Source organism: Triticum aestivum, chromosome 4D (assembly GCF_018294505.1).
Source record: "Triticum aestivum cultivar Chinese Spring chromosome 4D, IWGSC CS RefSeq v2.1, whole genome shotgun sequence".
In the NCBI taxonomy this organism is placed as follows: Eukaryota; Viridiplantae; Streptophyta; class Magnoliopsida; order Poales; family Poaceae; genus Triticum; species Triticum aestivum.
Genome location: NC_057805.1, coordinates 408643866 through 408705079, shown reverse-complemented (window position 1 = coordinate 408705079; position 61214 = coordinate 408643866). Strand labels below are relative to the sequence as shown.

At 47.5% G+C, this 61214-nt stretch overlaps 3 protein-coding genes across 3 annotated transcripts; 1 reads left to right on the top strand and 2 right to left on the bottom strand.

Moving 5' to 3' along the window:
• Window positions 1-1056: 1056 nt before the first annotated feature.
• On the bottom strand, window positions 1057-7365 carry LOC123100142 (CCR4-NOT transcription complex subunit 9). The gene is made up of 9 exons (XM_044522116.1): window positions 6975-7365; window positions 6453-6527; window positions 3728-3817; window positions 3125-3167; window positions 2870-2976; window positions 2491-2586; window positions 1699-1910; window positions 1539-1608; window positions 1057-1437 (listed from the first exon to the last, which is right to left on the bottom strand). The coding sequence occupies exons 1-9, from the start codon at window positions 7161-7163 to the stop codon at window positions 1321-1323; spliced, it is 999 nt and encodes a 332-aa protein (XP_044378051.1). The 5' UTR covers window positions 7164-7365; the 3' UTR covers window positions 1057-1320.
• A 2118-nt stretch (window positions 7366-9483) lies between these two features.
• On the top strand, window positions 9484-16492 carry LOC123098232 (uncharacterized). Its single transcript, XM_044520165.1, has 4 exons — window positions 9484-9598; window positions 10415-10530; window positions 10630-10782; window positions 15971-16492. Exons 2-4 carry the CDS (start codon window positions 10434-10436, stop codon window positions 16069-16071), a joined length of 351 nt encoding a protein of 116 aa, XP_044376100.1. The 5' UTR covers window positions 9484-9598; window positions 10415-10433; the 3' UTR covers window positions 16072-16492.
• A 363-nt stretch (window positions 16493-16855) lies between these two features.
• LOC123098231 (microtubule-associated protein 70-4) lies at window positions 16856-21655 on the bottom strand. The gene is made up of 10 exons (XM_044520164.1): window positions 21348-21655; window positions 19559-19644; window positions 19353-19418; window positions 19072-19242; window positions 18793-18963; window positions 18529-18684; window positions 18302-18448; window positions 18146-18217; window positions 17391-18054; window positions 16856-17160 (listed from the first exon to the last, which is right to left on the bottom strand). Exons 1-9 carry the CDS (start codon window positions 21451-21453, stop codon window positions 17449-17451), a joined length of 1581 nt encoding a protein of 526 aa, XP_044376099.1. The 5' UTR covers window positions 21454-21655; the 3' UTR covers window positions 16856-17160; window positions 17391-17448.
• Window positions 21656-61214: the final 39559 nt, after the last annotated feature.

The following is a 61214-nucleotide window of genomic DNA, read 5'->3' as shown; positions in this document are numbered from 1 at the left end:
ACCTCTAAGTCACAGCTAGCTATCGTTGACCCCGACACTACTAATGGAGTGAAAGATCTAAGGTCTACCAGTTAGAAGAGGCAGGTAAGAGATTGTCAAACTTTAATCTTCGCAATAGTGGAGCAACTAAAACTGAGGCAACAAGCAAATTAGATAGCTCTAGCACCAAAGAAGAACAAATAAGTAAGTAAAAAGCCTAGATCAAATACAACATAATTATCCCAAACTTCGAGTTTGGTCTCTACGTCTTTGTTGGAGAGGCTATGCATGTAGCCCCAAAGTCAATTAGAGCTCACCTCATTCTCATTGAGCTAACTTTATGCAAAACTCGCGCCAATCATGCATGGTGATCCACGAACCTTGACAAACTTGCTCGAAGCGGATCCACACAATAAAATCTGCTGATGAGGTTGCTTTTACAACACTTGCCGCGTTGTTACTGACAAGTAATTATATGAACCTTTGTCATTTGTTTGCATGATGAACCATTTTGTAAAGGAAAAGAAAATCCATTTTACTCCTAGATACATATTTTTAGTTTTAGTTTCGCCTTTAATTCAGAGTTTTTGCTTTTTTTATTTTATTTTTGTTCATCGAGGGTGCAATGAACTTGGGTGCAGCGACTACTTTTCCTTAATTCCTGGAAGCACCGAGCTATCATTAGCAGTAAGATTTCTCCATCACTAATCAGTAATCACCAATGTGGTAGCAAACCTCAGAATCAGTCCACCGGCATATCGGTAGCAATCAGATAACTGGATCAAGATTAACCCAAATGGTAACAGGAAAGATAAGGTCTCCTCACCGGTAGATTAATACTCCAATACCCCAAGGCGCGAAAGAATCAAACAGCTGCGCATCTTCCGCCTTCCTGAACAAGGCCGTCAGAACATCCGTAACCACTACGAACATGAGGGGAGCATGGGATCCCCTTGACGTAGCCCACGGGCATGCCAGAACTGATCCCCTGGTGAGCCATTAATCAACACTCGCGTGCTTGCCGTAGAAAGAAGCAGAGCAAGCCGAGCGATCCACTTGGGGCTAAAACAGCGACGGCGAAGAAGTTTCGGAAGGAACGAGCGATCGTACCTTCATTTTAGGGACTAAACTTCTAATGTTTACTTGAATGTAATGCTGCCTAAATTAGATATACATGCCTTGATCAGAATTGAAGGGCCCCACATAGATAAAAGGGACGAGCATTGGAGCATGACCAAGTCGTCTTTCTTTTCTTCTTAAAAATGTTGATCTGACATGGCAAAAACCTACTTTCAACTCACAGAATATACAAGGTATCATACCGTGAATTGCAACAACTAGCTAAATTGTTAAAATCCCCATCATGTGATCCAGGCCTGGCTGAGGAGCTCCTCCCACGCCTCCCACTTTCACATTATGCAGCAGTTGCTGGAGGCAGCGCCTTGTTGCAAGGTCATCCTGTGTTTTTCACAACATATATTTTTAAAATTTTAGCAACAGACTTGTCATTTTTGTGATGATAATGGAAAGGTAATGACAAACGGGTTAACATGACTCACAACAAGGTACGTATCGACCATCCCATCTTTCAACACGTCAGGGAGGATGATTTGCAATGCAGCGCATGCCCTGCGCATGATTGGCAAAGGATAAAATTGGTGCATGTCAATCAAACATAGACGGAGAATCATCATGTAACACACAGATGGAAGCACGAACCTGGCATCAGCTGATAACCCGTGAAAACACCGGATAACGTGCTTGACCAACTTTGCGGGATCACGCTGAACAGAGGCCACAGCAAGCAGACGCTCAGAATTTACCATCTGCGCTAAAATCTGGACCACAGCAAGCAGACGCTCAGCGTTGGTGCACATGTAACGCAATCCAAGATCATCAGAGATAATCCTTTGGACAATGAAGGTAGCCACCTGCATATAAACTTTACTAAATCAGTGTAACTGAAGTTGACGGCGGTGCTTGTTTAGAAGTATAAACTTGTTGCCTAGAATTCAACTTCGAATTCGACCTAGAAAGCCTGAACAAATCTTAAGTTCATGTTCAACTTGTGTGGTTTATACAGTGAGAGATGTCACAGCAAAGTTGGCATATTTACATTTCGACAACGTTATAAATCGTCAGGTTCAAGTGGTAACTGATAAAACCTTATAATCGTCAGATACTGAAATTAGCAGCAAGAATAGTTGCTGGATTACCAAAGAACTTCTTTTGAGGCCTCTTACGATAATCCATCCATTGGATTTATTAACTGTAAGGTGGGTTTAGGATCCCACTAGAACAAGCCTGGTTTGGGACAAGATACTAAGGATAATGTACGGTCTAGCTTACATTCTGGACCTGATCAAAACGTGAACTGATGGTAGTGTAATGTTCCATATACCCTTCAGACAAAAAACATTAAAGAAGTTTCACCTTTGCTAGTGCTAGATCTATAGAGCGATCAGAAAATGAGGATTGTTGTAGGTGAGGACTGAGATGCTAGGTACATACGGTTTTTGACAGCTCATGGCCGTTCTCCATGCAAAACAGGCACGGAGGAATTATTTCAGTTCTCAGCAGAAACTCGACAACTCCAGGATCATTGGTCTGCATGTATCACAAGGTAAATCAGTTAGATTTTCACTTGCATAGTATTGATGAACACATGCAGATACAATCATCACCTGCTCTTATAATCAAGTTCTAAGATTAGTTATGTTTTCCTTCCACATAAGGAAGCCCCATCTTTTTAGTTCCAATGGCCAAGTTTGGAATAATAACAACATGAATATCCATTGACACGGTATTACAGAATTAGTACTCCTATCCAGAGTTGGATATACATTATAATGAATTTACTAATTCATGTAAACTTCCATATGTAGGTTACCTTAACAAGAGCACCTATAACACCCAAGCTGGCAAGCCGCAAGTGCTCAAGAGGTCTTGTGTTGGTTTTCGTAATCATGAAGGGATACATGAAGATTGGAATATTAGCTGGAAAAAAAACCGAAGAAGACAGTAAGTGAATAGCTAGCAAGAATAATATAGAAAAAACATTACAAATAGTTGGGGTGTGGGTTGGAGGCAGTGCACTTCCAGAGTGTACAACAACTTTTATAAGCTAAAGGATGTGCTTGTTTACCGTTCAAGAAAAGCATCCTTGTCTTGGGGTGTGATGCAATACACTGCAAAAGGATTTAAAATGAAAAAGAATAAAACTTAGACACATCAACTTAACCAACTTAAAGGGATCAATCCTCAGAACGGATTTTCTGATTTTGGGTTCATATGAACCCAATATGGTAATTTAGGGAAGAAACATACCATGACTTTCAGAAAATTGTGAAAAAGAGCCAAGCATGTAGAGAATAGATCACACACATATATCTTGTTAAGAAAATGATATTCTGCGAGCTAAGGAAAAATCGCTGAATTTTCTATGTTAAATTAAGCCCAGATCATAACTGATTTTAAATTTTACTGAATTTTACGTATGTGTGTTTTGGCTTGTTCTCTACATGGATCGCTTTTTATAAAGAATTTAGGAACTTAGAGATTTAATTGATCGTGAACTTCTAGTTATTTGGCTCATATATGAGCCCAAGATAAGAATAGCGTTTCTTAGCTTAGAACCTTATAAACAGAATGGACTTCCCGGTTCTGCTTTTTCTTAGTATCCAAGACAACAACAAAACTTTCTTCTTTATCCTGAACTTCTCTTTTCTTAAAAAAAATCAAAATGTACCTGAAAGAGTGCAAGTGCGTTGCAGGCTCGGTTTGATGCACCTGGTGATAAAGTTGGAGGATCAAGTGCAGGATAGATCGACACAATTTCCTGTATTTGTTTCCAGATTGCCAAAATATAGCAAGTTAGAAGCTTAGTTGAAACCTCGGCAAGTTTGAAGGACATAACAGAAGAAATAAAGTACACACACATTTTCAGGAACAGATCATCAATTCATAAAAAAAAATTAAGAATAAGTATGCTCAAAGCTTCTCATTCTTTTTTTATTCTTGTTATGACCAGCATATTAGGGGCTTAGCCCAGTGAGTTGTGGCCCAAGTTATCTTATTAATTATTATTAGGGGCTTAGCCCAATTATCTTATCGTTATTAGGGTCGTTTGCTTAGTAGTCAAGTAAACCTCTCTATATAAGGAGAGGAGATGTATCAATCTAACCAAGCAAGAAGCAATCATTATTTGCTCGGCTTCCCTTAGGGAGACGGGAGACCTAACCCTAGCCGCCTCTTGCGCCTCCGCCGCCTCTTCTCCACGACGGAAGGACGGCGCCCAGCCGCCGGCCGCCGCGCCCTCGTCCTCGTCTTCCTCCATCTTTCCCCTACAATCTCCGCCCTAGAACCGGCAGAACCCTAGCTCCTAACACCTTGGTATCAGGTAGCTCGGTTTCGACCATGTCTGCACCACCACCAATCCCGCCGCTGCCCACCACCACCGCACCGCCGCCGATCCTCTCCACGGCGCCGCTGGGCTCCACCGCCAGCGCCTCCACCGGCCAGTCGCCGCCCCCTCCACGGGTCCGCTGCCACCACCCTCCACCGTGCCGCTGGTTTACTCCCCGGCGGAAATGACCGGCGTCCTCAACGATCTCGTCACAGCCGTCCAGGGGATCTGCCGCCGGCCGCGTCACCAACCATCGCCACCGAGCCGATGCTGCTGCCGTGGCAGCCCCCGCACCCGGCGGCCTCCGCCGCGCTCGTCGGGCTGCTACAGCCACAGCTGCAGCTACCGCCGCCGCCGCCCTGGCAGCCGCCGCACCAAGGGCCACCGCGGCGCTGGTCGGGCCGCTGCAGCTGCAGCCACCAGCCAGCCCCCGCCACCGCCCCGCTCTAGCCTCAATGGCCGGCCGCGGCCTCCGCCGTTTCCATGCCGCAGCAGCTGCCGCTACAGGCGCCTCCGCCACCCAGCACCGGGCTGAATACAACCGCGTCGGCGGGCGTGCCGATTCAGCAAGTGCGGTTCCCGCCCTCTCCGTCCCAGCTTCCGGCCTGGTTGGCCGGGACGTCACCGCCGCCAGTCTACACCATGGTCGCGGACCAACCGGCGCCCTCCGGCTCTACGGGTTTCCACACTGGCTGCGCCGGGCCACCGCTTCCCAGAGGACCACCTGTGCACACCGGACCGACGCCATCCTCTTCGCTGCTCCGTACCGCCGAGCCGTACGCTCACGGCGGTCATGCTCAGACACCGCTGCGCTTCGCCAAGCTCGACTTCGCCACCTACGACGGCGCCGAGGACCCCCTCAACTAGCTCAACCTGTGTGAGCAATTCTTTCGGGGGAAACGCACGCTCGCGTCGGAACGCACCTGGCTCGCCTCATATCATCTTCGGGGCGCCGCACAGACGTGGTACTACGCCCTCGAGCAAGACGAGGGCGGCATGCCCCCATGGGAGCGCTTTCGCGAGCTATGCCTCCTTCGCTTCGGGCCGCCGATACGCGGGAGCCGGCTGGCGGAACTCGGACGCCTTCCCTTCACCTCCACGGTTCAGGACTTCGCCGACCGTTTCCAGGCCCTGGCATGCCACGCGTCGGGCGTGACGGCGCAGCAGCGGGCCGACCTCTTCGTCGGTGGACTTCTAGATCACATCCGCGTGGACGTGGTGCTTCGGGGACCCCGAGATCTCCAGACGGCCATGTACTACGCCCGCGCGTTCGAGCGTCGCGCGGTGGCCATCCAGCAGGCATCACCGTCTCGGGCCGCTACCCTAGCCGGATGTTCCCGTGCAGGGTCGGCCTGCTCAGGCTTCCGCGGCGCGCCCATTCCACCGGCTCACCTCGGCCGAGCTACTCGAGCGTCGCCGCCAAGGGTTGTGCTTCAACTGCGACGAGCCCTACACGGCCGGCCACGTCTGCCCGCGACTCTTCTACCTGGAGGCTGCAGACTACATTGAGGAGGACGCCGTCGCCGCCGACCTGGCCGCCCCAGCTGTCGCGAAGGTGTTTGACGCTGGTTGATCACCTCGAGGAGTTCAGCCAGCGCTTCCCCACCTTACAGCTCGAGGACGAGCTGTTTGTGCAGGCGGGGAGAAGTGTTATGACCGGCATATTAGGGGCTTAGCCCAGTGGGTTGTGGCCCAAGTTATCTTATTGTTATTAGGGGCTTAGCCCAATTATCTTATCGTTATTAGGGTCGTTTGCTTAGGAGTCAAGTAAACCTCTCTATATAAGGAGAGGAGATATATCGATCTAATCAAACAAGAAGTAATCATTATTTGCTCGGCTTCTCTTAGGGAGCCGGGAGACCTAACCCTAGCCGCCTCTTGCGCCGCCGCCGCCTCTTCTCCACGACGCAAGGACGGCGCCCAGCCGCCGGCCGCCGCGCCCTTGTCCTCGTCTTCCTCCATCTTTCCTCTACAATCTCCGCCCTAGAATCGGCAGAACCCTAGCTCCTAACAATTCTTAATTTAAGCATGCCATAAACATAGAGGACAAATGATTAAAAATATATACCTGAAGTAGAGCAGCAATAGTACCGAACGAGTGCCACAATAGCGGGGCCAACGCATCTTGAAAAATCTCCTTTTTCTGGAAAGAGTTATTGGGCTGGTTTACTTATAAGAAATAGTATTGCCTCACAAAATGCATTAGCTGTTAGACTGAGCATGCAATTAATCTGCAAGTTCTTAGTTCAGCATAAGTTTTTAGGGGAAAGTTGAGCATAATTGTTCTGAATTAGCTACAAAAGAGCAGTTGATAAACTACTTGTTAGTAAGTTAAGATTTATAAAACTAGCTCATCAAAACAACCGTATTGGCGATGAATGCATAAATTGATTTTCATACCCTAGCAACTCTACATCTATATAAGTGTAGACACAATATAAAGTTGACAGTGTGCTTGAGCTAATCTATAAGCAAATAGATTTGTTCCCGTAACGATGCCCTTGCGCATAGTGCGAGCAAATCGATTATATATATACAACAATAGCTAGCAGGCGCTAAAACCCTAGAAGGGCAGTGCACGTGACGGAACCTTAGAGATGACCAAGAGGGCGTGCTCGCGCAGCGCGGGGTCGCAGAGGTCGAGCACCAGTTGCTCCGCCGACTCCAGGTCCCTGCCATTGCCTTCCTGCACGACGGCAGCGCCGCTGGCGATCGGCGAGGGAGAAGCCCTGATGGAAGGGGGCACGGCGAGGGAACGCTGCAGATTCGCCGTCACCATCGCGGACGCACCAACTGCAACCGGCACTGCACGAGAGCGGCGAAACAGCGATCGGCCCAGCCTTCGGCAATGACCTCGATCGCTTTTTTATTTTTGTGACGAACGATTGCTCGAACGAATTGGATGAAACGAAAACGGATTAGGATGGATTTATTTGCTGAAAGCACGGGGACGGTAATTCGGATCTCTTCTCCAGTCAAACCTTTGAGACAATATTTCTCAAAAAAGAATGTTATTAATCTAAAAAAAAGGTTATCGGGAATGTCATAAATCTCGCTGCCCCGCATGAATGCCTCATTGAGCGTCTGATGCGTCGCACGAATCTTGGAGCGGGGAACAGGTGACACGTCAGCTGTGAAACTTGTTCGTAGAACACAAAAGCGGCTCGAACTCCATCCTATCCAAACATACCTGTCCATTGCATTGGCTAGTGCCTCAAGCCTCCACCCGGGAGACTTGGTATTGGGTCCTAGTTTCTCCTCTCTTTTTTTCTTCTTTTTACTAGAACAATGCTCATGCGTTGCAACAGGATATTAATATTCTAACATGTTAGCTTGTGATTTACTTGTCAATAATAATGCGATTCTGTAAATAAATGCTCATCAAATTCTGACCGTGAATTATTTTTTATTTTGATTAGAAGTTTGGTAAGTAAACTAAAGTGCAATTGGTTCAGAACGTAAGTAAATTAAGGTGATTGATTATCATATATATGAAAGGTTAGACGAAGGGGTGGTGGGAAGAAAGGTGAAATGGAAATCTTACGTTCTTTTTAAGTTTTTGTTTTAGATATATGGCAAAAAATTAAAAAAATGTACATGATTTAGTTTTTAATTTTTGAACTTGTCAAATTGCAAATTTAAAAATTTATTGTAATGTTGACGTGTCTAGTTGCTTTGTACACATGGCCAATTTTAGATAAATTTTCTCTTGGTCCTATGGCAAATTAATAACATTGTTGTCTTCCAAACATGTCAATTTTGAGTCTTTTTGTAATACTCACATGGAAATTTTATCACTTATTCATGGCAATTTCGGAAATGTTTTTCTACTTTTTCACATGGCAAATTTATTTTTAATAACATGTCAATTTTATTTATTTATTATCATAGCAATTCCCTGTGTGTGATTTCTATGTTTTTGAAAACAATATAAAGCATGGCAAATTCCTTGTACGTCTTTTTTCAATTATGATATGCAATGCCATGTATGATCTTTCCTTGTCTCCATTTTGGACCACTGTATTGTTTTTGTTGGTTTCTTCTTTTTTACTATGACCTTTTTTGCCATGTAGTTAAATTTAAGAATTTTTAGCATGTGCTTTTTATAAATAGTTGGCATCTTTTCCGGAAAGGGTTGGATATATTATAAAAGTTCACCGAAAGTACAAAGCATCTCAAACTTAATAAAAATTGCATCGAGATTTCGAGGCCACCAAACGACCACTAATAGCGGCATAATGAGCCATCGACGCGCCGATATCGCTGCTCCCCTGCCGGAGCCGGCTTTGACCTTGTCGATGAAAGCCGGGAAGTCTTTATGCATGTGCTCCTAAGGACGAGCGCCCTAGAGCCGTAGTCATCGCCGTTGAACTCTTGCATAGATCTGAAGCACGTGACATCAAATCTCGCCACATGACGAGAAACCCTTACCTAGCCACCCCAAGAAAACGGCAGGAATCTACAATAGAGCTCCGCGGACTACGTCCAAACAAACGAACTCGAGGGGTGTCGAAGCTCGAAAGACAAACTCGAAGAAGAATGCCGCCGTGCTCAAAGACGCGACGACGACGGCTCTCTGAAGATGAAATAAGATTCTCGACGCCTAGCCCCCTGTCTTGATGGTGCGTCTATCCTCGATGGAGGGCGTGTGAAGGTGTGTCTCCGATGGATCTTATGGGATTCGGTCGGTTTTTGTCTTCGGTGGATCTGCTTGGACCTAGTCTTCGTTCGCCTGTGTTCGTGTATCTACAGATTGGATCCTTCTTATCGACGCTTTGATTTATCGGCAACGATTGCTTTTCTGGTGTGTTGGTCCTTTAGGTCCTAAGCATAACAACTTCCAGACTATCAATTACAACAAATTTTGTCGGCTCCAGTGAGGAAGGGGCGATGATGGCAGCGCGTTTTTGGCTCGCTCCAGTGGTTGTAGTCATCATTAGATGGTTTGCAGATATGAATGTAATTTTCATTGCTTCTTATGTTCTTTCAACTATGATTTTTGATGAACAGACCGAAAGTAAAAAAAAAACAGAGGAGTGTCTTCACCGAAAAAAAAGACAAGTGTGACAAAAAAAAAATAAGAAGAGAAAAACGTGGTCTTGTATTTGCAATTTTCACGGTCCTGCCCGCCTCCGCCTCACCAGAGCGGGGGTCTCGCGCGCGGCCGTGGCCTCCTCGCCGCTCGGTGCTCGTCGCTCATCTACGGCCTAGCTGGTAATGCACCTGCTCCCATGCCGGTAGAGATCTGCTTCAGCGCTGATATGTAGCTAATTCGTGCGTGTTAAAAAAAATCGATCTGTTCGTGTGACAGTTTGTATTTCGGAGGAGTTTTACTGCCAATTTATCTGATATTATGGACCCAATTCGACCAGTCTAGTTTCAATTTGGTGCGCTCCAAGTTTAATAGTCGATCGAAGGCTCTGAGGCTTCTACTTAGGTATTTGATGGGATGATTTTGTATTTTCGTATTAATCCTCTTCGGGGACCTAATGTTTGGTATTTAATCGTTGGAATACAGAATTTGCAAGCAGAATATAATTTTCGTTCATAACAAATTAGCAGTTGATGGGCAAAACAAGCACAGTTTGAACCTCACTTGCCCAGCTTTGCCTTGCCCAAAATCTAGGCTTTCCCGAGAAGTAGAAAAGTACTATGAAATTTCAGAGGATTAACTCACAATGCTGGATTTGGGTAGAAACCGTGAGGTATGGGTAATTACCAGTGTCAACTCTTAATGTTGGCTGGCAGATGAGATGTATTTCCTTGATTAGAATGTTGAGCACAATAACTGCAACTGATAGGGATGCAAGCAGTGGCCTGCTTTTCCTGAAAAACGCAACTAGCGTAGACGGCAAAATTAGCACTAATAGGGTACGGGATATGCGACGTGTTGCTTGCACCCCTGGAAACCATGATACTTCTGTTAGATAGTTCTACCTGTCTTACAAGATCATATCTGTCCTAGTATCCCTGCAGTTAGCTTAGCTGTATGTTAAACTCATGGTGTTGTTCATCTTGTCTTTGTATCAGTATTCCATTGGGAGAAGCAATGTCTGGAGTAATAACTAAGTTCGTTGTTACATCGATGTTCATGTGGATGCCCCCGGTTGCAATTATGTATGGGTTCTACCACCAGAATTTTCCAGGTTTGTTTGCTGTTCCTTTCATGTTAAGATGTTCTTCATCTTTCTATGGAAGTGAAGTGCATACGTTTGCAAGGAAACAACATCTCACTCCTTTGTCAGGTATTAGTCACCTTTCATCCTCAGCTCAAACTCTGGCCGGTGGGTTCCTTGCTGTCATATCGGTTAATATTGTGATTGGCTTCTACATATACTACGCGATGAAGGAGGCTCCCCGCCAAGAGCGAAAACCTGATGCTGTGCGAGAGCGGAAACGTCTTACCCTATCGTGGGCGACGTGTTGCATGTTATATAGGAGGCGTGTGAGACCTGATACGCATACAATGTCGTTGGAGATTACAATCTTGGAGGAGAAGAAATACAGGAGATACGGAGCTGGTTACAACCGAATATGAGATAAATACATGCGCCTATCTATCTCTATCTATCTCCTAACAACAAGAGAATATCTCCTATATGACCGGATACATTGTATGTTTAACACCCTCCCTTAATCACAACTTGGTCAAGTTGAGATTATGCTTGAAATCTTCGAAGCTTCTTATAGGTAAGGCCTTTGTGAATCCATCTGCAACTTGATCTCTGGAATGCACAAACCAAATGTCAAGTTTCTTCTGAGCAACTCTCTCTCTGACAAAATGGAAATCAATCTCTATATGCTTTGTTCTGGCATGAAAGACTGGATTTGCAGAAAGATAGGTGGCACCAAGATTATCACACCACAGGCATGGGGCTTGTGTGGTTTTCACACCAAGCTCCTTCAGCATGGATTGAATCCATATGATCTCTGCTGTAGCATTTGCTAATGCTTTATATTCTGCCTCTGTACTTGACGTAGAGACAGTAGCCTGTTTTCGTGCACACCATGAGATTAAGTTAGGTCCAAAAAATACCGCGAACCCACCAGTTGACCTTCTGTCATCTAGACATCCTGCCCAATCAGAGTCTTAGAAAGCACTGACAAGAGTAGAGGGTGACTTGCTAAAATTTAGACCAATGCTCAATGTGTTTTTGACGTATCTGATTATACGTTTCACAGCTGTCAAGTGAACAGTAGTAGGTGCATGCAAGAACTGACATACTTTGTTAACAGCAAATGAGATGTCAGGCCTGGTAAGAGTGAGATACTGCAATGCTCCTACTAAACTTCTGTATCTTGTGCTGCCCTCTTGATCCAAGAGTGTTCCTTCTGTAAGTGATAATTTTTCTGAACTGGATAAAGGAGTAGGTGAGGGTTTACAACCTTGTAGACCAGCCTTTTAAACCAGGTCAGTTGCATACTTTTCCTGAGAGAGATGAAGCCCACCCTTGTGTCTCTTCACCTCAATTCCAAGGAAGAAATGCAAGTTTCCAAGATCCTTCAGCGCAAAATCTGCACCCAAGTCCTTTAACAACCCGGTGATTGCTTCATCAGACGAGCTTGTCACAATAATATCATCAACATATATGAGAACAAATATGCATGTGTTGGACTTGTTGTAAATAAACAATGAGGTGTCAGACTTAGATGGAATAAAGCCAAGTGCCTGCATCTTATGACAGAGACGAGAATACCACGCCCTTGGAGCTTGCTTTAGTCCATACAGTGCTTTGTCAAGTTTGCAAGCATAAGAGGGAGCACTTTTGCTTTCAAACCCAGGAGGTTGTTTCATGTACACTTCCTCTTCCAGAACACCATGAAGAAACGCGTTCTATACATCTAATTGCCTCAAACTCCAGCCTCTGGAAACAACAATAGAAAGGACAAGACGGATGGTAGCAGCTTTAACAACTGGACTAAAGGTATCCTCATAGTCTATACCATACCGTTGCTTGAAGCCTTTTGCAACGAGTCTAGCCTTATAACGATCAATAGTTCCATCAGATTTTCTATTAATTCTGAACTCCCACTTGCAATCAGTAAGGTTTTTACCTTGCTGTGGAGGAACCAAGTGCCATGTCTTGTTTTTCTCTAGAGCTTTGTATTCTTCACACATTGCCCTTTTCCATTTTTCATCACCAAGGGCCTCTTCAAGAGTGCTGGGCTCGCCTGGTTCACCTGTAGAGCAGACTAGCCCATACTTGGTTATATTTTTGTGATTTAAAGGTTGAATTACCCCTTGTTGCAGCCTTGTGCGACGTTGAGGTGCAGGAGAGTTCGTAGCCGCAGAAGATCCCGTACCCCTTTCTGGAGACAGGACAATGACGGAATCCGAGGCAGATCCGCCTACAGCAGCCGGTTAAGGGCGGTCCTGATCTTCTGTGGCAGCGGGCCGAGGCGTTGGTGAGAGTGGAGCCGCAGAAGATCCAGGGCGGCTGGCAGACTCATCATGAGCCCATGATGCCGCAGGCCCACTGGAGTCAGGGGCTGTCTCGACATCCGCCTAGCGAACGGCGGGACGCCGCTTGTAGCACACGGGCTGGGCCGCAAAGCGCGTGCTTCCCTGGCCATTCTCGGGCTGCCGCGTGGCAGCCAGTGATTGATGCGGGCCTGAGGGCGCGCCTCGCCCGGTCGGAGGTGGCCGCGTGTCGAGCGGCGGGTCGGAGGCGCGCGTGCGGCCGACCGCAGCTGGCCGTCTGGTCCCACAGCCGCGGATCCGCAGCTGTCACCTGGCGCTGATCCCGGAGTCGATTGCCTAGGCCTCTGCGACGGAAATCCCGAGGAGGATATGTTCCCCACGCCGCGGCACACGCGATATAACTCGCCCGGAACGATTTCTTCACTAGTTTCTTCACCGTTTTCACTGTTTTGCTCGCCTGGCTCCCCTGTAACATCAACAAAAGACTCATGCGCACTGTTTAGAGGGTTAGCCAACATATGATCATCACAATCGTTAATGCCCCCTTGATCATAGCTAAGGAGATTAGGAGGTAGCAAAAGGATTTCTTTCTGAAGTAGGGCACCAGCATTGGGATGAAGATCTGAGAAAGGAAACTTGGTTTCATCAAAAACGACGTCTGGTGAGATATAGGCACGACCCGTGGAGATGTCAAGGCACTTTACACCCCTCTGTTGTGCTCTATATCCAAGAAAAGCACATTGCTTAGAGCGAAACATTAGTTTGCACTTGTTGTAGGGACGTAGGTTTGGCCAGCATGCACAGCCGAAGACACGAAGTGTAGTGTAGTCCGGTTTGGTGTGAAGGAGGCGTTCTACTGGAGTTTCATTATTTATGACACGGCTAGGAAGCATGTTAATAATGTGGACAACAGTAAGAAACGCTTCGTCCCAAAATTTGAGGGGCATGGAGGCATGTGCTAAAAGAGTGAGGCCAACCTCAACAATGTGGCGATGCTTGCGTTCAGCGGAGCCATTTTGTTGGTGAGCGTGGGGGCATGACACAAGATGTGAGACGCCAAGAGTTTGGAAGAAGGAGTTCAATTTCTCGTACTCCCCTCCCCAATCGGACTGGACAGCAATGATTTTAGAGTCAAACTAACGTTCAACAAGTGCTTGAAAGTTTTGAAACACTTGAAAAACATCGGATCGTTTCTTAAGAAGATAAATCCAAGAAAACTTGCTGTAGTCGTCAATAAAACTCACATAGTAGGTGTGTCTACCAACTGAACTAGGGGCAGGCCCCCACACATCAGAAAAAATCAATTGCAATGGTTTGGTAGAGACACTAGTGGAGATTGGATAAGGTAATTGATGACTTTTAGCTCGCTGACAAGAACACAAATAGTTTCAACATTGCGCTCACCAACATGCGGGAGCTTATCTTTCCTAAGCAATTTTTCAACTAAAGAAAAAGAAGCATGTCCTAATCGATCGTGCCACCGTCTTGACGAAAGTTTGACAACACCAAAAGCTCGTTTATTGCATCTTGTGTGCTTCGGAATCAATGGGTAGAGCCCTCGAACACATCTACCTCGATAGAGGATTCTCCTCGTTGCCTAATCCTTGATAAAAAAGAAATAGGGATGAAATTTCGAGGAAAACATTATTGTCAAGAGCAATTCTATGGACAGAGAGAAGACTTTTGTTGGCACTAGGAACATGCAAGATTTTCCTAAGATGAATTTTACGACTAGGGGTATTAAAAATTGAGTGACCAATGTGGTTTATCCTCATACCTTCACCACTAGCCGTGTGAATTTGATCTTTGCCGCGGTATTTCTCCTTCATGGTCACCTTTTCAAGTTCATTGGTGATGTGGTTAGTGGCACCACTGTCGACATACTAGTTGGTGTCGATCCCATAGGCACCGTCCGCAGCAGCAACAAATTTTTCTTCATCTTGAGAGGAGTCGTCATCTTCCTCATACCTGTACCAGCAGTCCTTGGCCGTCTGCCCTGGCTTGCCACATATCTGGCATCGAGGTGCATTTGGACTTGCTCTGGTGGAGCCGCCGCGGTGACCCCTGTTGCTGGTGTAGGAGGGCCGGCCGCCGCCGCGGTTGCTGTTGCCACCGTGTCCCCTGCCGGAGTTCTTGCCCCCTGGGACGCGGCGATCCGCGCTGACGAGAGGAGCCGCGGCCGCGGCCGCGGAAAGCAGCATTGGCCGACGACTTGAACCCGCCCGTGGACTGGAAGAGCGCCACGCACTGATCGAAGTTACTCATCATGGAGAAGAGTTCGTCGATGGAGACCGGCGTGATGCGGGCGTCGAGGGCAGACACCAGGGGCTGGTAGTCCATGTCCAGTCCATGGAGGATGTAGGAGACGAGCTCGTCATCCTGAAGAGGCTTGCCGGCCGCGGCGAGTTCGTCCGCCAGACCACGCATGTGGGCGAAGAAGGTGGCGACGGACTGGGTCCCCTTCTGCGTGTTGATGAGAGCCGTGCGGATGTTATTCACCCGGCTCAGAGATTGGGACGAGAACATCCCCGCCAAGGCTGCCCAGAGCGCGTGTGACGTGGTGATCGCGGTCACCTGCACGAGCACTTCTTTTGACAGGTTATTCAGCAAGTAACCTAGTACCTGCTGGTCCTCCCGAACCCAGATGGGGTGGAGAGGGTTGGGCGCCGACGATTCCTTCCTGTCCTTATCCTTGCTGACGAGGAGGCGGGGCGGTTCCGATGTGGTGCCATCGGCATAGCCGAAGACATCAGCACCCCGCAGCTGTGGCACGATCTGGGCGCGCCACAAGACGTAGTTGGTGCGGGTGAGTTTCTCCGTGACCTGCTGGTTGAGGTTTGGGTGGGAGGAACCGGAGGAAGACATGGCTAGGGCACTAATGGAGATGAGCTAGATTAGATGTTTGGAGGAGGAAGGCTCTGTATACCATGTGCGAGAGCGGAAACGTCTTACCCTATTGTGGGCGACATGTTGCATGTTATATAGGAGGCGTGCGAGACCTGATACGCATACAATGTCGTTGGAGATTACAATCTTGGAGGAGAAGAAATACAGGAGATAAGGAGCTGGTTACAACCGAATATGAGATAACTACATGCGCCTATCTATCTCCTAACAACAAGAGAATATCTCCTATATGACCGGATACATTGTATGTTTAACAGATGCAACCTTCTTAGCGAATGCTAAAGCAAATATTAACCAGCCAGCATCTTCTCAAGTGAGTGATGATTCCAAGGGGAAGGGGAAGGGGAAGGTGGAGTAGGCAGGAACACAACTTGACTTGGGTTTTCTTTCCAGTATACACATGTTATTCAGAATCAGTTGTGTCATGTGCATAAGGTAACATCACAGCCTTTCATTAGATGCACTGCTGTCAATTTTGAGAAGTATGAAGCCAGAACCTAATATTTCGTATGTTTAACTTTGCGCTAGCCTGAACTCATAGTGAAGCAATGTGTCCTTGCTAGAGGAGTTTGTTTGCAAACCTTAACTAGTGAATTTGTATTTTCTCCCTGAAACAACTATCTCTCATATCATTGTTTTGTATTCTTTCGGTGACTGGCCGCTGTTGAATATATTATGTTGATTATCATTGGAAGGGAAAGATTTGTCTTGTACTTGCTTTTAATTTGCCTTGTACCCATTTTGTCACCAGAGAGCCATTTCATTGTCGCTTATTTTCCCTCCACTTTTGCCAAATGGGCACATCTTATAATTTCTGCTTTCTGACATGTTTATATGAATTTGGCTTTTAAATAATTTCTAGTCTTAATCTGACTTTACATGTTTCCTATGCTCGCTGTCCTGTTAGAATTGGCCAATGAGCACTTTTCATTTTCACGAAGTTTTCACTCCTTTGGTGGAACAAAAAGAAAGAAATTTTCTAAATAAATAAATTAGAAGATATTCTGAATAAAATGGTGTAGTATGAAACAGAGAAATTCCACAAGAATCTCTGACTACAAATCTACAATATACATTCAAATCCAGCGTCATAAGGGACAGTGATGGACTAATCTTTTACATGAATAAAGGGATGGAAAATGGAAACAACCATAATAGTTATAGAACATAGATTCAAATCAAAGTAGAGAAACAAACATCCCTTCTCTTTGTATTGTTCCCAGTCCCATTACATCAGCACCAACCTTCTTATTTTAAACAGCCTTTCCTCAAAACACCACAAACTGCATTTGTATTTTTTTATAGGCACAAATTGCTTTGCTGTACAAGAGAGAATAAAGAAACGGAACAACATAGCCTGCTGGTTTTGTTGTTCAAACAATCTCCCAAGTTGAAGAATATTGCAGAGAGGCACACATGTTCTTAGAAATAAATTACCATGCTGCACCTGTAGGAAACAAAGAAATGAACGATTTTAGATCCAAAGAATCTCAGGTGTGATTTTGGGTCCTATGTATCCCTTGAACCATAATCTTACAAATTTCCGATAATTGTCAAGCAATAGTAATAGAATTGTTTAAAATTCCAAGAAATAGTAATAAAATTGTTTAAAAGTACAATATATGTCTGCAAATACTTTTCTCGGAGTGTCTGCAAACACTAGAGGAGATCACTTACCAGTACATGATAACTGTTTTCACCCTTGTATTTGGCATCCTCTTGCAAACGAAATTCCTTAGTTTCCCCTGTTGCCACCCTGAGTACTCTCTGCATTCGAAGCATCCGCCTTTTTGTCATCCAAGTTCTCCAAATCCATGTCTTTGTGATGTTCACTGCGCTGAACTCCACAGTCTCCATTCGCATCAAATACTGCAGCTTGTGGCTTTGTGGCATCATGTCCCTGCTCATGTGGAGCGCTCGAATGTGGCTTGTAATTTGGATTCTGCTCCTTGTTCTCTTTGCCAGCATCGCTGGTCACTTTACTTCTTGTCGCCCACAGTTGATTTCTCACAGGACGCTCCTTTCTAGCAGCAGCAGTTCTCGCTCTTGGGCTGTCAGGTTGTTTAATGTTTCTCGTCTTCTCTGCAGGCTCGGTGTCTGAATTGGGTTGCTTCAGCACCTTCCCTCCCACAGCCGCCCTTGGTTGGGATGTTGGTCTTCTCTTGTCAACAATGCCTTCGAATGAAGCCAGTTGCTGTGACATTCTGGGTGTGCTTGGTTGTCTTGGTTGAGATGTTGATCTTTTCGGAGTGCCTTTCCTATTGGCCTCACTGTCAGGTGTGTTGGATTTTCCATTTCTCATGTCCTCTTCCAATGATTTCAGTCTCCTTTTGAGCTTATCCTTTGAAAGAATTAAAGCAATAAAAGTTGAAACAACGAGGTAAGAATTGAGTGCTCATGTTTGCTCGGGATAGTCACGCAGAATTTCTTACATTAAGTTGGGCTTCCACCTTTGCAGACCTCTCTGCTATGGCTATCTTGTCGCGCAGCCGTTGTATCTCTCCCTGGATGATCGATATGACATATTTAACTTCAGGTAATGGGATTGCAGCGGCATTATGTATGTGCTCACTCCCTTTTTTCTGTACCTGCAGCAGTCTTCGTTCTTCCAGCCATCTCTTAACTGGCATCAATTTATCAGCATCGTCCTTCCATTCGTTTGCTGTTGTTGTCGCCACACGGTTGACGTAGACTTTAGCTCGAGCCAACTCCCTCTCGAGCGTCTTCTTCTCCTCCTACAAGTTAAAGATCGTTATGAGACAAACTAGAATGGGATCGACCCAAACTTCTGAACACTTACATCGATCTCACTTACATTCAACCTGGTAGCCTGGTTCTGGTAGAAGTGCACAGCGTTGGCAACATCTCTGCTGGCAAGAATGGACTCCTCAAGCTCACCAACGGTGTGGGTGAGCTTCTCAATTTCCAGGACCTTCTGCCTGTTGCTCTTCTCCAAAAGCATGTTCTCCTCCTGCAGGTTCAGGCAAACAAGAAAAAAGGTTCAGTTATTCAAGTTTTTCTGTATAAGAAAAATGAGGTATGGCTGCCATGTCGATAATGGATTGTTGTGTGCACATACATGGTAGATCTCCATCTGTTTCTTCAGTTCAATATTCTGGTTCTGGACGTCCTCTACAATCAGCGCTCTCTCGAGTGCGCTGCGCAGAATGTCCCCAGCCTCAACGAACGCCGCCTCATTGAGCTTCAGGTGCCGTTCGAGCGCCTTTTTGTCATCCTGGAGCACCGCAATCTGACAAGAACCAAACAAGCAGCCACAGGTAAGCCTGATATGCAACTATGCAGGTCTTGTTATTCACTCTGCTCAAATGGTGCCGAATTGAACACCACATTTGTGTACCTCATGCTTGTACTTCTTGATGTCAGACTCCAGGGGCCCTATGATGGCATCAAAGGGAACCACTTCCTCGTCTCTCTGAGCCGAGTGGATCCTCCTGAGCGATGCCTCGGCAGCGAACTGTGCAGACAACGCTTCCTTGCGCTCATTGCATATCCTTTTCACATCCAGATTCTGTCATATCAAATCGAATTTACCCGTCATGTAACCGGAAAAGGAAGAAGAATAGAGGTAGTTGATTTGATGTCAAATCAAATGAGCTAGGGAAGTAAGCACTAAGCAACCTTCTGCTCAAGCTGCTTCTCCAGGATGCTCAGCCTCTCGTCCTGTTTCTTCAGCTCCTTGCTCAGCTGCATGCAGACGTCAGGTAAACTTAAGTCCAGGTTGCATCCAGTTAGCAGTGTACAAAGTTAGCTTAAGCTCAGAAGAAACAGAGCACAAGTTAACTTGTAAACAACTCAAGGAAGCTGACCCGTGAAGCAAATTATACCTCAGCAATGGCCTTGTCCTTCAGAGCTTCTGTCACCTTCAGACCTTTTATTTCACTGTATGCGTGTCCTAGTTCTCGTTCCTTTTCTGCAGGAAATGACCAAAGTTTAAAAACGAAGTGCAGCATCGTATTTCCTTTTTATCTTCATCGAATATTCTTCTCTAGAAGAAAGACAGTATTTTGGTGGAAAACATTAGGGTGTGTAGAGTCTCCTCGGAAAGCTTATATAGAATAAAAAGTAAGTAATTATTGCTCCTTTCACTTTTGGACGAAAAAGTTAGTTTGTTTCTCCTTTTGTTCGGAGTGAAACAGAAGTTATTTGAATCAGCATATAGTGGTTGAATGAGACGGGTGACAGTAACAGCTTTGAACAAGGGAGTCTTGGTGAAAAACATTGCCTGCTGGAGTACTATTTATTGCAAGTTTGGCATCGAATTCCTTAAGAAACATGTTAGGTGAATCCACTATTAACGGAAAAGTTTGAAACAGGAGACTTCATGTGTCCATTCAGTTGTCAAAAAAAGTTGTGTAGGTTATGTGAGTCAGCCCTGTGCTCAGAATAAAAAGGTTTATCACATTTAAATCGAATGGCAGTAGAAAAGCAACAAGATTACTTAGCATTGTGCACCTTACAGTTCACACAGGTAACAGAACAGAACAGCGCCCTGTACTGTCGGCACAAGTGACTGGGTTGAATATCTGGTGACAATTAACCTGCAGAGTGCAGTTTCAGTGCTAACCAAAATCTGCACCCTGCCAACTATGCCTACTAAATTACTAATTCTCGGTCATGCTGACATCCTACCAACCGCAAGCATGTTAAAGATCCTATTGTTTTGTCACACCTGTATATTAGAATCTGGGCAAATTTCTTGTAGCCTACTTTTTGGTGGTCCCTGTCTAATTTTGTCCCGGCTGAAGAAAAGCCAGATATGCCGAGACCCAAGAGCACGTCTTAGAAAGACATGTTTTATTTTGAGAAGATATGGAACTTAATTTAACCTGCTTTGCTGTTAATTTGTAAAGTGTTTTTTTAGTTGCATCAAGAATGTAGTAGCCAATTAATAAGCTGGCTTTATGCACGATTTCTCTAAAACCATTTTCAGCATGCAGCATTGTCACAAAGCAATATGTATTGCATAAGTAAATTAATTGTGAGTTATATTATACTCCTATATGGTGGTACTTAGGCCAAAAAAAATCAATAAATCTGCTCCCTATTTACTAAGAAGTTCAACACCTCACGTCCACAGCTATATGTGTACTGCTGCATTTATGAGATCATTTTTTGGATACATATGTAAACTAAGTTTCCTCTCGGATTAGATACTTGAAAGTGACATAGACAAATAACTAAGAAAAACGTATCTTGATTAATTAGCTCACACACAACCACGCAGGCAAAGTTGCACCATGATAATATACAAACATTCATGTCGTAGGTTTTCGTCAATCAATAACATAACACACACGCATGCATGCCTGCTCACAGGAACTAAGTAAAGCTTGGTTCAACCAAAACCTACTCCGATCCCAGGAGGGTTTCGCCAACAGAAATACAACACTTGCATGCCTCTTAATTCGACTCGAATATGCATGTGTGCCTACTGCGTAGCCACTTCTTTTGCTTGGCAACATGGTACCCATATTAATTAATATGCATGGCCAAAGCCCCAGTTCACCATGCATACATGCACCGTTGCACTTCGAGCTGGCCTCAGCCTTGTGTGGTGCATATATGTATGCTCCTGGATTATCAAAGCCAGAGTAGCTAGATGATGGAGCAAACCTCTGAGGAGATTCTCCAGCCTGTTGAGCTCGTGGACGACGGGGTCGGCGTGGCCATGGAACATCTCCCTGCCGCCATGGTCGACCTCCGATCCCAAGCTACCCATGTCTCTCTCTCTCTCTCTCTCTCTCTCTCTCTCTCGGCCCTCTCTCTTGAAACCTGCAGGTAGGTACGTACACACACACACACCCCTAGCTAGCAAGGCTAGCTACGGAGAGGCTAGCAGTTTCGCGAGCCTACGTACTGCCGGGGAGAAAGAAAGGGTTAAACGGGGAAGACACGGAAGCGTTGCTGCACACGAAGAGTAGTGGGTGGGCTTGGTTGGGATTTATGGTGCTCGACCGATGGTGCTGGCTAGTGTGTCTTGAGGAGCACCCCATTGTCGCCCCGCGCTTTGGGGGTTGCGCGCGCAGGGCGAGGTTGACTGGGGGAGGGAGGGGAGGAGTGCGGTTGAAGAGATCGGAGATGGCACGCACGCCCGGGCGGGGCCGGGGACGAGACACATGGAGCCGCGTCCTGGAGCCGGCTTACCGCAGCGCGCGCGGAGCTGGCACGAGGGCGACACACGTTTCTGGTGACCCTTTCCTCCCGGGGTGCACGCGGTTGATGGATCCAACTGTTGCATTGCATTGCATAGTTTGGTTCACATGTGTGTGTGTGTGTGTGTGTGTGTGTGTTTTTTTTTAATTGTTTGAATTGCTTACCACATGTGTTACGTGGTAGGGGGTAAATGTATCGATGTTGTGAAAATGTTTTTCTTTGGACGGTGTATCTATGGCCATGTGTTTCAGTTCATTCGGTTCTACAAGAAAAAGAAAAAGAGAATGAAGTTCATCATTGGTCTCAAGTCTCACAACCCACAAGGCATGGGGTTTTCAAGATGAACCAATTGGCATTTTTTTCATGACACATCGTTTATTTGTTTTAACCAAAATTGCATAGGTACATGTTATAACATGATGCATATCTACACAAAATTTCAAAACTTTCGCATATTTTTTAAATAAAAATTGCATTTCAACCACTAGGTGGCCCGTGGTCAGCCATATATGTGTGATGGAGAATTAGAGACCATGGATGAATTTCATGGTGTAAGTGTAAAAATGAGCACCGTCTTGAGATGCCTTTTAAAGACAAGGTTGGCGGTCGTGATACTTGTTGTAGTATCCTGAGATTCAACAATTGTCAGATCTATTTCGATGCTAAGCCCACGTATGGTAGAGAACTAGAGATACATAATCAATGGCCTCGATGTGTGTGTTTTGTGGTGCGGTTGTACCATGATACTATCACTCTAACCCTAAAGCGATCGTATTGATCAAGATATTGACAATGTTGGCCATAACCTGTTGTCTTCATCTTCGCTCCAAAAAAGAGAAAAGAAGCCAGAGAAAATATCCTTGATGGTTTGGTGATTTATTAGTATATTTTTTCCCCATCATGTCCTTGTCCCCAACCCTCTCTCAATAAAAAAGTACTCTAGGTCGTTGTGAGAAAATATCTTCAACTACTATACGGTGATTTGTACTTTTATGTATATAGCCTTTTTTAGCGCATGTTTTTTATGGTTTCCACAAAAAATGTGTTTTTGGGGAAGCTCTTTTGAACCTCTCACTCTTGTGGTCCTGCACCGGAAGAGGGCAAATTAGGTTTTGGGAAGTGCCACGCGCGACTACTCAAGTTCGTCCCCACAAGTCGTCTTTCATTTGGGTGTCTTTGTGTTGTGGCCCCAGCATTTCTCTTTTATAACTGTGCTTGAGATGTGGTTGTATGGACGTATGCTTTATCTATAAAGCGGGGCGAAAACCTGTTTCGAGACACAAGTCGTCTTCCGTCCAAGTCGGACTGAGTCGCGTGCCGACGTCTCCAACATTGTCTGCTTCGGCGGTCTTCGCCAACGTCCTCGTCAACAACATCGCCTTTGGGATGCCACCGTTGCTTCTTCTACTCCAGTACATGTGCCGTAATCCGATACGGTCTTTTATTATGGTTATTGTTGCATGTGTGATGCTGCTATAAATGAAATGTTTTTCTGTTCGTCTAATATGCTAGATTGTTGCATGCTAATAATAGTTTTAATCATGATTTATATTCTGGAAATAATCACGAAATTGCCTATGATTATCCTACATACTTTGTAAAATTATTGAGCAGTACAACCGGATGTGCTTAGTTGAACGACAATCTTTCTCCGGGCAACACGTTTTCAATGTAGAAAAGAAAAGCGAGGAACCGTCTTAAATTAATGCGGGGCAATGATAATATCTCCACCTATCTCTTCTCATACACACTGCACTGTGGCAGGTCCAGAAGCAAGCAACTGCGTTTCGTAACAGTCACTGAGAACAGATAAAGCGGTTACGTTGACGCACACGAAAGGCCGGGTGCAATATAACTAGGCGTGTAACGCCCCATGCCGACGCCGACGAGCGATGTTAGGACTTAGGAGCCTTCCCTTTGTCGTTTGCATCGCCGCAGAATTACTCCAAACTGGATGAACACTCCTAATGTGTTCCAAATGGCAAATGGAGGCAGCACTACAAGCTAGCGTCAGTCTTTGAACTTTAAAGGTAAGGACGGTAGGCTTTGCTTCTCTTATGGAAAAGATCTGACGCTTCCAAGGCACTAAAGAAACAATAAATAAGAATTAGCCTAACCTAGCTAACCGATCAGGCAGTTTGTAGCTGAAGCTGATTTACTCGTCTAAATTAACCGTTAGACTATATACAATACAAGGTGTGCTCATTATGTTTGTATCTTTTTGATGCTTCATTTTGAGTTAATAAAATCCACCCTTTAAAAAAAACAATGCAAGGTGTTTGTAAAAAGATCGATTTTCGCTTAAGCATCGGTGCTTGTTTCTATAGCAGAGGTGTTTAAGTAAGCATCGGTGTTTAAGAAAAAGTCAATTCATTTTCACACACACCTCACTAAGCACCTTACATTGTACATAGCCTTATGCACATCCCGTGCAGAGAATTGATGTGGTAACCGGAGGTGACCATGAGATGTGAAGAGAAATAAGAATTAGATGATGCTTTGACTAACCAATCTATTCCGGGTTTCAAAACTTGTGGATATGTTCTTAATTAACTTGATGTCTGCCCAGCTTCTATAGGGATCCATGTTAGGGCATCTCCAACGCCGACCCTCAAACCGCCCGCATACGTTCGTACCGTGCTATCCGGGCATGTTCTGCCATCCAACGCGGGCATGTATCAGTCCGCCAAGCGGTCTAGACGTGCTTTTCCCCGCAAATTGAAACCAAAGTTGGGTGATACGTCTCCAACGTATCTATAATTTATAAAGTATTCATGCCATGTTTACAACAATTTTATATGGTTTTGGTATGATTTGCATGGAACTAATCCGGACTGACACTGTTTTCAGCAGAACTACACCATGGTATTGTTTTTTGTGCAGAAATGAAAGTTCTCCAAATGAGCTGAAACTTTTTGACGATTTTTTGGAACAAAAGAGACCCCTGAAGCTTCGCGGGAGGGACAGAAGAGCCACGAGGAGGGTGATAATCCCCAAGTGCAAGGAATCATCGTAGCAATTTCCAAAGATGGAAGTGATAAGTATGGAGTGTCGAACCCACAAGGAGCTAAAGGTAAGACAATATTCTCTTAAGTCCTATCTGCCACTGATATGACTCTACGTACACCAAGGTTTACTTCCTTCTAGAAACGAGAAATAAAACTACGTTGTGGGTATGAAGAGGATAACTTTGCATGATATCGGAGAACTAAAATATAAAAACAGGTGATGTTAACATAAAGTTAGAATATAAAGCAAGTGTGGAATAATGATGGATCAGTGTGCGGAATTGTCCTAGGCAATTGTTAACAAGATCGGTAGTCGTCATTGCAATTTCATATGAGGGAGAGGCACAAGCTAACATACTTTACCTTCTTGGATCATATGCACTTATGATTGGAATTCTAGCAAGCATCCGCAACTACTAAAGATCATTAAGGTAAAACCCAACCATAGCATTAAAGCATCAAGTCCCCTTTATCCCATACGCAACAACCCCTTACTCGGGTTTATGCTTCTGTCACTCAAGCAACCCACTATAAGCGAATCATGAACGTATTGCAACACCCTAGAGTGGGAATCCTTCACGTGTGCGCGACACGGAAGGCACCATAGGACAACACCAAAATAAAATATACAACTCACCAATCTGGATTATCAATCAACCCAAAAGACAAAGGAAATCTATTTAAAACATCATAAGATGGCAACACATCATTGGATCATAATATGTGGCATAAAGCACCATGTTCAAGTAGGGGATTACAGCGGGGTGCGGGAGAGTGGACCGCGTAAAAGAGATGAGGACGGAGATGAAGAAGGTGATCTTGATGAAGACGATCACCGCGGCGATGGTTCCCCCGGCGACACTCCGGCGCCACCGAGAGAGAGGGGGAGAGAGTCTCTCCCTTATGCTTCCTCCTCCATGGCCTCCCCCCTAGATGGGGAGAGGTTCTCCCTCTGGTCCGTGGCCTCGATGCTGATGATGGCCCCCTCCGGAATCCTCCTCCATGGCCTCCGATGATGATGGTCCCCTCCAGCAGGGTGCCGGAGAGGGCCTAGATTGATTTTTCGTGGCTACAGAGGCTTGCGGTGGTGGAACTTCCGATCTAGGTTTATTTCTGGGGGTTTTGGTATTTATAGGAATTTTTGGCATCGGTCTCACGTCAAGGGGGTCCACGAGGCAGCGACAAGGTAGGAGCACCCTCCGGGGGGCTACCTTGTCGTCGCCTTGGGACTCTTCTGGTCCAACTCTTGTGCTTCGGGGTTCTCTTTTGGTCCATAAAAATCACCGTAAATTTTCAGCCTATTCCGATAACTTTTATTTCTACACAAAAAATGACACCACGATAGTTCTGCTGAAAACAACATCAATTTGGGTTAGTTCTAATCAAATCATACCAAAACCATATAAAATTATTGTAAACATGGCATGAATACTTCAAAAATTATAGATATGTCGGAGACGTATCAGAGGGCACAACCAACCAGGACACGCCTGGAGCCCAACCCGAGGCGTGGTGGGTTGTGCTCACCTCGAGGCCCATCTTCACATGAAACCAACGCCAAAAAATCCTATAAATATAGAAACCCCCTAAAATAACCCTAGATCGGAAGTTCCACCGCCGCAAGCCTCTGTAGCCACGAAACACCAATCGGGAGCCCGTTCAGGCACTCTGCCGGAGGGGTAAATCATCACCGGAGGCCATCTTCATCATCCCTATGGCCACCATGATGAGGAGGGAGTAGTCCACCCTCGGGGCTAAGGGTTTGTACCAGTAGCTATGTGTTTAATCTCTCTCTCTCCCTCTCTCTCTCCCTCTCTCTCCCTCTCTCTCTCTCGTGTTCTTGATGGCACGATCTTGATGTATCGCGAGCTTTGTTAATATAGTTGGATCATATGGTGTTTCTCCCTCTCTATCTTGTTGTGATGAATTGAGTTTTCCCTTTGAGATTTCGTTTTATCGGGTTGAATATTTTTATGGATTTGAGAGCACTTGATATATGTCTTGCATATGAATACCCGTGGTGACAATGGGGTATTATATTGATTCACTTGATATATGTTTTGGCACTCAACTCGCGGATTCCCAAGGTGACATTGGGGTAATCTATGCATAGGGATTGATGCACGTTTTTGTCCTTGTTTCTCCAGTAGAAATCTTGGGGCACTCTTTGAGGTTCTTTGTGTTGGATCGAGTATTATTAATATGAAACTGTTTGATGCGTATCGTATAATTAACTCATGGATACTTGTGGTGACATTAGAGTTGGTTGATGCGTATCATATGGTGTTATTTTAGTACGAACTCTTGGATAGATCAAACGGAAAGAATAAATTTGCGTTATTTTATCACGAACTCTTGAATAGATCGAACGGAAAGAATAACTTTAAGGTGGTTTCGTACCCTACAAACAAGTTCTTCTTATGTTCTCCGTTAGATCAGAACTTTGGAGTGATTCTTCGTCACACGTTGAGGGATGGTTATATGATCCAATTAGATTAGCATTGTTGAGAGATTGCACTAGCGAAAGCACGGACTCTAGGCCTTGTTTTCAAGCATTGCAATACTGTTTGTGCTCACTTTTGTTACTTGCTACTGTTGGGGAACGTAGTATTTCAAAAAAATTCCTAGGATCACGCAAGATCTATCTAGGAGAAGCGTAGCAACGAGCGGGGAGAGTGTGTCCACGTACCCTCATAGATCAAAAGCGGAAGCGTTAAGTAACGCGGTTGATGTAGTCGAACGTCTTCACGATCCAACCGATCAAGTACCGAACGCACGGCACCTTCGCGATCTGCACACGTTCAGCTCGATGACGTCCCTCGAACTATAGATCCAGCTGAGGCCGAGGGAGAGTTCCGTCAGCACGACGGCGTGGTGACGGTGATGATGAAGTTACTGGCGCAGGGCTTCGCCTAAGCACTACGATGATATGACCGAGGCGTAAAACTGTGGAGGGGGGCACCGCACACGGCTAAAGATCAACTTGTGTGTCTATGGGGTGCCCCCTGCCCGTGTATATAAAGGAGGGGAGGAGGAGGCCGGCCAACAAGGGGCGTGCCAGGGAGAGGGGAGTCCTACTAGGACTCCAGTCCTAGTAGGATTCGGCCCCACCCTTTTTTCCTTCTACCGGAGGGGGAAAAGGGGAAGGAGAGGGAGTAGGAGAAGGAAAGGGGGGTGGCGCCCCCTTCCCAAGTCCAATTCGGCCTCCTCCCTTGTGGGGGGCGCACCAGCCCCTTGTGGGCTGGTTAGCCTCCCTCCTATGGCCCATAAGGCCCATATCTTTCCCCGGGGGGTTCCGGTAACCTCCCGGTACTCCGGAAAAATGCCCGAATCACTCGGCACCATTCCGATGTCCGAATGCAACCTTCCAATATATGAATCTTTACCTCTCGACCATTTCGAGACTCCTCGTCATGTCCGTGATCTCATCCGGGACTCCGAACAAACTTCGGTCATCAAATCACATAACTCATAATACAAATCGTCATTGAACGTTAAGCGTGCGGACCCTACGTGCCGTGGAATTGTCATGGCAGATGTCCTCGTGCAAGGACTTAGTCGTGGAGCCATCGCAGCTAGGAAGCTTAAAGGGGTTAAACGGGACAAGGAACACGAGGGTTATACTGGTTCGGCCCCTTACGGTGAAGGTAAAAGCCTACGTCTAGTTGAGGTGGTATTGATTAGGGTTTCGATGACCAGGGAGCTTAATTGCTATGCCTGGCTCTCGACGAGATCTTACTTGTCCTTAAACCGCCACCGGGTCGTCCCTTTATATAGAGAGGTTGACGCCCAGCGGCTCTCAGAGTCCCGGCCGGCTCATAAGAGTGTCCGGCTCGGACTCTCAACTATTCTTGCCTTACACTACAAGTCTTACCATACGGTGGTTTATAACTACGGGCCTTAAGCCATCTCCGGGTCTTAGGCCCATCATTGACCCGCCGTCTTCGGGCTCGGTACTGGGCTTTGCGTGATGACCATTATGAGTAACCCGGCCCCTCCTGGCGGGTGACTCTAAGGGTTATATCCTCAACATTAGGCCCCAGATTGATTTGAACCGGTTCATGTCAATCTTCAATTCTTTTGAGAGAAAAGATCTTCCGGCTTACGGTCGTGCGAAGGTTATAACCCGCCGTGACGTCATCTTCTGGATTCCTGGTAACCCGCCATGACGTCATCTTCCATTAAGTCCATTTTTTATCCCACCATATCCTCAAAGGATCTTATCTTTAAAGGCCATCCCGAAAATCGAGGCGTTTTTGTGGTGAGATAATCACGCCGTGGCCTCCTCGTTTCTCGCGCCCACTTATGAGCCTCACCTTATAAATAGCCCAGCCCATGAGGCTCCAGTTACTCGTCGCCTCCATCGTCTTCCTCCTCTCGCCACTATACTGTCGCTCGAGCTCCACTGCCGCCGCCGCCGCGGGTCTCCTCGTCTTCATCGACTCAGGCCGTTGCATCAACCTGACGTGACCAGAGAAACGGCGGCGACCTCCGCAACTCTCCGGCACCCGTAAGCCCTTGCCACTCCATAAAGTAGATCCGCATTAGGGTTCTTTGCTGTTCTTCCCGTGTTCGTCGCCGTTCATCGCGAGCTCTTGATAGATTCCATTATTACCACCTTTTCTTGATCTTTAGACTGTACAGAACTGCTGCGGTAGCTGTTTCACGCCCGTTCCCAATGTACATAGATCCCCTTTCATTGCATAAAGGCTCCGTTCAAACCCTTGAACTTTTTCTGTGTCTGTTCTAGGTCTAGAAATTTTTCCTTTTAGCCAACCGTTTGATCCAAAATAATTACTGCGATCTGTGAAACTTGTTTTCACCACACTTAGTTAAAAATTGCATCTGCTGAGCTATGGCGGCTCACATTTCCGGCTTAAAAGAAGCCACACGCTGTAAAATTTCTGGCTCATTTATGATAAAGCTGTAGACAATTTGAATTACTCACGATACCTTCAGCGGCTTAGATAACCCGATGCACTTAACCATATGTCATTAGGCCCCTCTCATAAGCCGCCATTTGAGTATTAAACTGTAGACGTCTGCCGGCTTATATTGAACCGGACATTTTTCTTTTGTCATAGGCTTCATCTTTCACAATGCCTCCCAAAGCTCCCAAGGCACCCATCACGTGCAACTGGATGAGATCCAATGTCACCGACGACACTCTAGCTGATTTCGTAAAGACGGGTTACTTGCCCAAGAAGGAAATCATGTCTTATCGTGCCCCTGACCCGTCGGAGGAAAGACCTCAACCAAGAGATGGTGAGGTGGTGATATTTGCTGATCACATGAGCCGGGGCTTCGCACTGCCCGGCTCAAAATTCTTTAGGGATGTTCTGAACTTCTTCGACTGCGGCCGCAAGACATAGGACCCAATTCCGTGTCAAATATATGCAACTTCCAAGTATTATGCGAAGTCTATCTTGGAGAAGAGCCCAGCCTGCTGCTCTTTAGAGAGCTATTTTATCTGAACTGCCAGAATGAGTGCGCCAACGGGCCGAGCCTGGAACTTGGTGGAATCTCCATTCAACGCCGGAGAGATTGCCTCTTTCCTTATGCTGAGCCGCCAAGCCATCCAAAGGACTGGAACCAGACGTGGTTTTATTGCCAGGACACTTCTCCGGCTGACGAGAGCCCTCTGCCCGGCTTTCGTGCCCTGCGTCTGGAGCCAAATCACCCTTTGCCAGACAAACTCTCTCAAGCTGAGCGTCAACCTCTGATCCCCACCATCAATAAGATCAAGGCTCTCCTGGGAAACGGCCTCAACGGCATTGATCTCGTCCGGGTTTGGATCTCTTGGCGGGTGATCCCCTTGAGCCGCCGCCCCGTCTTAATGTGTGCTTATACGGGCCGGAAGGATGACCCTCTGCGGTATAGCCCCAACGGTCTTCCTGAGGACATTGTGGACGACATGACCAAGTCTCTCCTGAATGAGAGCTTAGCCGACTGTGGGAGAACTGGCCTGAACCCCTTCTGCCAAGCTAACCCAGCTCCGGCGGTAAGCCACTTGACCTGAACACCTTGGTTTTCTTTTTAATAGTTTCCATCTGGACCTTAAGAAATCTTTGCTGTATGTTTCAGGCTAATGACAAGTTCTGGAAGGTCAAATATGACCATGAGGCGGCCAAAAAAGCCAGGAAGGCTAAGAAAGCCGCCGGGAGAGCCGCTCCCCGCAAGAAGGGAAGCAGGCCTACTGCCTCAGAGCTGCTTCAGCTAAGTGACAGCTCCGAGTCAGAGGTAACCCCTGAATCTGTAGGCTCTTGTTTTGTTTCTTGTTTATTCCTATCCACCTTATCAATACTGATCATCAGCAGGATGACACCGGAGCAAGTAACCAGGTGACTGAAGCGGTAACGACACTTTCCTCCGACTCGGAGCCCTTGCAAAGGCTGAAAGTCCGAAGAGTAACCCGGAAAGTAAGATTTTCACATCCTTTAGCTTATCAAGATCCTCAATTTCTTTTGAAGCAACAGATTCATGAGAGCCGGCGGCACACCCGGACCAACAAGGATGCAGACCTCTCCTCCGGCTTACCTGAAGCATCAAGGAAGCGCCGGACCAAGGTTATCTCCAACTTATATCCTTTTCATCCTTTGGCGGGCGTTACTCGTCAACCGCTCAATTCTTCTGATTCAAATTATCAGGAAACTTCACCTTCCTCTGGTGATTCTATGCAATCTAACCTGCCGGCTTTCAAGACCGCACCCGGGTAACGATGATCATCTTGTGTTGTGCTTATCTTTACTCATGCTTTTGTACTAACCTTTTGTCCTTTCAGTGTCCAGGCAAAGCTCAGCAAGAGGGCGAAGAAGAATAAACCAGTCGAAGAACCGGTCTTGACTGAGCCGGAGGTTTCAGCTCAAGAGCCGCCAGCCGCCTCTGCTCCTGAAGCCACCGCTCCAACCGACGAGCCGGTCATAGAGACTTCTACCAATCCGGACATCTCCAGCCCAGCTCAGCCGGCCGATGACCCGGACGTGGTAATCACCCAGACGGAGTTTGTCGAGCCGGGGAGACCCACTGCGCTGGCTAAATGCTCTGCCAAGGAAGAGTTGCTAGAGCGCCGCAGGGCCAAGCTGGACATCACCAACTACGCTAACTTGAGCATTGGAGATATCATCTCCGGCTATGTCAATCAGGTGCACAACAGCCAGGACCTGGAGATTAACATGGTGAAGCAGATACAGCAGAAGTCTGAGGTACCACTCTCTTGCTTACTGCATAGTCATCTTTACCATACTAGCCCCCAAGTCTGCTACTTATGATAGAATATGTTGTAGACTTAACTTCCAGCTTACTTTCATGAACCGGCAATTTGTAGATAGAACCTTTCAGCATACATTAGCCCCCAAGTGCCAAGTGTCTTTGCTTGGAAAGTGCTTGGGACTTTAAAGTTGTATAATAGTTATTCATGCTATAACCCGGAAATTGTACAGGCTGCTTGCAAGAAATTTGAGGCTGATATCTCTGAGCTGAAGAACCGCCTGAAGACTCAGGAAACTGAGACCCGGAAGGCCAACGCTAAATTTGAGTCCAGTGTTGCTGCTCAAGAGAAGCTGAAGAAGAAGTTTGAAACCGAAAGGAAGACTTGGGCCGAAGAGAAGGCTGCTCTGGTCAGCCGGGCCGAACAGGCGGAGGCGGCTCTGACGGAGAGAACCGCCGAACTCTCCGGCTTAAAGCGCCATGTGCCACAGATGGTCGCCGCAATCTTCGGTAAGTCATTCTGCAGACTTTCAACAAGTTTACATTCTCTATGTCTCATAAATCCCATCATTGCGAGCGGCTTACCTGACGTTGTAAAACAGGTCCCAGAAGCGCCAACCTCAATCAAAATGTGCTGACCAAGCTGAAGGCCGTGTACACTTTGGTGGAGCAACTCTACACCGGGTCACAGCGTGCCTTGGCCGTTGTGGCCCTGTCCAAAGAGGTTCCGACTCACCTGGCGGACATACTTCGCCGGCTTGCCGTTCTTCCTCAGCATTTCCAAGAGCTGCGACGGGCCTCTGCAAGAGCCGGAGCCATAGCTGCTCTGAGCCGGGCCAAGGCTTTCCTTCCGGAACTAGACCCGGTTGACATCGCACTTGGATACCCCAGCCTGAAGGAAGACGGCACCCCCTTCAACCAAAAAGACTTTGCCGCCTATGTGAAGATCGTGCGCCCGGTGGCCACCCTGATTGGGAATGACACCGACCTTACCAAGTACCAGCCGGGCTACGACGCAGAAAATCAGAGGATCCCCACTCCGCGTTATGAAGCCATCAGCTTGGTCCCGCCGACTCGTAAGCACACCTTTGTCCCAGAAATTGACCCGGCCGGGTTAATTGACGAGGAGGCTCAATTTGAAGCTTTGAGCGGCATTGACTGGAAATCGTCAACCTTCCAGGTCATGGGAACAGCCGGAGGAGCGGAGAGGGATGAGCCGGAAGCTTCGACCCGGCAAGCATCTTGACTCTTAGGCGGCCCACGGTTGCGCCTTGAAAACAATGCTTCACCTTTTGGACTCGGGGAGTCTTGTAATAGAGTAGGACAAACATGTTAACCTTGTCGTGCCATCGTGCACATGTTGAATGCTTAGCTCCATTGAAGTTGCTTCCTTATATTCCTCCGGGTCATAATTGATCATCCTGCATAGAAAAAACAAGTCACAAGTCTCTAGGCGGCTTACCGCACTGAGAACCATAGACCTTACATATATAACCCGGGATATGAATTAAAAATCACCAAAGACTGGCCCCCAATTATATCTTCGATGTAACCATAATGGCATACTTACGAGCCTTCAAGCATAGTTCCGGCTTATGTAACCCGAATAATGAGGTGAAGATCTCAACTCTGGTTTACCAGCGTCAAGAATACTTACTGGATGTTATCAACATTGTGAATCAAAAGTAAGTCGGCAAAGGAAAAACCGCCCTTGCACACTGTTGATGTGACCCACAGAACTTGTTGTAAGTCAGAAGATCAAAAAACTTAGGGGCTTCCGGTTCGAATATGACCAGAGAACCATCCCAAAGGGGTTAAGCTAAGATTCGAATGCGATCATATAGCCCGCAGTGGCTTTGGCGATGCCAATCAAGAGGGTACCGACAACTATGCTCTCTTTGGTTCGAATACGACCCATGTTTGAACAGGAAGCCTCCAATTTACTTTAAGAGTTGTTTAACGACGCTGATTCGAATACGATCCACGTCGGTTCCCAAAGGGGGTTGAGCTATGATTCAAATATGATCAAAGAAAACTCCCCAATGAGCTCGGCACTTTGCCAATCAAATGGGTATCGACAGCTATGTTCTCTTTGGTTCGAATACGACCTATGTTTGAACAGGAAGCCCCCAGGTGATTATATTGTTTACAGCTAGATTCGAATACGATCATAAGCTGGATCCACCTCCAAGTGACCATGTGATGTTGTAATGGAAATAACACGTTTATCTTTGGAGGAGAAAAGGACAGAGGTCCTGCTTTATTATTTAACATAATATATACATGGCTATAGAGATATGTACATTAGGAGAGCCGGTGGCTTAAGTGTAATAAGGCCGAGGCTGAGCTATGTTCCACGGCCGACGGGTCTCCTCCTCCGACTTGCGTGAATCTTTATGCTCCCGAACGTCAATAAGGTAGTATGACCCGTTGTGCAAGTTCTTGCTGACCACAAAGGGCCCTTCCCAAGGCGGGGATAGCTTGTGTGCATCTGTTTGATCTTGGATGAGCCGGAGCACCAGGTCACCTTCTTGGAAGACCCGGGACTTAACCCGGCGACTGTGATAACGGCGCAGGTCTTGTTGGTAAATCGCTGAGCGAGCTGCTGCCACGTCACGCTGTTCGTCCAACAAGTCAAGAGCATCTTGGCGCGCCTATTCATTATCCGCCTCAACATAAGCCGCCACGCGAGGCGAGTCATGACGGATGTCACTGGGGAGGACTGCTTCCGCTCCATAAACCATGAAGAAAGGCGTGTAACTCGTAGACCTGTTAGGAGTAGTATTGATGCTCCATAACACGGAGGGTAACTCCTCCACCCAACAACCCGGCGTCCGTTGCAAAGGGACTAAAAGCCGGGGCTTAATGCCCTTCAAGATCTCCTGATTAGCTCTCTCAGCTTGACCATTGGATTGAGGATGAGCCACTAATGAAACATCAAGTCGAATATGCTCTCGTTGACAAAACTCCTCCATGGCACCTTTAGACAGATTGGTACCATTGTCAGTTATAATGCTGTGTGGAAAGCCAAAGCGAAATATCACCCTTTTCATGAACTGAACCGCCGTGGCTGCGTCACACTTGCTAACTGGCTCTGCTTCAACCCACTTTGTGAATTCGTCAACTGCCAGCAAGAGGTGGGTCTTCTTATCCTTGGACCTTTTAAAAGGCCCAACCATATCAAGCTCCCAGACCGCAAATGGCCAAGTAATTGGAATCATCCTCAGCTCCTGAGCCGGCACATGAGCCCGTCGCGAGAACCTCTGGCAACCATCACATTTACTGACCAAGTCCTCCGCATCAACATGAGCCGTCAGCCAATAAAAACCATGACGAAAAGCCTTGGCCACAAGGGATTTTGAGCCGGCATGATGGCCACAATCCCCTTCGTGAATCTCACGTAAGATGTCTTGACCCTCCTCAGGGGAAACACAACGCTGGAACGTTCCAGTAACACTGCGGCGATGCAGCTCACCATTGATGACGACCATTGACTTAGACCGCCGGGTTATTTGTCTGGCCAGAGTTTCGTCCTCTGGCAAATCTCCCCGGGTCATGTATGCCAAGTATGGTACTGTCCAGTCTGGGGTGATGTGGAGAGCCGCCACCAACTGTGCCTCCGGGTCTGGGATAGCCAAGTCTTCTTCTGTAGGTAACTTGACAGAAGGGTTATGCAGGATGTCCAAGAAAGTATTAGGCGGCACCGGCTTTCGCTGAGAGCCCAGCCGGCTTAATGCATCAGCCGCCTCGTTCTTCCTGCGATCGATGTGCTCTACTTGGTAACCCTGAAAGTGTCCAGCAATGGTATCAACTTCACGGCGATAAGCCGCCATGAGAGGGTCCTTGGAGTCCCACTTGCCTGATACTTGTTGAGCCACTAAGTCTGAGTCACCAAAGCATCTTAACCGGCTCAAGCTCATCTCCTTAGCCATCCGAAGACCATGGAGCGAGGCCTCGTACTCAGCCGCATTGTTAGTACAAGGAAACATCAACCGTATCACATAATGAAACTTGTCACCTTTAGGGGAAGCCAATACAACTCCAGCCCCCGAGCCCTCCAATTGCCTAGACCCATCAAAGTGAATAGTCCAATATGTATTATTCGGCTTTTCTTCAGGCACCTGTAGCTCTGTCCAATCGTTGATGAAATCCACCAAAGCTTGAGATTTAACAGCAGTGCGTGGCACGTATTTCAGACCATGAGGCCCAAGTTCTATAGCCCACTTAGCCACTCTCCCTGTGGCTTCTCTGTTTTGGATGATATCTCCAAGGGGAGCAGAACTAACCACAGTGATGGGGTGACCCTGAAAATAGTGCTTAAGCTTCCGGCTTGCCATGAATACACCATAAACAAGCTTCTGCCAATGTGGATACCGCTGTTTGGACTCGATGAGCACTTCACTGACGTAATAAACCGGCCGCTAAACCGGATATTCCTTACCCTCTTCCTTGCGCTCCACCACCACAGCCACACTGACGGCTCGTGTGTTAGCAGCTACATACAGTAATAAGGGCTCCTTGTCGACCGGAGCAGCGAGGACTGGGGGCTCGGCCAGCTGTCTCTTCAAATCCTCAAAAGCAGAATTAGCAGCATCATTCCAGATAAAGTCATCAGTTTTCCTCATCAACTGGTACAGCGGCATGGCCTTCTCACCCAAACGGCTTATAAACCGGCTTAAAGCAGCGATACGACCCGCCAGGCGCTGGACGTCGTTTATACACGCCGGCTTAGCCAGAGAGGTGATTGCCTTGATTTTTTCCGGGTTAGCTTCAATGCCTCTGTTAGAAACCAGGAAACCCAAGAGCTTGCCTGCAGGAACACCAAAAACACACTTGGCCGGGTTAAGCATCATCTTGTAAACCCGGAGATTATCAAAGGTTTCTCTAAGGTCATCTACCAGGGTCTCCTTCTCCCTGGACTTAACCACGATATCATCCACATAGGCGTGAACATTGCGCCCAATCTGGTTATGAAGACAATTCTGCACACAACGCTGGTAAGTCGCCTGTGCACTCTTGAGTCCAAAAGGCATAGACACATAACAGAAGGCTCCAAAGGGAGTGATGAACGCCGTCTTCTCCTGGTCCTTAACTGTCATTTTAATCTGATGGTATCTAGAATAAGCATCCAAGAAACTTAAGCGCTCGCAACCCGCCGTAGCATCAATGATTTGATCAATACGGGGAAGGGCAAAAGGATCAGCCGGACACGCCTTGTTTAAGTCCGTGTAGTCCACACACATCCGCCAGGTGCCATTCTTCTTGAGCACGAGCACCGGGTTAGCTAACCATTCTGGATGAAAGACTTCGACAATAAACCCGGCCGCCAAGAGCCGGGCCACCTCTTCACCAATGGCTTTCCGCCTCTCTTCATTAAACCGCCGAAGGAATTGCCTGACCGGCTTAAATTTCGGATCAATATTGAGAGTGTGCTCAGCGAGTTCTCTAGGTACACCTGGCATGTCAGAAGGTTTCCATGCAAAGATGTCCCTGTTCTCACGGATGAACTCGATGAGCGCGCTTTCCTATTTTGGATCCAAATTGGCACTGATGCTAAACTGCTGAGATAAGTCACCTGGAACGAAATACACAAGTTTAGTCTCATCGGCTGACTTAAATTTCATTGCCGGCTCATGCTCCGTGGTCGGCTTTTTCAGAGATGTCATATCTGTTGGATCAACATTATCCTTGTAAAACTTCAGCTCCTCTGTTGCACAAACAGATTCTGCATAAGCCGCGTCACCTTCCTCACATTCCAAGGCTATCTTTCGGCTGCCATGAACCGTAATGGTCCCATTGTGACCCGGCATCTTGAGCTGTAGGTATATGTAACACGGCCATGCCATGAACTTGGCGTAAGCCGGCCGCCCAAATATGGCATGATACGGACTTCTTATCTTGACCACCTCAAAGGTCAATTTTTCCACCCTGTAGTTGTACTCATCTCCAAAGGCCACTTCCAATTCGATCTTACCAACTGGATAAGCCGACTTACCAGGCACCACGCCATGGAAAACAGTATTGGACTGGCTGAGGTTCTTATCAATCAACCCCATACGACGGAAGGTCTCATAATAGAGGATGTTAATGCTGCTGCCTCCGTCCATGAGCACCTTAGTGAACTTATATCCTCCCACCTGAGGAGCCACCACCAGGGCCAAATGACCCAGATTATCAACCCGGGGAGGGTGATCTGTGACACCCAAATTTTTATTTGGATTTTTCAAAAGATTTTATTTGACTTGAGGGAGGTGATTTAATTTTTTTCAAAAGAACTCTCCCTTTCAAATACTTTTTCTTCTTTATGGCAAGAGTTTTATTTGGATTCACCCAAGACTTGCTTTTGGTCTTGGAGGTTCTTGCTTTTTATTTGGACTCAAGACAAAATGCTTTTCATTTGGGGAAAAAGACTTTTGAAAATCTTTTTGAAAATGCACTATGGCTTTTGGAATAACCCCTTGCCACTTTCAACAATTCCCTCTTGCCATGGCCTTAGTGCAAATCCATTCTCCTAACACTCCCCTCATCTTTGGATCATGTTTTGCATCAAATCCAGCAAGTTGTACCTCTCCAAATAAATTTTTCCATTCAAAACATATTCAAATAAATTTCTGTCTTCTATTCTAGCCATTGGTGATTTACAAAGGAGCTACCATCTCTGCTTTGATTTTTGCACCCAAACCAACTCCTCTCCCTAGTCCTTTGAACCCTCAACCAAGATCCATGAAGATCCACTGGTCTTCAGTTCAAATTTTTCAAACTACACTTGCTGCAAGTTTGGACCAGATTTGTCAAATTTGGTGAAATTCATTCAAATCCTTTTTCAAAAATTCCAAGTAAATTCAGGCAGCCTCTGGGTGCATTGAGTGGTCACCTCACCAAGTGCCAGCTCCAGAATTTTTTTTCTCATTGCCAAATCATTCTGTCGAACACCTGCAGTGCATTGTCAAGTTCAGGTTCAGTAAAGTTCAGTGAACACTTCAGTGCTACTGTCGTTTTCTTCAGAACTTGTTGTCGATCTCGACAGTGCCTCGATGTCGCTTTGCTCCTCGTCCCCTCCCCCTTGTTCCTGCACCGCACGAACGCCTGGAACTTTGCGGACGTCGGCGACGAGCAGCAGAAGGTGCGCCGCCCCGTGACCGACGCCAGCGGCGGCTTTGCGGCCGCCAGCGAGAGGCACGGCGCTGACGGCGCCACCCAGCGCCGCCCAAACCACCGGAGCTCGCCGCGTGGCCTTCCACTCCCCCGAACGCGCTGCCACTCTCGTCGTGAACCGCAGGGCGCGGAGCGCGCTCTCTGCCGCCGACGTGCCCGTGCGGCCACCCCACCGTGGACCGGCGCCATTACGCCAAGACCAACCGAGATTTGCGGGGGAACGGCACCAGTAACCTCCACTGATGCTGCCTGGCCACTCAAACCTCCTGCCAATCCACTGCATCGCCGTAATTGCTCGTCGGAGATTCTCCGTTCATGGCCACCCCGTCGATCTGCCTATAAATAGAGGCCCCGAGCCTAAACTCGAGCCCACACCATCCCTGCACTCCACCTAGAGCACGCCTAGCCTCTGGAAGAGCCTCGAGGAGGTCTCCTTCCTCGACTCCGGCCGCCGCGACCCGCCACGGGATCCAGCTCGATTCGCTCCCGTGCGTGCGCCTCTGCCTCCCATCTCTTGCCAGTAGCTTCACTATGCATCCCTCCTTCTAACCCGCGCTTCAATTCGAAGTTTGCAGCCCTCCACCGGAGTTCTCCACCACCACCCGAGCCGCCGTCCGCCGGAGAAAGTGTCGCCGTCGACGTGGTGCTCCTCGTTGGTCGAGTCCACCACCCATCGACGCGGAAGAACACGCTGAAGCTCTTGGTACCCTCCGATCCTCCTAACTCGCTGTGGTTCGACGCCGGCGTCCACCGCAGTCTTCGGGCGCCGGCGAGCTTTTTTAAACCTGACATGTGGACCCCGCATGTCAGCCTCTATTCTATTCTCCCTCGAACCGTTTTCTGTTGGCGCCTTCGGTCAAAATACGTTTTCCCTCTTTTGCTAGCGCATTTCTTTCCGAAGCATTTTCTGGTTTCTCAGTTTAAACCCTGAAACTTTTCTATTTCATTACAGATAAGTCCCTGGACAGAAACCTTTATAACTTTTTAATAAATAGGAATTTTTGAGTGATTCTTTTTCTGACAGTCTTAAAATTTTGTCTAGTTTTTTATGAGATTTATTTGGAAATTTTTTGGAGAAGTTTCTGTGCACGCGTTGGTTTTCACGTTAGTGCCCGTTTTCGTTATTGCCGTAGGTTACGGAAGAGGTGACGGAGCCGCGAACTTCGCCGAGCTAGACTCCGACTTCTCCGAACCAGGCAAGCATGTTTGAACCTTTGATATGATAGGTGTTTTGCATGTTTGCATGACAGTTGGTGCGTGGCATATGAGTGTCAGTGAGTATCTCCTTGCTTGTGAGGCAACTACCCGTTTTCCAGAGTCGCGATGATCTCTGGTGAGAGATGGCCTAATCATGTGGTGACATGAAGGGCAGCAAGGTGGTACTGTTGTAGCATACCAGCCTTGCGTCATCCGACGAATTCCGACGTTATCGTGGACGGAGTCACGTTATCGTTCTTTTTCCCTCCGTGCTGCCACATGTTTCTTTGCCAGGATGCGGTTTAGTAAGTTGGTAACCTCTTTCCGTGTACACACCAAACAGAGGGGCCGGGATGATGGTACCTTGGCCCAGGATTAAAGCCAGTCATCCGGTCAGGGGGCATGGGTGTTTCCGGTTGGGACCGAGAGGGGGGGGCACCCCCTTAGAGCGCGCGTATAGAAATTTGATCCCATGCTACGCGAGGTTGTAGCCTCCCCGTCTCAAGGTTTTTCTTGAACGTTGCCGAGGGTGGTCCCTGGCTTCGGAATATTGAAATGGGTGTGTACTGGTTAGACGTGTTTCTTCCAAAACACCGTAAACGGAACTAGTCCATGTGACTACGGAAATCCGTTGGCTGTGGTTAAGTACAAACTCTGCAGAGTCAAATTCCTTCCAAGTCATCGTGTCCATGATCAAGTAGTGAAATCAGTATACTCATATCTATCCGCATGGAAAACTTGTCTCCGGTGAACAAGCTCAAGTGGTAAACCCAGTTTAATTATTATTTCTGTGGATGGACTAACCTTATATTTGTCTCGTACTTGTGATAATTTTTACTCTCGAACTAATGAACTTTTGATCAACAATATAAGCCCTTTATGTGATGTCGCTCAGACGTCCGACTGTGGCATGTTCGTCTTTTATTTTCTGTTATAAGCCCTTTATGTGATGTCGCTCAGACGTCCGACTATGGCATTATTATTATTTCTGCATTTTCCTCTCGAGGAGTCATTCAGACACTCGTTTGGCACCAGTATTATTATTTCTGCAGTTTCCTCTCGAGGAGTCATTCAGACCCTCGTTTGGCACCAGTACTACTATTCTGCAGTTTCCGCTCGAGGAGTCTTTCAGACCCTCGCTTGGCACCCAGTATTTATTATCTCTATGTCTGAACGTACTGGTTAACTTGCTTATATGCTTCATGTTTACATTTGTGATATCTTATGTCCGAACTGTCTTGCGAGTACTTTCATAGTACTCAACTGGCTTGTTGATTTGGCCAGATGTTGACGAAGGCGATCTCTTGGATGAAGAGTTTGATAGCGCGTCCGACGCCTAGAGGAGTCCCAGTCAGTCCTGCGCGATCCCGGATATCGGTCACTTGTATTATATACGCTTCCGCCACCCGCAATAAGTCTCCTCGAGCCTCACTCCGACGCTCGAAGAGCTGTAGTCTTCAGGAGTCATATCACTCGCTTCACGGTGATATTTCCACCACTGTTGTTATTGTGAGTTAGTAGTTATGCCACCCTATCCGCCGTCTTGTTTTATCGGCGTGCATGTAATAAATTGTTGGGCAGTTTCCGCTCAACTTTGTATTATATTCAGTACTCCTGGTATTTGTCTTCTGTGACCATGATATTGTCTACCAGTGAGAAGGAATTCTTCCTTACTGGTCCGTAAAAGGGATTGGTCTCTCAATAATTATATTATTGAAAAACCGGTCGTGACATGATCCTCCCTACTCCACACAATAGGCGGCTCAGACCATCTTAAATAGCGTGGAACCGCCGGCTCAACAGCATTCACAGCCCTCTTTTGAAGCTTCTGATCTCGCTTACATAGACTGGTGGTAAACACATGGTACTGTCCACCATTGAGCTGCTTTGGATTGGTCTGGTATCCCCCTGTTGCTGTTGATGACCCTGGCCGGACTGCTGATTAAAGCCCCCTTGAACATTCTGAGGATTGGAATTTGAGCCGCCGCTCGGGCCATGAAAACCGCCGGCGCCTGAGCCGCCGCCCGGGCCATTGTTGCCATTAAAAGCGTTGGAATTCTTAAAGGCCTTCATGATTGCACAATCTTTCCATAGATGAGTAGCTGGCTTCTCCCTGGAGCCATGCCTTGGACAAGGCTCATACAACAACTGCTCAAGCGTTGGGTCTGAACCGCCGGCTCGGGGAGGTGGCCTCCCTTTACGTTGCTAGTTGTTACCCTGTGAGCTGGCATTGGCCACAAACTCCATGCCGCCATCAGCCTTACGCTTGTTACCTCCTTGATTTGCCGGGTTATGCTGAGGACCCTTGCCATTGCCGTTCTTCTTTCCCTTCCCTGTCCTTTCATCATATGACGCGGGGTCCTTGGTACAATCAGAGTCGGCGTACTTGACGAGAGCCGCCATCAGCGTACCCATATCATTGCAGTCGCGCTTGAGCCGCCCGAGCTTCATCTTCAGGGGCAGGAAACGACAATTCTGCTCCAACATCAAGACTGCAGAGCCGGCATCCATCTTATCAGATGAATGTATTATCTCTTTGACCCGGCGAACCCAATGTGTCGTAGACTCACCCTCCTGCTGTTTACAGTTAGTCAAATCCACAATTGACATAGACTGCCTACAGGTATCTTTGAAGTTTTGGATGAACCGGGCTTTCAGCTCAGCCCAAGACCCGATAGAATTCGGCGGCAGCCCTTTCAACCAAGTGCGGGCAGTCCCATCTAACATCATGGTGAAGTACTTGGCCATCGCCGCTTCGCTGACCTCCAGCAATTCCATGGCCATCTCGTAACTCTCGATCCAGGCTCCGGGTTGTAAATCAGCCGTGTAATTAGGCACCTTCCTAGGCCCTTTGAAGTCCTTGGGTAGACGTTCATTGCGGAGAGCCGACACTAAACAAGGGACACCTCCAGTCCTCGTAGGGATACCCACGTCGACGGAAGCCGTCGGATAAGCCGGGGGTGTCTGGTAAGCCGTCAACTGGGGCACCTGCTCCGCCTCTTGCCGTGCTCTGTCTTGGTCTGTTGCGTGAAAGGCTCCGTTATGAGCCGGGCTATGGCCAGGTGGCAAGTCATGGCGTCGGACGTTACTTGAGCCGGCCGCTGAAACCATGTGTCTGCTATAACTCGGGCTCCGGCCTGGACGAGGGGTTGAATGGATCCTGTCCCGGCTGTAAGAGTACGCCTCTTGCTGCGCCAGAGCTGTCTGAAGGAGCTCCCTGACCCGGCGGGTTTCAACCGCCGTTGGAGAGTCACCATCGATTGGGAGAGCCGCCAGCCGTGCCGCCGCGGCGACCATGTTTTCCAGCGGGTTGGCATAATGACCCGGTGGTATTGGCACGTACTGAGGCGGGGCAGGGTTCACCCGGGGAGGTCCCATCACTTGGGGCTGAATAGGTGTCCCAGCCCCGGGCACTATGATCTCTGGCGGGTTACTAGACCCTGCACCCGGCGTGTTGAAGAGATTTCGAGGATCGTAAACCGGAGGGAGTCGAGATTGGGCCTTTTGATGCCTCCTTCTCATGACCTCATTGGATGCATTTTGATCCATCGTGAGCCGGAAGGACTGTGCCTGAATCAGCTGATTCTGGGCGTCGAGAGCCGCCCTCTCTGCAGCCATCCTGATCCCCTCCGCCGCCAGATCCTCCTTGGCCTTTTCTAGATCCAACTTTAACTATGCCACCTCCGCTTCATGCTGAACTTGATCCGCCGGAGCCACCGTAGCGGTCAACAGGACCGTCAGCTTGTCTGTGAGATCCATCAGCACCTGAGCCGGTGAAGGCACTGGGCTTCCTGACCCGGAGGCGGGGTTTTGAACAGGTTGCACGCCGGCCATGAAGATTCCAACCCGGCTCGGCGGTTCAAAAGGGTCCGGAATGCTGTCGCCATCGGAACAACCCCTAAGCCCGCCATCCTGAAGTTGATACAACGAATTTGACTCATCCGTAGACGACTCGCCGTCAGAGCCGGCAGCCGTCTCATCGCCAGATCCAGACCCTTCAGAGAGTCCTCCATGAACACATCCCACAAAAGCATGCTTCAAGGCAGGTAGAGCCCGGGCGGGTCGTGCACGCTGAGCCGTCTCGATGAGATCGGCGCGGAGATCCGGCTCAGGGCCCGGCTCACCAATCTTGCCAATGAAGACATGAATTCCGCCAAAGGGAACCCTGTACCCGTACTCAATTGAGCCGGCGTCAGGGCCCCAGTTTGCATCGTCGATGTAGAGCTTGCCGCGACGACTCTTGGTCATCCGGCCCCCAGCGTATCCCTTGAGCCCTTCGAAGCTGCCATTCAAGAACTCAAATCCACCATGCGCTGGCCCCACGGCGGGCGCCAACTGTCATGGAATTGACACGGCAGATGTCCTCGAGCTAGGACTTAGTCGTGGAGCCATCGCAGCTAGGAAGCTTAAAGGGGTTATACGGGACAAGGAACACGGGGGTTATACTGGTTCGGCCCCTTACGGTGAAGGTAAAAGCCTACGTCAATTTGAGGTGGTATTGCTTATGGTTTCGATGACCAGGGAGCTTAATTGCTATGCCTGGCTCTCGACGAGATCTTACTTGTCCCTAAACCGCTGCCGGGTCATCCCTTTATATAGAGAGGTTGACGCCCAGCGGCTCTCAGAGTCCCGGCCGGCTCATAAGAGTGTTCGGCTCGGACTCTTAACTATTCTTGCCTTACACTACAAGTCTTGCCATACGGCGGTTTATCACTACGGGCCTTAAGCCATCTCCGGGTCTTAGGCCCATCATTGACCCGCCGTCTCCAAGCTCGGTACTGGGCTTCGCGTGATGACCATTATGAATAACCCGGCCCCTCCTGGCGGGTGACTCTAAGGGTTTTATCCTCAACAACTTGTATCATTTCCTTTGGCATGAAGTGGGAAGATTGTCTTCCAGATGCCGAGTTCTCCTACAACAACAGCTTCCAAGCGAGTTCGGGCAAGGCCCCATTTGAAATTCGATATGGCAGAAAGTGTCGTACTCCTCTCAATTGGTCAGAGACTGGTGAACGCCAACTTCTTGGCAATGACTTAATCACAGAGGCTGAAGAAATGTGTAAAGTCATCCGTGAAACTCTAAAAGCCGCGCAATCGCGCCAGAAGAGTTACTATGATAGCAAGCACCGTGACTTGGCTTTCGAGATCGGAGACCATGTCTACCTCCGCGTCTCTCCAATGAAAGGCACTCGTCGCTTCAGTATCAAAGGGAAGCTTGCCCCTAGATACGTGGGTCCTTTCAAGATCATTGGCAAAAGAGGCGACCTCGCCTATCAACTCGAGCTTCCCTCCAACTTCGCGAACGTGCACGATGTGTTCCACGTGTCACAGCTTCGCAAGTGCTTCAAGACTCCTGAGCGCACCATCAACTTCGAAGAGATTGACCTCCAAGAAGATCTGTCTTATCATGAGCACCCCGTTGCTATTCTTGAAGAAACTGAGCGCAAGACTCGCAACAAGTCAATCAAATTCCTGAGAGTGAAGTGGTCGCACCATTCCGACCGTGAAGCCACCTGGGAGCATGAGGACCACCTCCGTTCCGAATATCCGAAGTTCTTTCAGTCCTAGATCTCGGGACGAGATCCTCTCGTAGTGGTGGAGTGTTGTAACACCCCGGATGTAACTTTCCATATTTCTAAGTCCAACTCTTGCCATTTTCGGCTATGTGTTATGATATTCCCTTCGTGGTCGGGTTTTGTCATTCGTTTTGCATTTTTGTTCATGTCATGCATCTCATATCATGTCATCATGTGCATCTCATTTCCATACGTGTTCGTCTCAGGCATCCGAGCATTTTCCCCGTTGTCCGTTTTGCAATCCGACACCCCCACATGCACTGGCGCAGCCCTCTTGTCTCTTTTCGTGAGTGGGTGTTAAACGTTCTCGGAATGGACCGAGGTTTGTCAAGTGGCCTTGGTACACCACCGGTAGACCACCTGTCAAGTTTCGTTCCATTTGGAGGTCGTTTGATGCTCCAACGGTTAACCGGGTAACCGCAAAGGCCTTTTGTGTGTTGCAGCCAAACCCCCCTCCAAACAGCCAAATAACCCATCTAAGTCCTCTCCATGCTCTCGGTCGTTCGATCACGATCGTGTGGGAAAAAACCGCACTCCATTTGGAGTCTCCTAGCTCCCTCTACCTATAAATGTGTGCACCCTCCTCCAAATTCGCGGTCTAACCCTAGCCTCTTCCTCCTCCGCCGCCGGACGCGTCCACCCCGCCGCCGGACACGTCCGCGCCGTCGCCCCCGGCCAATCCCACCTCGCCATGCCAGCCTCGCCCGGCCTCTCTCTCCTCCGTATGCCGCCGGCCCGCGGGGCCCGAGTCGGGCCCTCTCGGCCCGTCCGCCGTCCGCCGCCTGCCCGCACGACACCCGCGCCTCGTCTCCGCTCCACGCCGCGCCCGCGCCCGCCCCGCCTCCGTCGCGCCTCGCCGCTGCCGGAGCAGCTCGTCGGGTCGCCACGTGCCTCGCCGCCCCGCCCGTCGCCCGCGGATCCCGCGCCTTCGCCTGCCGCCGCCGCTCCTCCGCCGCGACCCCGCCAACCTCGCCACCGGTGCTGCCTCCTCCGACCTCCCCTGAGTCCTCTCTGGCCGCCGCGTGCTTCGATCTCCGGCGAGAACCCCGGCCGTCCTCGGTTCGCGTGCATGGAACCCTAGATCGAGGTTGACCCCGAAATCCTCAGTCCCGAAAATATCACTTTCTGTTGCTTTGTTCATCATGGCATATCTCATTGCATACTGCTCCATTTTGCGTGCATGATACATTGCAATGTTCATCACGAGATGCTCTTCATTTTGTTCCATTGTGCCATGCTCGTTTGAGTTCATCTTGATGCCGAAATCTCTGGTGCAAGAGTGCTATATGATGTTTACTGCTGTCACTTATCAGAACTTGATGTTGTCATTTTTGCTGCATTTGACGTGTGCATCTTATGAGCATGAGCTCTACATGTGTTTTGATCTATGCGATGCCATCTTTACAGAGATGTATGCCATGTATTTTTGTGATCTATGTGGTGACTAGCACAAGCATGCAAACTAGGATTCGTGATGTTTCTGTTTTCAGGGACTTAGGATTTTGCTAAGTCCGCTACTGCTGTTATTTTGTTGCCATGTATCCATGTGGCTACAGTGAGATCCATACTTTTTTTGGGTATCTTCAGTAAGGATGTTTTGTATATATAGTTGTGCTCTATCCATTCATGATCCTGTTTGCAATTATGGAGTGCCCTAGCATGTCTCAATCTTGCTCTACTTTTGCTATAATATGTTTCTGGCAGAATGTTAACATGATATTCAATTTTTTCAAGGTTATTGTAGTTGATCCATACATGCTATGAACTTGATCTTGCCATGGTTAGCTTAATGAACATGCCATCTTGCTGTAGGTATAATTTTTTTGTCATGCATTGCTTTGTGATGAGTGAATCGAGCTCACAAACATGCCTTTATAATTCTGTTACTGCCATGCTCTGTTTTCTGCTAAGTCTGAAACCTGTTAACGAAACTTGCTATGTTTACATGGGTGCAATCATATCTTCTGATCCTTTTTGGCTCATGGTCAGTAAGGGACTTTTGTTCTATGCATTTGGTAGATTCATTCCATGCCTTGTTTTGCCATGTTAAGTTCCTGTAGCATGTTGATTGCTTGCTCTGAACATTGCTACCTGATGCTGTGTCAGCCATGTTCAGTATTTTCAGTATTTTCACCAAGTCTGTGAAGCTGATATCTTTTGCATTCTTGCCATGCTTGTTTGAACCTGTTATTGTGTGATCTAGACGTAGCTCAGTGTTCATCTTTTGTCAAGCATCTCTTGTAGATCACTGCCATATGCTTTGTTGCTATGTTGGGGTGCCGTAGCATAGCTTCTTGATGTATTCTAAGCGCTATCTTGCTGTTAATCGCAGAATTGTGTCATTCTTGTTTTGCTTGACATTTGCAAACCGTGCATCCGTTTCCGGTGATCTTTATATCGATTTCGACCGAAATCATCTCATATTTCCAGTGGCATACTTGGTTTGCCAAGTTGATGCCCTGTCATCCTTTTTCTTCCGGAGCACGCATATGCATCGCATATCACATCTCGCATATCATGCATGTATTGCATCATGTTGCTTGTGCATTTCCCGTGATTGATTGTGGTTCCATTGCTTGTGTTCTTGCTGTGGGTAGAGCCGGGAGACGAGTTCGTGAACGAGGATCAAGCTTTCGACAACTCTGAGAACCTTGCAGGCAAGATGACCATACCCTCGAAATCACTTCTATCTTTGCTTTGCTAGTTGTTCGTTCTATTGCTATGCCGCGCTACCTACCACTTGCTATATCATGCCTCCCATATTGCCATGTCAAGCCTCTAACCATCCTTTCCTAGCAAACCGTTGTTTGGCTAAGTTACTGCTTTTGCTCAGCCCTTCTTATAGCGTTGTTAGTTGCAGGTGAAGTTGAAGTTGGTTCCATTTTGGAACATGGTTATTTTGGGATATCACAATATCTCTTATTTAATTAATGCATCTATATATTTGGTAAAGGGTGGAAGGCTCGGCCTTATGCCTGGTGTTTTGTTCCACTCTTGCCGCCCTAGTTTCCGTCATACCGGTGTTATGTTCCTTGAGTTTGCGTTCCTTACGCGGTTGGGTGATTTTATGGGACCCCCTTGACAGTTCGCCTTGAATAAAACTCCTCCAGCAAGGCCCAACCTTGGTCTTACATTTTCCTACCTAAGCCTTTTTCCCTTGGGTTTTCGCGAGCCCGAGGGTCATCTTTATTTAACCCCCCGGACTAGTGCTCCTTCGAGTGCTGGCCCAAACTGGGCGATGTCCGGCGCCCCCTGGGCAACCAGGGTCTATGCCAACCCGACGTCTTGCCCATCCGGTGTGCCCTAAGAACGAGATATGTGCAGCTCCTATCGGGATTTGTCGGCACATTCGGGCGGCTTTGCTGGTCTTGTTTTACCATTGTCGAAATGTCTTGTAAACGGGATTCCGAGACTGATCTGGTCTTCCCGGGAGAAGGTTTATCTTTCGTTGACCGTGAGAGCTTATAATGGGCTAAGTTGGGACACCCCTGCAGGGTATTATCCTTCGAAAGCCGTGGCCGTGGTTATGAGGCAGATGGGAATTTGTTAATGTCTGGTTGTAGAGAACTTGACACTTGACTTAATTAAAATACATCAACCGTGTGTGTAGCCGTGATGGTCTCTTTTCGGCGGAGTCCGGGAAGTGAACACTGTTTGATTTATGCATGAACGTAAGTAGTTTCAGGATCACTTCTTGATCATTTCTAGCTTCGCGACCGTTGCGTTGCTTCCCTTCTCGCTCTCTTGTGCGTATGTTAGCCACCATATATGCTTAGTGCTTGCTGCAGCTCCACCTCATTACACCATCCTTTCCTATAAGCTTAAATAGTCTTGATCTCGCGGGTGTGAGATTGCTGAGTCCTCGTGACTCACAGATTCTACCAAAACAGTTGCAGGTGCCGACGATACCAGTGCAGGTGACGCAACCGAGCTCAAGTGGGAGTTCGACGACGAACGTGGTCGTTACTATGTTTCGTTTCCTGATGATCAGTAGTGGAGCCCAGTTGGGACGATCGGGGATCTAGCATTTGGGGTTATCTTATTTTCATTTGGATTTGACCATAGTCGGTCTATGTGTGGATTTTGGATGATGTATGAATTAATTTATGTATTGTGTGAAGTGGCGATTGTAAGCCAACTCTCGTTATCCCATTCTTGTTCATTACATGGGATTGTGTGAAGATGACCCTTCTTGCGACAATACCTACAATGCGGTTATGCCTCTAAGTCGTGCCTCGATACGTGGGAGATATAGCCGCATCGTGGGCGTTATAGGGAACCACACGGAGGCAGGGAAGACTCAGCAGTTGTTTCCCACGCGGAGGGGAGTATGACTGTACGAGGGTTTACTGGTTCGTCTGCCGTCGCCGGAGAATAACAGCAGGTGTGGGTGAGTAGAGGGATGGCTAGGCCAGCGACGGGAGTACGGTGGGGCGGTGAGGCCTGCGCGGAAGCACAGCCGGCCATGGGGAGGAGGGAGCAGGCAGTCCCGCCGGCGCTTGTTTGAGCGGCTGGAGCAGGAAGAGCAGAGATTGAAGAAGCACGACGGCCGTTCGATGGACATCCAACAGTCACTGCTTGTGCGTCAATCTTTTTTTAGGAAAGCCTCAAATCTGTGGAAAACAACATACAGCCCATCTGCCATTATTTCTAATAATTTACAGCCCATTTGCTAATTCTTAAGGTTTTTTGGAGCCCATATTCTTTTTGTTAGCATTACATCCCATATTGTGGCCACGGTTAAAAATTATACGAAATTTTGCATATTTCGGTGCGGTCCAAACTGTTTTTAATCCCGAAATTTCGACTCACATTCAAACTGATTTAAAAAATAAATGTATATCAATATAAAATCCAACAAATTCTCCACGCATAAAAATTAATGTACTTTAAAATCTCGAAATGAAAAAAAAGATATTTGAAAGTTATTGCCGGTTTGATGTGTTTTAAAAATGTACAACCCATTTCTCATTACTGATAGGCCATTTTCTCGGCTAGCCGAATGAAGCTCTCCTCGTCTTGAAAGATTTGCAGCCCAAGAGGCCTGACAAAGCGACTTACTTGGCAAATCACAAAAAAACTGGGCTGTGGCCGTGGACCCAGCTGTCAGCCTCTCCACGTACAGTACTCTTCCGATGGAAGTCGGTCGTTGACCACATTGACCACGCCGCGCCGAGAGCACCAAGGCGGTGGACGACGGCGAGGCCTAGGAAGGGGACGACGCGGAGCCGGGGATGACGCAGAGCGGAGAGGAGTACGAGGGTTCACTGGTTCGGCTGCGGCGTGAGGCTGCCGTCGCCACAGAATAACAAGGGGTGTGGGTGAGTAGAGGGATACCCTGGGCCAGCGGTGGGAGTAGTAGGGGGCGGTGAGGCCTCCGCGGCATCACAGCCGGCCATGAGAGGCAGGAGCACACGGCACGACCGGCGCTGCTTTGGGCGGCTGGAGCAAGAAGACCAGAGGTTGAAGAAGCACTATGGCCGTTGGATGGACATCGTACGGTCACTGGAGCTAGAATCGTTCATATTGACTAAGTTGACAAAGCCCTCCGTCCTCGTCAACTTAGTAGGCCCACAAGTCAGCCACCCACTATGGTGGGTCCCAGCTAGCAGGGGGTATTCATTTTTTGGTGCGTAATAAGGAGGCACTTCCTTGCGTGCGAAGATATAGCTGGTGGGTCCGACCTGTCAGCGGGGGGAACGTTTTTTTCGCGAAATACAGAAGCCCTTCCCACGTACAGTGCACGTACAGTGCGTAATAAGGAGGAACTTTCTTTGCGTGCGACCATGGACCTCGTGGGTCCCAGCCGTCAGGCTCTCCATGTACAGTCCTCTCCCGATGACTCTCGTATGTTGACCACGCCGCGCCGAGCGCACCGAGGCGGTGGACGACAACGAGGCCCCAGACTGGAACGACCGGGAGATGGGGAAGACGCGGCAGTGGAGTCGCAGACGGAGAGGAGTGGGAAACTTGACTAGTTCGGGTGCGGGGTGGGCCTACACTCGGCAGAGAATAACAGGAGGTGCGGAGTGGAGGGATGGCCTGGCCGTCGGCGGGGTAGCGTATCGCTGAGGAGCGCAAAACAATGCCGCTGGACGCCAAAGGCTGGAGCAGGCGGTTCCAGCAGCGCTGGGGGAAGAAGACGAGAGATTGAAGAAGAATGCCGACCGTTGGATGTAAATCCAACGCCTTCTTAGGCTTCGACCTACTGGCCCACTGTTGGAGATCGTTGCACAAATTAAAAAATTTCCTACGCATCACCAAGAACAATCTATGGAGTCTTCTAGCAACGAGAGGGAAAAGAGTGCATCTACATACCCTTGTAGATCGCGAGCGGAAGCGTTCAAGTGAACGGGGTTGATGGAGTCGTACTCGTCGTGATCCAAATCACCGATGACCGAGCGCCGAACGGACAGCACCTCCGCGTTCAACACACGTACGGTTGGGGAAGACGTCTCCTCCTTCTTGATCCAGCAAGGGGAGGGAGAGGTTGATGGAGAGCCAGCAGGACGACGGCGTGGTGGTGGAAGCAGTGGGGATCTCGGCAGGGCTTCGCCAAGCTCAGCGAGAGGGAGAGGTGTCACGGGAGGGAGAGGGAGGCGCCAGGGGCTTGGGGTGCTGCTCCCATGCGCCTCCCCACTATATATAGGGGTGGAGGGGGCTGGTTTCTTGCCCTCCAAGTCCATTGGGGCGTTGGCAAAGGTGGGGGAAAGAAATCCCATCATTTCCCTTCCCCACCGATTGTTATCCCCCTTTTTTAGGGATCTTGATCTTATCCCTTCGGGATATGATCTTATTCCTCCTAAGGTGGGATCTTGGTGCGCATTGACCAGGGGTGTGGTGCCTTGCCCCCACTACCCACGTTCATGTGGGTCCCCCATGCAGGTGGGCCCCACTTCGGAACCTTCTAGAACCTTCCCGGTACAATACCGAAAAATCCCGAACATTTTCCGGTGGCCAAAATAGGACTTCCCATATATAAATCTTTACCTCCGGACCATTCCGGAACTCCTCGTGACATCCGGGATCTCATCCGGGACTCCGAACAACTTTCGGTTAACCGCATACTAATATCTCTACAACTCTAGCGTCACCGAACCTTAAGTGTGTAGACCCTACGGGTTCGGGAGACATGCAGACATGACCGAGACGACTCTCCGGTCAATAACCAACAGCGGGATCTGGATACCCATGTTGGCTCCCACATATTCCACGATGATCTCATCGGATGAACCACGATGTCGAGGATTCAATCAATCCCATATACAATTCCCTTTGTCAATCGGTACGTTACTTGCCTGAGATTCGATCGTCGGTATCCCAATACCTTGTTCAATCTCGTTACCGGCAAGTCACTTTACTCGTACCGTAATGCATGATCCCGTGACCAAACACTTGGTCACATTGAGCTCATTATGATGATGCATTACCGAGTGGGCCCAGAGATACCTCTCCGTCATACGGAGTGACAAATCCCAGTCTCGATTCGTGCCAACTCAACAGACACTTTCGGAGATACCCGTAGTGCACCTTTATAGCCACCCAGTTACGTTGTGACGTTTGGCACACCCAAAGCACTCCTATGGTATCCGGGAGTTGCACAATCTCATGGTCTAAGGAAATGATACTTGACATTTGGAAAAGCTCTAGCAAACGAACTACACGATCTTGTGCTATGCTTAGGATTGGGTCTTGTCCATCACATCATTCACCTAATGATGTGATCCCGTTATCAATGACATCCAATGTCCATAGTCAGGAAACCATGACTATCTGTTGATCAACGAGCTAGTCAACTAGAGGCTCACTAGGGACATGTTGTGGTCTATGTATTCACACATGTATTACGATTTCCGGATAACACAATTATAGCATGAACAATAGACAATTATCATGAACAAGGAAATATAATAATAACCATTTTATTATTGCCTCTAGGGCATATTTCCAACACCCACATGTCAGCCAGTCCATTTGTTTTTTAGTCCATTTGGTGGGCTGGGTGAAACAATGATGTAGCATCTATGCAGCCAGTTTAAATCCCATTTGCATTTTTCTCAAAATCCGCGGACTTGCTGGGCTGGGTGAAAATATCATGTTGGGCTAGACGGAGAAATGTTATAAAAACATAAAGACATGATTGCACGTCAGTAAAATCTTTGGAAGCTTATGTACGCAATCACTAGGAGTTAACTTGCCAAGTTATATATAAACAATTATTATTATTATTTTGTAAGAACTTTCAACTTACGAAATAAAATATCATTTTAATTTGATGAGTTAATAGTACGTGGGGTATTATTATTTTTTAGGCTAGACGTGGGACAGTTGAGTTGGTTCTAGGGGAAAGTACTGGGAGAAAACTCAGTTTACATCGAAAAAGAAAGTTGGAGAAAATTTAGAGACCTGCTGGGTCCACCTGAGGAGGGGAATATGTTGGGAGGAAGGAGATTCAAAGCACGGCAGCCGAGTGAACTAGTTTTTTTTATGGACAAGTGAACTAGTTTACATACATAAGCAAATAGCCACTAAAAAAAGCAATCAGGTTAATGGGTTCTTAAAAGAAATATTTCGGACAAAACAGATAATTACGACACATAGGCTAATGCATGAAACACTCAGATGATAAAGGTGCTTATAAACAGATAAAGTACAACATCTAGACCTTCCTGGCACGCTTGATCATGACGCTGCGGCTGTCCGTGTACTCGTCGGTTACGGGAAGCAGACACGCCCTCATGTCCAAGATCTGCCTGTACATGTCGTAGCATGCGTATGCGTCCTTGGCCGCGTAGGTTATGTAGGCTAGATTCAGAGGTACCTCCCACGTGTTCAGGTCGTCTTCTTTCATGTTGGCATATCAGGGGTCGATGATGGTCTCAGCGAGGTCAACCACAGAGTCCTTCTCCTGCCCGTTGCTGATGATCTTGTATTGCTTCTGGATGTCGACAAGCTTGTTGCACTAGATGGCTGAATCGTCGCGATCTTCCTTCTCTCCACCGTAGCGAAGGTGCAGTCGGCGCTGCCGATGAAAGGGGCAAATGCTCCAGAACCTGGTGCAGCCATAGGACTGAGGTGAGGCAGAGCTTCACCGAGTCCGTATCGTTGGTGTACATCACATTCAACTTGGTGCAGCCATAGGACCAAACGGCAAACTCAAAGGGGAACTCCTTGCTGAAGTCCATATCCAGCAGGCTCACCCCTCGGATCGCCATTGGAGTCTCTTCGAGTGAACGAGTGTGTAGGCGGCGGCATCAGTTCGTTTTTCAGCTCTCGGGGAACTGGATTCAACAGTAAGCTGAGTGTGTACAGGCGACAACAGTTACTACCCCTCCCTCGTCTGCTGCACGCCCGGTAGAAGATGCACCCTCGGCCACACGTCGGTTCACGAGCGGGTCTGTATTGGTACTGTAATAACGGGAGTTAGTGGTCACTTTACTTAAATTTAATTAGCTTTAATAGAAATTTATACTTAAAACAAGAAATGCATTCGCTCGTTCTATCAGTGCCACAGGCTCAACATGCACAACAATTAGAATTATTATTCTCAGGACGCTCACGATCAGCACATTTGTCGCACTTTCACAAAGATAATACTACCAAGTTTGAACTGTTTGTTATGGTTGTTGTCCTCTGCATCATCATGCCGTGTTTCCCAGCTTGCAAGATTCAGGACCAACAAATAAGATCCAAATAATAAGTACAACAAAGATGCCTACACATCTCATTGATTCCCAGCTTGCAAGATTCAGAACCAACAAATAAGATCCAAATAATAAGTACAACAAAGATGCCTACACATCTCATTGATTCCCAGCTTGCAAGATTCAGAACCAACAAATAAGATTCAAATAATAAGTACAACAAAGATGCCTACACATCTCACTTATTCCCAGCTTGCAAGATTCAGAACCAACCCATTAGAGCCTTTTGATAAAGTGAATATCGGGATTAAATCCATCTTGGCTAGCCATGTCATACAATCGAAGAACTTGGCGAATGCTCTTGACCGTCACAACATCTGTAGTTGAGTATTCCTGTTTGCACAGCGCAGATAATAAAGAGCATGATTACTATAATAGTGGCACTAGTGGAAGTCAACCTGCAGCTCCAATCGATGATTCAATTCATGCCAGTTTTTCTGCAGTTCGCCTCAAATGAAGCAAAGATTGCATCATTCAGCTACGGCTCATCTTGCAAAGGCTAATAAAATGTTGCACGAGATTACCAGCAGAATTTGACGGAGATTTTGGAAACTCCAATCACCATTTTGTGCAGTTCCACCAAAATTGAGAGATGTTTCCCATGTAACATTTTAGTTGAACTGCACAAGACACTCATTCCAAAAAAGTGTTTTGTGTAGTTCACCAAAAGGTCACAATAGCAACAAGGTGAAATGGATATCCCTATCTGCACAAAAAGATAGAAAGTAAACAGTTGCTGGTCAATAAGAATATACGAAACATATACAAAATGAAAAGAAGCATCTTAATTATGTTCATGGCAATCACGCAAGGTCAGTAGAAATTTTAAAACGTCAGCAATGCTTCATGTTACCAGAAGCATTACGATCAACAATGAGATTCCTCAAATATGGGATTACTTTAATGGTGGCATTGCTTGTTTACCAGATACAGTAAATCAACAGCAGCTAAAGAGTTGATTTAAGGGCATGGGACCGTGGGGACACCAGGACACTCATTAGCGTAAAGGAGCAACTTACTTATCATACTGGGGAAAACAGCAGGAGTGCCATTTGTAACACAGTTTAATTGCATCTTATCACTGGAGGCATTAGATTAACAATAACACTGGTTAGACATGTCCCTAAGGTAACAGTGTGATCGCTTCATTTTACATGCGCCCTTACATTAACAACAGCAAAAGGTTGGTATAAGGACATGCGACAGTGGACGCATCAGCACAATGTACCTACAAGGAGGCATAAAGTGGTGATGCCGAGTTTGTTCATGCTATGTGAGGGCAGCAAACCTAATCCTGGAGACCTTGTACTATGTGAGGGCAGCAAATCTAATCCTGGAGACCTTTTACTATGTGAGGGCAGCAAACCTAATCCTGGAGACCTTTTACTATGTGAGGGCAGCAAATCTAATCCTGAGACCTTTTACTATGTGAGGGCAGCAAATCTAATCCTGAGACCTTTTACTATGTGAGGGCAGCAAATCTAATCCTGGAGACCTTATACTATGTGATGGCAACAAATCTAATCCTGGACATACTCTGTTGACTTGTCCACCAGCCACCACTTTCTATCCTTTTTTCAACCAATAATAGATCTGTTCCTTATCTAGTTTGTACTGCGTTTTCCCATTATTTCCCTTTTCAACCATGAGACCGGTTGGGTATCCGGTCTCTACTACTTTCACCATATTATTTCCTCTTTGAATCAAGTCCTAGATTCATGCTACAACTTTCCCCCCTTTCTTCGTTGTTTTAACAAAGCCCTAGATTCGAATGCATGAAGTAGCTTTACCTCTAATAATACTAAAAATTTAGGTGGCTTTGGAAGAGCTGATGGGAGTAGAAAAAGATGCACATGCAGACACGTGGGGAGCTGGGGCAGTAGAGCAAGGCCGCTTTCGAAGAACTTATACCTGAGGGTCGCCGGGATGTCGGCGGCGGCAGGTCGGATCTGCGGACAATACGGTAGGGAGGAAGAAGGGTCGGAGGACCTCCCGAGCCGGCGCTGTGTCGGAGAGAACGGCACGGGCAGAGGATCGGGCCCCTCCGGCAGCTGTGGGTTTCCTCCCTCGGCAGTGATGACCGCGTGAACGATGCACCTTTTAGTCCTCTACACACACCGGCCGAAGGGATCCGGCCGGATCTGTGACTAGCGGTGAGCAGAGAGAAAATGTCGCTACTGCTGTCTTGTTTATATCTGGAGAGGATGAGAGAATGAAGAGAGCAACCCTAGTAAAGCAAGCGCTCAGGCCCCTGCGTCCATATATAGTGGAATGATTATCTTTTTTCTCTCCACAACAAGTGTTTCAATTTGTGTACGTGGCTTTAAAGAAAAGAAACTCTCTATTTAAGGTGACTACTGTACGACTCCTACTACTACTAGTAGTACTACAGTATTGTTCACTTGTGCTCCCCGCCCCTCCATTCATTGAACAACCCCACGGGTGAATAAACATACAGTAAGTACTGTATTTATATAGAACGAACAAGCTCGAACTATTTTCGCGTAGTTAAAAGTTGAGGGCGGGGCTTTTCCCGGGCAGTACGCGCGGCAGTTTTCGAGTAGGCGGTTTGACAGAGAGGCGAGGAGGGTGAGCGAGTGGGGCTGTGCGATTTGACGGTGCGTTACTGCTGGAAAGACTTGTGATATGACCACTCACTATAGTCATGAATTACTAGCGCTCCGACCGGGGTGATGCCCCCCTTCCATTCCGCGCTCTAATCTGGTGCATGACACGTCGACCCGGATGCTGGCTCTCCCACATGTCGGAGTAGTAAGAAGGAGCAAAGAATGATGCGGTATATACTAGTACTATACTAGAGTACTACTCAGGTCGGAGGAGTGCGAACCACGGCAGCCCAGTGAACCAGCAGTGCGAACCACGGTAGCCCAGTGAACCAGCAGTAGAAAATAATGTGGTTATATGGCCATAAAAAACAATGTGCTACGGTCCACACTGTAGCATGTACAGTAACACTCCTCTTTGTGTTGGATCCCTGAGTTAGAGCTAGTTTGGGTTGAAATAGCCTCAAATTATCGAAACAAGAGGGGTTAGTTTGAGCTAGTTTGCTCTAACCCAGCTAAAAAAACTAGCCCGGTGGAGAGGTTCTAATTGGGTTAGTTATCCTTGGGCCCACTAAAAGAGAACTAAAAAAATCTCCCCTGCCCGCACCAGATCGCTCCCCCCTCTCGCACGACTCCTCTCTGTTCCCCATAGGGCCGCTCGCCCTGTCTCTCCTCCGGCCGCCCTCTCCTTCCGGCCTCTGCTGCCCTACTCCGGCCGCCCTCTCCCTCCGGCCTTCGAAGGTCGCCCCGCTCCCCCTTCACTAGTCGTTTTTCTCCCTCTATCGTGCGCGGCGGCGGCGCATCTACCAGGGAGGTCGCGAGAGGGGTGAGTTTGTTCATTTCTTCTCTGTGTCACGGCCATATCATTGATCTTGCTTGCTCTAGCGCTAATTCTGATTTGGAAAAGTAGATCCTGATCAAACTTGGTATAGATTTGTGGTGCACACATGGAATTTTTTGATGCTGCCTGAGGAGGTAATAAATCTTTCTAGAGGCCCAAAGATTCAGGTCACCTTTCTAGGTATTTCAATTTCAGGCTTGCATTATTTCTAGAGGCCCAAAGATTCAGTTCACCTTTCTAGGTATTTCAATTTCAGGCTTGCATTATTTCTAGAGGCCCAAAGATTCAGTTCACCTTTCTAGGTATTTCAGTTTCAGGCTTGCATTATTTCTAGAGGCCCAAAGATTCAGTTCACCTTTCTAGGTATTTCACTTTCAGGCTTGCATTATTTCTAGAGGCCCAAAGATTCAGTTCACCTTTCTAGGTATTTCAGTTTCAGGCTTGCATTATTTCTAGAGGCCCAAAGATTCAGTTCACCTTTCTAGGTATTTTAGTTACAGGCTTGCATTATTTCTAGAGGCCCAAAGATTAAGTTCCTAGTCGGCGGCAAGCGGCCCTGCTACCCATGCCGGTGTTGACCTCAACTCGCAAGGGCCGGCGTCGGAGGGGTTCCCGGGGCTTGGGCTCTACAGAGCCTTCCTCCAGAGCGACGATGGCGAGCTCCTCCCTCACTGCATGAGGGGCTCCGGGCTCCCTCCCTATCGTGAATGACTTCCGTGATGAGTTAGCTCATTCTTTGTTTCATGAAGTGTTTTTTTTATTTTGTGAAGCTTGATTGACGACTTGTATGTTTAAGTGGGATATCTCATTTGTATGTTTAAGTGGGATATCTCATTTGTATGGACAAAGTAAAAATTATCATGTTTTGCATGCTTGATTTGTATAGATGGTTCATTTATGTCAATTGTGAGCGGGAGGAGGCCACAGAAGAGCCGGCCACACCAAGAGGGTGCTTGGATCCAAGGGACTTATTTTAGTTTGACTAAAAATAGTCTCTTTAAGAGGCTAAAGTTCCAAGCACCCCTGACTAAAGCGGGGCTAAAACTAGTCTTGAGACTAAAAATTTTTAGTCAGGGGTACCCCTACTAAAATTTGGATTAGTCCTCTCTCTCCTCATTTAACTCCTCTCCTTTAACACAGGCAAGTTCTGGATTGGAGGGTTTGGAGGATAATAAATGCTCATTAACTTGATTTTAGTCTCTTTAGTATTTGGATCCAAGCATGGGTGAGGCTAGCAAGTTTTAGTCCCACTACTTTTAGTCATGGAACTAAAACGTATCCAAGCACCCTCCAAATCCGGTAGGAAATAGGGTCCAAAGTACTCAAATGATTGAGATAGAGCATTTATTGCCAATCTAACCCTGCCATCCATACACCTCTTTGGTTTAGAGTTAGTTCAGGGTTAGAATCTAACTCTAACCTCTAACTAAGTTAGAGTTCTCCTCGTCTCGGTTCATCGCCATCATACTTTCCCCATTCCTGTATTTTCAGTATCCTGCGAATCAAAGAGGCCCTTTTTTCGCGAGAAAAATCAAAGAGGCCCTTAGACTGGTTTCGGTCCGGTCAATTTTTATAAACGTGTTATGTCCAAAATTTAATGAACGTGCTCCGGTTTCCACGAAAATAATCCGGTTTCATGTAGTAATTCACTCATTTATTTATTCTTCTGCGGGGGGTTTGCATGTAATTCGTGAGGTCTGAAATGTAAAGTACCCCGGCATATGCTCCGAGTCGTGCATGTAGTACGACCCAGATGCTCTATGTCCCACATGTCGGCGAATGGGAGCACGTGGAAATAGCCTAGGAGTACATATAGGAGGATAAATGCGTGAAATAATATGTACTGTGAAGCGTAGCCGCGGTTCGAAAAGGAGACCTAAAGTGATGACAGCTATAGGTCGCACGCACCCAACTAGTGGTACTAGACATACGACTAATTTTTCCCTCAAAAAAAAGAGGCACGAGTGCTCTGTACTCCTATTCTATAAACACGAGGCCCATCTGACAACAGCGTCCGTGCTACAGCTAGCTCTCCTCCCTCGTTTCTCTCTTCTAATTCTAAACTCGGCCGACGCC

Bases quoted from the DNA above. Each gene is read 5' to 3' on its own strand.
- LOC123098231 (XM_044520164.1), bottom strand. From the start codon at position 21,453: ATGGGTAGCTTGGGATCGGAGGTCGACCATGGCGGCAGGGAGATGTTC. The intron at 19,419-19,558 runs GTATAATTTGCT...GTCTGCATGCAG, and splicing joins AGGACAAGGCCATTGCTGAG to CTGAGCAAGGAGCTGAAGAA. The intron at 19,243-19,352 runs GTTGCTTAGTGC...TTGATATGACAG, and splicing joins AGAAGCAGCTTGAGCAGAAG to AATCTGGATGTGAAAAGGAT.
- LOC123098232 (XM_044520165.1), top strand. From the start codon at position 10,434: ATGTCTGGAGTAATAACTAAGTTCGTTGTTACATCGATGTTCATGTGG. The intron at 10,531-10,629 runs GTTTGTTTGCTG...CTCCTTTGTCAG, and splicing joins CTACCACCAGAATTTTCCAG to GTATTAGTCACCTTTCATCC. The intron at 10,783-15,970 runs GTCTTACCCTAT...TATGTTTAACAG, and splicing joins TGCTGTGCGAGAGCGGAAAC to ATGCAACCTTCTTAGCGAAT.
- LOC123100142 (XM_044522116.1), bottom strand. From the start codon at position 7,163: ATGGTGACGGCGAATCTGCAGCGTTCCCTCGCCGTGCCCCCTTCCATC. The intron at 3,168-3,727 runs GTACATTTTGAT...ATCCTTTTGCAG, and splicing joins ACGCACTTGCACTCTTTCAG to TGTATTGCATCACACCCCAA. The intron at 2,587-2,869 runs GTAACCTACATA...TGATACATGCAG, and splicing joins TTATAGGTGCTCTTGTTAAG to ACCAATGATCCTGGAGTTGT.